General features: G+C 34.3%; 1 pseudogene across 1 annotated transcript; it reads left to right on the forward strand.

Annotated features, from left to right (window-relative positions):
* Nucleotides 1–9705: 9705 nt before the first annotated feature.
* LOC309615806 (heterogeneous nuclear ribonucleoprotein H3 pseudogene) lies at nt 9706–20791 on the forward strand (annotated as a pseudogene). Its single transcript has one exon. The product of its transcript is annotated as a heterogeneous nuclear ribonucleoprotein H3 pseudogene (transcript).
* Nucleotides 20792–72089: the final 51298 nt, after the last annotated feature.

Raw genomic sequence — 72089 nt, forward strand, 5'->3', positions numbered from 1 at the left:
GGTTGTACATTAGAATTCTGGGTCAGTGTTTTTCAAATTGTGGTTCCCAGATCATCAGCCTCAACATAACCTGGGAATTTGTCAGAAATTCAAATTCAAAGGACCCTTCTCAGACCTAATGAATCAGTCTGGGGATGAAGCCCAAGAATCTTTATATTAACAAGTCATTTTGTATATGCTCAAGTTTGAGAAAAATTTCTCTAGCTCTCTGCTACTCAAAGTGTGGTTCATAGAATAGCAGCAGCATTACTTGAGAGCTTGTTAGAGATGCAAAAGCATGGTCCACTCCAGACATATTGAATTAGAATACACTTTTCAACAATATCTTTTGGTGATTTGTATGTACCTTAATATTGAAATTCACTGGCTAGGTTTTCAAGCTTCTCCAGGTGTAAGCAAGTAGCACTCAATAGCTACAGAAAAAGACAATACTTCAGTGAACAATGCAGCCTCTGTCAGCAGAAGCAGGGTTCTTCACTAAAAAGGCTTGAACCATGGTCTTTTCTATTTTTTCTTATCTAAGACATCAACTGTGGGAGAGGGAAGCCACTCCTGCCTTATTCCCTTAGAAGGCAGAAATTTCCATGTCTTATAGCTGAGTCACTCAGACAAGGAATTACATATTAGCCACAGATAGAGAGCAAGGTCAAGAATTTGCCCTTTTAGTTCTTATTGCTGAAATTTTCAACAAATCCTATCATGTACTTGGGAAAATTTACCTGATTCTACAATTCACCTTGAAAAACAAAAGACTTAGAGTAGCCAATATAATACTGAAAAACAGAAATGTTGGAAGACTTACACAAGCTGATTTCAAGACTTACTTTAAAGGTATCACAATTAAGAGAGCATGGACTCAGCGAAAGAACAGACACAAAGATCAATGGAACAGAATAGAGGGTCCAGAAAAACACTCACAACATCCACACAAATATAGTCAACTAAACTTTGACAAAGGAGACAAGGTAATTCAATGAAGAATGCCTAATCTTTTCAATAAGTGGTGCTGTAATAATTGGAAGTCCACATGCAAAAATTAATAAATGTTACAATTTTCAAAAAAGTTATTAAAAATGGATCATGGACCTAAATGTTAAATGAAATACTACCAAACTTCTGGAGGAAAACATAGGAGAACTTCTAGGTGACCATGAGACTGGCGATGAGTTTCAGAGACTGTTATGGGTTATATTGAGTCCCCCCAAATTCATGTTAAAGTCCTAATCCCCAGCACCTCAGAATATGGTCTTACTTAAAAATAAGGGTGTGGAAAATACAATTGTTTAAGTAAAGATGATGTCATTCTGGAATAAGGTGAGTCCCTAATTCAATAGGATCGGTGTCCTTATATAAAGGGAAAATTTGGATACAGGGAGAATGCCAAGTGAAGATGGGAGTTAAACCACCACAAGCTGAAGAACTACCAGAAACTAGGAGAGAGGCCTGGAGCACATCCTTCCCCAGCACTTTCTGAGGAAGTGTGGCCCTACTGACCCCTTGATCTTGGATATCTAGACTCTAGAACTGTGAGACAATACATTTTGTTGTTAAAGCCACTAAGGTTATGGTACATTGTTAGAACAGGCCTAGCAAAATAATACAGATGCAACACCAAAGTCACCATCTGTGAAAGAAAAAGTTGATCACTTATATTTATTTAAATTAAAAACTTCTTTTCAGCAAAAGCCTGTTAAGAAAAACAAAATACAACCACAGACTGTGAGAAAATATTTCAAAATCATATGTTTGATAAAAGAATGTATACAAATTATATAAGCAACTCTTAAAACACAAGAAGATAAACAACTTAATTTAAAAATGCACAACTGATCTAACACATACGTTACCAAAGAAGACATATAGATGGGAAGTAAGAACATGAAAAGATGTGCAATATAATTTGTTATTCATAATTGCAAATTAAAACAACAATGAAATACCCCCGTATATTGATTACAATGACAAAATCCAAGAAACTACAATTCCAATGGCTGACAAAAATGTGGTGCAAGAGGAACCCACATTCATTACTGGTGCCAATATAAAATATACAGCCACTTTGGAAGACAGCTTGTCAGTTTCTTAAAAAACTAATTATAGTCTTACCATACACTCCAACAATCACTGTTCTAGACATTTACCCGACAGATCTGATAACTAATGTCCACATAAAAGTCTGCATACAAATGCATATAGCAACTTTATACATAATTGCTTGAAACTTTCACAATATCCAGTATGTCAAAGGAATCCGGGAGCTAACTGTGAGAGCTTCCAAGGGCCAAAGCTGGAAGAATTTGAGCAATAAAATAATGCATTGTTAGATTATAACCCAAAGTATAAAATAAATATGCATGAGTCCATACTGATATAAATAAATGATTGAATAAATAACTAAGTGGAGGAGAATGGATATATCTACCATGCAGAAGAATTTCAGATAATTTATGTAGATATTCTGCCTTCAGGTAGAGCATAACTTCCCTATGCTTAATCGTGGGCTGTGCATAGTGAATTTCTTCCAACAGTAGAAATTCATGGAAAGGCAAAAGTTTTGGTTGATAAAAGGCTGTCTCTTCATAGCTGAGAACTCTGACAAACACAGCCTCAGCCAGGCGATCAAGGTTAACATAAACAATGATAAATCACGCTTGTATTATATACTCTTGATATGATGTGATGGTACTAGCACTTTGCCCCTGTGGTCTCCCTTCCAAACACACATAGTTATTGTCTAATCATGAGAAAAACATTAAACAAATCCCAATTGTGGGATATTCTACAAATACCTAACCAACACTCCTCCAAACTGTCAAGGTCATCAAAAACAAGGAAAATCTGAGAAACTTGTTTAGCCAAGAGGAGCCTAAAAGTCATGACTACTGAATGTAATGTGGTGTCATGAATGAGATCCTAGAACAGAAAAAGAACATTTGGTACAAGCTAAGGAAATCAGAATAAATTATGAACTTTAGTTCATAATAGTGTATCACTATTAGTTCATTTATTGTAACAAATGCACCAAAATAACACAAAATGTTAATAATAGTGGAACTGGGTATGTAGGGTGTGTAGAAACTCTGTACTATTTCCCCAATTTTCCTGTAACACTAATACTGTTTTAATATAAAATACTTATGTTTTATAATGTTATAAAATGTATGAGTCATTAATTTTTAAAAGTCATAATATGTTTTATTACCATATGTATGGGTGTTTTTAGGTATTATATTCACTTTTATTTCTTGAGTTTCTCCTCATATTGGCCAATTAAGATTTTCTTGGAATATTTAAAAAATCGACCTGAAAGTCAAAGCTTCAATTAAAAATGCACAATCACAATAGTTAAACAGAATGGTGTACACAATAATCAGCTGTTTTAGAGATATCAGATTGTGCGCTGTATTCATGCTTAACTCCTCAAGTGCAATAACATTTTTTAATTGATAAACTTCATTTTTTAGAACATTTTTAGGTTCACTGCAATAAATTTTAGATATAATTTTGCAACTGAAAAGAGTCAATAACAGTTGCTTGCTTGGTTGATTATATGATAAATATTTTGTTCCTTACTATGTAACACTTACCAATAAATGCCAATAGTAATTGCAACAAAAACTTTTGCTTTTAAAGCTGAGTAAAAGGCAGAAGTAATCATGTAATCATCTTGTAATTATATGGTACTTACTATGCAATTACATAGTAAATACATTGTAAATTCAAAATAATTACATGGTTATTTGCATTATGCATAGTATCTAATCCAATTTTGACACATAAAACAGTGGTAGCATCCAAAGGGTTACCCAAATTTCTCCCACCTACACCACAGGATCAGGAATAATGGAAGTAATTAAAGGAAGTCCTTGAACAAATGCATGATAGTATACGATTGGAAACTATCCATTCATATTTATGACATAGGTAGAATTATAAATTAGTGCAGAATGGGATTAGCAATTAGACTATAAATTATCAATTAAAATTTATGCTAACAGCGATTTTGGTGTTGGTGATAGCAAATGATATTTTATCAAGAACAATTAAATGAAGACTCTTTAGAAAAAAAAACTGCTATAATGGCATCATGTCTTATAATGGTTGATAAAGGGCTGTCATTTTGCAATTTTAATCATCAAGATAGTAATTTTAACAGAAACATTTGAATGTATTTAGTAATATTTACAGAAGCTTGTAATATGAGTCCCTAAAGTGGTTATGACCCTAAATTAATATTTTGGCTTTTGAAAATAGAAACAAAGTAGTTATCTTTAGAAGTAAGTTGCTTGAGAGACTGACTTCTTCTGGAATTGCAGAATAAGAAGCACAATAGACATTCTACCCAACAAAACAACCATTTATATACAGAAAATTTTATTAAAAAAAAAAAACTAATTTAAGTCTCTGTAAATTATCCTAAGGGCATACAGCAAGTGGAAAAATATTCATTCAATAAAATCTACTAAATTTTAAGTAATAACAGTGAGAGTCTGTGGCATCTGAGCCACAACCCATTGCCTCCCCACACTCAGAAAACTTCATCATATGGGGCTCCCTCTCCTTCTGGTTCCCAGTCTAAGAAATTATATTGTCACAAGATGGCTAGACTCCTGGTATTTCTCATTTCCCCCAACTCTACATTGCTGAAGCTGTATCTTGGGCCCACATGGCCAAGAGGGCCAAGGCTCCCTTCTATCACCAAGTTCCCACTCTCTCAGCAAAAGCAAAGGCACCAGAATACCAGAATATTGAGCCCCATTCATCCCCACCCCACCTTGCTTCTAGGGTGGAGGCTCCAGGGAAGGGAAAAGCCAAGAAGACCTGGTCTTAGAGCAAGGGTGTGACTCCAGGAGAAATGGGTCATTGTCCCTGGTCCCAGATCTTGTGCAGTTATGCAAAGGTTATACCCTATAGGGTATAAGACACACTATAGGACAAAAAAACTTCCCAGTCCTGCCTGAGGAGTTGATTTTTATTTGGAAGAATGTGAAGAATGCTGTGCCTGTGAGAGAAAGGGGAGATGTCACAAACAGCAGTGATCTTGGTTGAGAGCAGCTAGAAGGGTGCACATAGCTTTACCAGTAGCAAAAATTTGAGATGGTGGAGCAGTCACAAGTTTAACAGAGACAACCAGGGATCACATCTAACCCCAGGGTACAGCAACACTCTGCACACACTTCAGGTTGAACCAACCAAGGAGCAATCAGAGCAGAAGAGAAGACAGAAATTAAAACATTCCCCAAGTCACACACATAGCTAAGGGCAGAAGCCTCATGGAAACTAGGGGCTTAAGCACGACCTCTAACCAAACATTGGCTGGACAGTAAACTACTATGACAAAAAGTAATTATTAATAAGCCAGGTTTAAAAATAAAATCACATCCATCCTAGGCAGACTGGAAAACTGTGTGAATACCCAAGTGGTCTAAAAAGTGATCATACAGGGAAAATCCATGCTACTACTTCTGGAATGAATGAGGTCAGGTCGGGGTGCAAATATGTAAACTCTCTGAACTGTGGAAGCAGCCTCTAACCGTACATGCATTGAATTGCAAAAGGCAAATGTCTAACAGGCCAAGGGGACTTAAGCACATCTTTTGACCAATAAGTGACTTATGCCGACCCGGGACAATTTCTGGGTAATCAGGTAAAAAAGATAAAAACCACCTGAGCTGTGTTGTCAGAGACAGCACATTGCAATGGAAATAGACTTCATAGAGTTAGTTCCGCCAACTTACTAAGCAAATAAATAGTAATTAAACAAACAACAGCAACCCTCAGGGACAGGGAGAGTTAAGATCCTGAATCATTACAATATATTATCTAAAATGTCCAATTTTCAAGAGAAGTTATGAGGCATGCCCAGAAAGAGGAAAATGTGACGTGTACACGTGGAAAAAAAGGCAATTCAATGAGGAAACAATAGTGTTTTCAACAAATGGTGCTGAGACAATATCTACATGCAAAAGAATGAATTTGGACTCCTACCTCACAGCATAAAAGAGAAAAATTCACTCAAAATGGATTGTAGATCTAAATGTAAAAGATAACAGTATAAAACCTTTAGAGGAATATGTAAGTTCTTATGACCTTGGATTAGATAATGATTTCTTATTTAGACAATGATTTCTTAGATATAATACCAAGCACACAAAAAGACAGATAGTGCAATTTAAACCCAGGCAGATGATTTGAATAGTCATTTCTCAACAAGGATGTGCAATGGTTAATAAGCTCATGAAAAGATGCACAACAATATTAGCTATTAGGGAAATGCAAATCAAAACCACAGTGATTTAACAGTTCACATCTACTAGGATAGCTACAATCAAAAAGACAGATAAAACATATTGTCAAGGATGTAACAAAATTAGAACTTTCATACATTGTCAGTAAGAATGTAAAAAGGTGCAGCCACTTGGAAAACAGTTTGGCAGTTTCATAAAAGTTAAGCATAAATTTACCATATGATCCAGTAATTCCACACCTAGACTACATAAGAGAAATGAAAATGTATGTCCATATAAAGATTTTTACATGAATGATCATAATAACAATATTTGTAATAGCCCAAAAGTGGAAACAATGCATACATCCCTCAGCTGGTGAATGTATAAAAAGTTGTGGTTATCCCTAAAATGGAATAGTATTTGGCAATAAAGAATGAATAAAATATTGATACATGTTGCAGCATGGATGAACCTCTAAAATAAAGTGCTAAATGAAAGAAGTCAGATGCAAAAGACCCCGTTTTATATGGTTTTACTTATGTGAAATGTCCAGAAAAAGTAGATCTTTAGAGACAGTAAGTATATTAGTAATTCCAACTCTGGGACTGGAGTTAGAAACAGGGAGTGACTGCAGTGGGCATCAGGTATCTCTTTGAGGTAATGGAAATCTTCTAAAATTAGAACATGGTAATGTTTGCACAATTCTGTCAGTTAAAAAAAAAAAATTAATAAAAATCAATGACTCGAACTCTTATACCAAGTGAATTTATGGTACATATATGATACTTCAATAAACTTTTTTTTTAAAGTAGTTTCCTTGGTAAATAACTATATTATTATATATCATATCTCAAGTCAGAGATACTCATGCTAAATATAGAATGACATAGATATATATACCCCTTCTTTGCTTCCCACTTCATCACACCTTCTCTCAATTATTTGCGAAATATTGGGTATCAGTCACCATAGCAAACTGAAACTAAGAATTGTAATCCTATATTCTGATCTATTCTAAGCAATAGGAACAAATCCATTTTAAGTTTATTAAAAAGATATGCAAATTTTATATTTTTGTTTGATTTTTCTCATAGATGTTAGATAAATTTCCAAGTGTCATGAGAATTGTTACCTTAAATTTAAATTATTTTTTTTATTCTTAGAGAGAATTCTGCACTTAATTCTGGTAAACAATGTGATCTAATATCTTTTAGTGAATTTTTGCTGCTATCTTAAAAATACATCTTGCATAATGTATTATAATATGGATTAAATCAAAAGGCGTAATGTTAACATCCAACCCTGTTGTTTATTCAAGTCAATCTACTTATATATACAAATCTGATATTTACTTCTTAAAATATTTAACAGGCATAAGTGCCCATAAATCAGCTATGACAATCATTGTTAAAGCAATCAATAGTAAGGAATATGCATTAATTCAAATAATATTGACAAGCTCATGAACCTGCATCAGTCTTCCGTGAAGTAAGAAAAATGAGACATCTTCCAAAAAATCAATATTTTCCTTTTTATGTCATTTACTCGAAGATTATCAATAACACATTACTTTTTTACCTTATGTGTCAGGGTTCTAATTTTTAAATACAGGCATCTTTACATTTCAACATAAAAAGATAATCTACGAGAAACTTAGAGGCTAAAAATCATTTGATGGAAATATTTTTTGAAGTTTAATCATTGCTTAAAAACAAGTATATGTATATATACTTACTCACACTTATACATATATATATACACTTAAACATACATATACATGTACTGTTGATGTATTTTTGTGTGCAGTAGCATAAGAAAGCTCTGTGTTGTTTTTAAATTCTCCTTGGTTTCATTCTAAAGGTAAATTGCGTGAAAGAAATAGCAGAAATATCAACACACATCTTTTTTAACCCTTGTGAACTGAGATGTTACACAGGTACGTACTTAGGTAAAAATACAAAATGTGAAATTACCACACTCATTCATCAAAAAAGAAACATTTTAATTGGTTATAGGTGGAAAATATCTACTTGACAGTCAGTTTCTCACTTTTCATGTAAGTGCTTTGCTGCTTGGATGCCTAATCTTGTTTAGTGTAAGAAAAGTAATTTGACATGAAAGTACCTAGATGGCTGCCGAAAATTAATTGCCAATTAAAAAAGAAAAATGTTTGTGCTACTCTATAAACAAGCCAACATATAAACCTTTCAGTCTTGTTGCTTTATTTATGTCTTTATAGATCTGGTTTCAAGCTATTTGCATACAATTTACAAATTCATATTATAATTCTCCAGTATATTTTTGTTTTATAGTTGTATATATTTTCCTCCATGAGAAATATTTATTTCTGTCTGCTTCTGTTGCTTATTATTTTAACAAAAACATCACATTGCATTTGATAGTTTATTTATCTTCTTTAGAATAAGACATTTTTATTTGTAAAGGAGAAAGAAAATATTTTACCACCCCAAAGAGGCACAAATGAGTACATGCGTGTATGCACACACAACACACCACACACACCACACACCACACACACACACACACACACACACACAGAAATCCAACTTTAGAAAATGCTCTGTACCTTTCAGCTCTATGTTGGTCTCCAAAATATTGAGGACAACAATTTTTAGAGATAAGAGGAAGAGCTTTCTCATATGAAGGAAACTTTCTTTGAGAAATTAATGGATTCTGCTTAAGTTCCAGTACTTGAGTTCTTGTAAACTATTGTTCATTTGGAAATCTAAATTGGCAAAAAGGAAAGATATTCGAATTCTTTGTTCTCTCCTCTAATAGGATAATTTGAGATTAAAGATAAAATCTGGAGCCACGCAGTAAGAGAAAATCAAATGAAGAGAGAAAACTACCAATGTTCTAAAAATGTTAGAAGGGAAACCAATAAAATACATATATGTGTGTATATATATACTATATATACTTATATATGAAGGATGGAGAAATATTGAAGAAATAATGATGCTTGAGCCTAGATAGGAGTAAGTTAGATGATCCCAGTGGTATAAAATATAAAATATTATAAAAAATAAAAGACAAGACTCAATCCAGTTTTCTACAACATCGAGTTATGTGACACACAGGAGTTCAAATCCTGTGCAACCTGATTGCTTCACTGACTTCAAAAGTCCAACTATATTCTCTCTTAGTAAAGAATTGCAATTTTATTTTTTAAAATAACTGTCAAAGACCATTTTATATTTGTATCAAAATTTTGTAGAGTTATATATCTCATTAACACTATCCTGTTTACTGTCTGTCATATTTTCATACTTCCTATTTTAAAATTTCGGCAGCTTTTTCTGGCTATGTAAAATTACCAGTGAGATGAAAGGGGTGATTTGTTCCAGAACAAATATTCATCAAAGCTATAATACTGCGCCGGGGTGGGCGATGGATGACAAAAATAATATATTTGTTTTATCTCTGGCATCTGTCCTGGCTTTTTCTTCCCTGATACCCTGGTTATGGAGGTTGTGATGACTATGGTGGCTATAATAATTCTGGTTATGGGCATGATGGCTTTGATGATAGAATGAGAGATGGAAGAGGTATGGGAGTTCCAGGCTATTGTGGAGCTGCTGTTGTAAGTTCAGATTTTCATGGTGGTCATATTGTATATATGAGATTACATTTTCGTTCAACTGAAAATGACATTGCTAATTTCTTCCCAGTACTAAATCCAATACTAGTTTATACTGATATTGGAGCTGATAGCAGAGCAACCAGAGAAGAAGATGTACAGTTTATGACACATGAAGTTGCAGTAGCTTGCCATGTCTAAAGATATGAATAACATACAACATCAATACATTGAATTCTTCTTGAATTCTAGTCCTGAGGTGGCTTTGGGAGGTTCTGGAATGGGATGCTATGGCAGAGATGGAATGTATAAAAAGGGAGATTATGTATCTATTGGGAGAATGGGAATGATGAACAATTTACAATGGAAGATACAGTATTCCTGATGGCTTAGGTGGTGGTGGATGCAGTGGAGGTTACCATGGGCAAGATGGCAGGAATGAGGTGAATGGTGTGTGATGTACCGAAGCATAACCACCAATGTACAGAGTTCTGACCACAGCATCTGGTCTACTAAGCTTTCTTACAGATTTAACTTCTTTTGTATTTTAGGAACTTTATACTGACTGAAGGAATATGTTTTCAAAATATTATTTGAAAAAGCAACAGATTGTGATGAAAAAAATTTTCTGTAGGTTTTAATTATTGCATACTTTGACTTAAAAGTAAAATTTCATATTAAAAAAAATAAAAGAAGTATGTTGTATGGCCCTCATTACTTCTAAACTGAACTACTGTAAAAGCAGTCAAGAATATATATCTTAATATTTGTTGATTTCCTACTGTATGTTCTATACTCTGAAAGGTACATTTACCTAGATGATCTCATTACTCTTCTGCAAGGTAGATATTAATAGCTCTAATAATGTGAACAAGAACGTAATAAGTCCTCTCTAAATACAATATTACTTTGCTGTTGCATTCATGGGTCTTCAGAACAGTTTCTTATCTATATCTCCAGTTTTAGTTTTATTTTAAAAATATTTTAAAATAATGCTGCAGCTGAAATAATTGCTTACCATTCCCCAAACAAGTCTCAGTAGAACATCTGCTCCAATAATCAATTTTACTTAAAACACTGGGGCCAAGTGAAAACTAATGTCTTCATCATATTATAATATATTAGTAATAAATTGTTGCTATATGCTATAAGCACATATTTATATATTATTAAATAATGCAAAATTGCATATATTTTTAAACTAAATAAGAAACTTCAAATAAATTTCTAGCTTCAGTTGACATTTTCTAGATAGATGAAGAAGAGTCGGGACATGGTTAATTGTTTACAAGACCTCTGCTTTCAGGCAGATGGAGTTGTGTGTTCCAGTTGCAGGATGTATGGTGTCACAGTTCTATCACTTCATATCTGTGCAATGGCACCTATATTTACACAACCTTATCTGCAGCACTGAGAATAACTTCTCATTCATAAGCGTTCTTTAAATATTACCTGAATGAATAAATACTTGAATGGAAAATGCTTATTTGATTAATATTGCTGTCCATTACTAGATTCTAAACTTCTTGAATGGAGTAGTAATGAATAGTAATGTTCACTGTTTTATTGCATTTCGGGGATTCAGTTGGATCTTGGCATATCAGGCACCATGTAAGTGAGAAAAAATATATACACATGCACACACTTACAGAGAAACACCTAGGTCTTTATCTTTTACCATGTTCATTTTTTGCTTTTAGAACAATGTCCAATATTTGTTTGTTAAAAGGCTGCAAGTTATCCTACTCCCTATATGGTTATCATCCCACTAACGTAATTACCATCCAAGTAGGAAGCCCATTGTTTACTCATTTGACCCCATCATGCCCTGTGGAAAAGATATTTCAGGATATTGATTGATCTAAAAGCAAAATAAGTTCATAGCCAGTATGAATTCATCTAGAAGAATTTTCACATATTTGACATTTAACAAAATTATGATATACATTAAATCTTGATGAAATATATGTTTTCAACCTTCTCACAAGAGCACATGTAACAGGAAGTCTGTAATTAATATCTGAAAACTTTTGTCTACGTCCTGAATCTGCTACCATAAACTGTGTGTCCATGTGAGAATCACTTAAATTCTCTCATGCTGCTTCTACCTTTGAACTTTCAGAATATAATATTTGACCTACCAATGTATCTGGGTTGGTGTGAGGAAGAAATGAGATCATGTGTGGTAAAATGCTTTGTGAATTATAATGCACAGTGTCCGTGTGCTGCTCTGTTACTTGGTGGTTCCTGGCTAGGCATGTTCCAGTCAGTTTGACCAGTTGTTCTAACAGATTTGAAAATCTGAGCTTCAAACAAAAGATATAAAGCTAAAATGGGTTGCTTTAGACATCTTTGTGTTTAGTCTTTCTAACGATTGACATATTATCTAATGTAACAATAGGAGCAAAGTCTCTCTTGGTCATCAACTCCAAAAGTTTTCATTCCACATAGAAAAGAGAAGCTTTCTCCAAAGGTGCTCTGCAATTCCTACTCACTACTATGCTAGATTAGTTAGCATAGATTCATGCTAACGATCAATTGATCACATGCTTATATGAAGTCTCTTTTTGTATATTTGCTGCTGTTCTATAAAGGTTTCTACTATGAATGAAGATGTAATAATAAATTGTTATAACAAAATGTTAAAAACATTTTAAAGACATGTTTCGAAACCAAAAAATTACTGTTGTGGTGATGACAGATTTTTTTTTTTCAGATTTATTTAATTAATTAATTTATTTATTTTTTGGCTGCATTGGGTCTTCGTTGCTGCACGCAGGCTTTCTCTAGTTGCGGCAAGCGGGGGCTACTCTTCGTTGCGGTGCGAGGGCTTCTTATTGACATGGCTTCTCTTGTTGCTGAGCACAGGCTCTAGGCGTGCAGGCTTCAGTAGTTGTGGCTTGCCAGCTCTAGAGCACAGGCTCAGTAGTTGTGGTGCACGGACTTAGTTGCTCTGCGGCATGTGGGATCTTCCCGGACCAGGGCACGAACTCGTGTCCCCTGTGTTGGCAGGTGGATTCTTAACCACTGCACCACCAGGGAAGCCCCAGATATTTTTAAGGTGCTTATTTCTTAGTTCATTAGAGTAATGCATATACTGGAGACTCTTAACTGCCTTTGAAAAATTAGGAACTTAAAAATATACAGATGGCAGGGCTCCATTTTTAAAAATAGCTTTGAGTTTGTACTCAGTTTTCTGCATTTTTTTACTGTTCCATAATTGATTCTGATGGCTTAGTGTCAAACACAGATTTTGTGTGTGCGTGCGTATTATTTGAAAATGATAATTATACATAAAACATTATTTTGATGCTTATTATTACAAATCTACTTTTGTAAAGCTTTTTCCCTTAGACAAATGAATTTGGAGAATGCAACATGCTAGCAAAAGGAGTAAATGTTTTAAATCCACAGAAGTATAAATGATTTGTAACTTTAAAAAAAATGACACATTTAAATTTTACTTCATGAAAATATAGTAACTTTATTTAGATGTATCAATAATATATTTAGGCCATCACATATCCTTTGACAAGCAGTTGGCCTGAGGTAGCAGTAGACATTAAAATATTTCAAGAACTTTTGTATCTCTCAGATATCAACCATTAATGGGTGGTTGAATATTTTACATATGCTATTTTAATTATCTCAAAATAGACAGTAAAATTCAATTTAAAACATTAAAACTATCTTTCCCTACTAAATAAACCATAGGTGTCCCCTACACTTCTGACACTAATGTAATTATTATTAGCTTGCAATTCTTATCTGAGACAGTTATATAGATAAAGTAAGCCCTGAGTAACATTAAATCGGCCTATTTGATATTCCTATCAGTAATGACCCTTACATGGCTGTTTTGTTGTAGAATACGGTATGATTAAGTAATAGCAGGTGGGTCCTTACTGACATTAGTTATTTACAAGTCATTTATCCTTATTTTATCTGAGCTCTTTAGGTCATACATAATGAATATTTATTAACCTTTTGCAAATTCTCGAGATATATATATATATGTATACATATATATATCTTAATATATATAAATATTTGTAGACTCCAGCTATCACAAAAAATACATTACAATGAGGTTATTTCAGAAAATTAAAGTCTTTTATGTAACCACAAATAAGTTTCATTCAGAGACATTTTTCTCAAAATGTTATTTGAAAATTAGAGTTTTATCTATTGACAGAGTGGTTTTCTAAAAAAAGAAAATTTCTCCTTATCTAAGGAACATTTCCCATGCTCACACTGGAACAAACTTTAACATGTTACTTTTCTTATCAGTTTATAATTTGATTCCTCATTGTTCTTTATATGTAAAATGGAGCTACTAATATTCTCTTCTTGATTATTTTATAGTATTCTTGTAGTAATACTTTTAAATATAAAGGGGCATATGAAAACAGTTTGGAAATAAAATGTTTCTACTTTGAATTGGAAGATTAGAAGATTTTCATTGTAGAACTTGAAGCAATCACCCAGGAACTGGATTAGCAATTTTAACAGCTTCATTTTAACAGATATTGTTAGTGAATTCCCCCTTTTAATTAGGAGGTCTTAAGGTTGCAATTTAGTTTCCCTGCTTAGGGAGCTACAATTCAGACACAGGTTTTAGTTCTCACATGCGTATGACTGAGGTGAAGAGAAATGTCACACAGATTCCAAGTAAGGAGGTAGATTTGAGCACTGAAAGTCACACCCAGTTTGGGAGAAAAATTTCTGAAAAATTCCTTATTTGGAGTAACATAGGAGCTAATTCCTACGAAAACTCAGGAATCTGCACCTAAATAAATATTTTGGTTGTCCAGTGGTCTGGGGCATAACAACATATTCTGCATAAAAAGAGTTCTAAAATCTCAGTGGTCTACAACGCACACATTTCTTTCTTGCACCCTGTGGAGTGGGTGTAATGTCTCTGTTTCAGGCTGTAGATCAGGCTCAGATCAGCTCTTCACAGCTTTCATTTCAGGACTAAAGCTGAAGAAGCAATCGTTATTTATGATGTTTTTATTTTTTAAGGTGTGGAGCAGGATAGCTAGAGGGCAAGGCAAACCAGGCAAGTCCATACAAGCCTATTTAAAGTGAGCTTACCTTCCACTGGACAAAACAATTTACGTGGCCAAGCCCAAAGTCAACGAGCCTGGGAATTTTGGCAAGAGAGAAGGTAAAGAGAGAATTCTAAACACTACCACAATACCGTTATCCCCTCAAAGGTGAAAGACAAGTTGGTGCACTTGTATACTCCTAAGGACAAAGAAAAAGTCAAAATACTTGTGGTAAGTCTTTTAGGATCTCAGAGGCAACATATACATTACATTTGATGTTATGACTTTAAAACAATCTGAAATTGCCATCTTTCAGCAGGGTCATTGTTGAGAGAAAATTCTCTAGGAGTCTTTTGAATTTCTTTACTTCCTGTAAACAAGGCACTGACTGCCCTTTATTCCAGGATAATCTCTCAAAGGATTTTTGTATAGCAAACAATGTTGGAAGTTAGAGATACTCTCTCTTACATACATCTTATATTAATTTAAAATATCCTTCTTATTATTTATTACTTTTCAGAATTATATATGTCCAATCAAGCTTGTTAATTATGTTATTCTTAACAGATCTTTTTGTCTGCTTGACCTATCAACTACTGAAGAGAGGTACATTAAAATTATCTATTCTGTTGGTACATTTGTCTGTTTTTCCTTGTGATTATATCTCTTTTTGAGCTATGTGTTTTAAGGATACATCACTAGGTTCATAAAAGTTTAGAATTGTAATATCTTCCTGTTGAAATAAATGTTTTTGTTCGTGACTTGTTTTATAATAATGCTCTTTTTATTAGCCTTTTGCGGCAAAACTTCTGCAGCCTCTGCTCACAAATTGACTCATCCGGTTCTAAGTTTCTTGTTGGAAAGTGGTATAAACAAACACTGCAGGTGGCTCACAAAACCTCAGGCAGCTATTTCTTTTATAGCTGAGGTCACAACAGTGACAATGTAATCCAGAAGTCTGAAGTTGTGATGATAGCTTCTTGATTCCCCAGATTTCAGAAGTGAGAGAGCTTGGAGCTCCTTTGGGAAGTCAATTTGGAGACATTGTTCTGGCAGTCATTCCCAGATTCTATACTATATCACCCAACAATTTTAAACACCTAATTAATCCCCTCTGTTAAATTTCTTTCTTTTTAAACTATCTAGAGTAGATTCTGTCACTGAAACTCACATAATACAGCAACTGGTAACACCACTCTAGTGATTGGAATCTGGGCTTGATGCCTGGCTGGTCTTGAAAACAGCATATTCATTTATTTCCAGGTAGAGTACCAGTAGTTTGTACATGAAAATTGCAAATAAGTTGCCTAAATTTTCCCTCTTGATTTCCCTTTGGCAGACCAAATGCATGCTGCCACACCACCTTGCTGAGAATGAAGAATGTAGTAAGACCATGAGAGTGAATGACTGTTTCATCCACTGGCAAGTTTAAAGCTGCTATAACAGGATAGGCTTTAAATCTTAAGTTCTTGACTAAAGGCATAGTAGAAAGAAGGAAGTTTCTATGACTACCCTAAAAGACAATCAGAGCCAGACGCTCTGGGTTGAGAAATTACAGCATATTCAGAGAGCCTTCTGTTATCTTAAATACTAATTGGAGCACACATTGGAAAAGAATTAAAGGCTGATATTGAGAATATTGGTAATTTAAAGGATTTATCTGATTCAGCTTGCCTTCAACCCCCCACCCCACCTGTCAGCGCCTGTAGGGCCTTCACCAGAGTCAGATGTCAGCGTGCCATGTCCCAGGGGACCCGACATTTACACATCATGAGAAACGCAAGATTATGCTAATATACATTGGCAAAAAATTTCAAAATATTGTGTAAGAGTCATTGATAGAATACAAGACCATAAAAGAAAACACATAGATTTGGATTGGTTGAATTTATTGATGTGAAAATATATGTCAGACCTCTATGCTGTCCAATAGAAATGTAATGTGAACTCTATATATGTAATTTGACTTTTCTAGTAGCCACGGAAAAAGTAAAAAACAATAGGGAAATGAATTTTAGTATTAAGTTTTATCTATCCAATGTATACAAAATACTCTCATTTCCAAATAGAATCAATATAAAATATTAAACATATATTTTACATTGTTTTTACTACCTCTTCAAAATCCAGCATGATTTTCCACTTACAGCATATCTCAATTCAAATGGTAAGTTTTCATCAGAAATATTTGATTTGTTTAAATATAATAAAACTTATAGTTGTGAAAGTAGAATCATATACCCCAAGATTTTCCAAATATACTTAAAAGTTTCATAACAGAATCAAATACCAAAATATTATTTCCCATTAGTATTTACATCAAATTTAACAAAAGTAGTTTATCATTATTGCAAGAATTGTTTTGACTTTGAAAGAAAAGCATATAATTTTCAAAATTACTTCTATCCAAGTTAAATAAATTCAATAATTCTTGTATCAAAATAACATTGTTATTGATTTGTATAATGAAAAATTTTAATTTCAATATAAATCTGTGTACCAGCCTAGCTAAGACACAAATAAGCTCTTCCTTTTCTAAGAACTTTAAATTTAGCTTGTTCATGAGCAGTATGATGTTGGTGAAATATGTAAATCACACTGCCCTTTTTTCTTTGATGATTCAGTATATAGAAAGCATTTCTTTTGTTCCAAGAAAATCTTGACTTGTAATGAACAGTACAATAAATCACAGTACATTTTTAATAGGTTTTAAAAGCTCTATTTTTTCTTCCCCTTTGCTTTCTTTTTCCAAGAGGAAAGAGAAGAGAAAAAAAGGTGCAATTTGTAGTGACTGGCAAAAATCTCCATACATTCACACAATTTTATTTTTATTTTTAAATAAGTTATTTAATTTAATAAAATAAATTCTATTTTTAAATTTGCAATGATAATTTTAAGAGCTTTCATGTGAGAATCTTCTCTTCAAGTGAAAGATCGGGGAAAAAAGTGAGATAGGGGATAACCAAGCTGTCTCAAAATGAAGAGATGTCTCAGTCAAAAACTAATATTACCCAGCAGAACTTCTATAAGTGTTCAAAAGTCTAGCATTTTTTACTTAAGGAGTTGGGATCGAGTCAACAAGTCCCAAATCAGTCCTTCTATATTAGAAAGAGACAAAGGGAGAGTCTAATGAGATTAAACTCATAGCTACAGAGATGATGAGAGCCAGAGACCTAGGTCTGTAAGCAGCAACTCCCTTTGTTTCACATTGAATACCCTCATCTAGTTATTAGTTCTTCCTCCAGTAATCTGTCAAACAATGAGGGACTGGAGTTTTAAAAGGTGCATGGCCACAGAAAGCGAGCTAGTGCTGAGCCAGTGAAAAGGTGAGATAATGAGATTGACATTGCTGACATCGAAAACCTGGTGAGAGAAAGATTAGTTTACAATCAAATTACTCTCATATTCACTTACAGCCAAATAAGTAAAGAGGCCACCTGTATTTTCCCCACGAGTAATGGCACGGAGACGATTATCATAAACACATGTTTTAGGCAGAAAGGCATCCAGTGGAAGTTGCTAGACATACGGGTTGTTTGAGGCTAGGCAAGATTCTCCTAAATGAATGATTCACCCATAGTAATGACGCTAAGTCATTATTGAGTTTCAGTTTATATCTATTTTCATTTTTTCCAATCTGTTGCAGTGCAATTGAAGTGGCGGTATATTGTGTTGTTGTTCTAAAATATTGTTTTAAGTACATAATTCTACTCCATTTGTGCCAGGAAAATGCCCAAACACCTTCATTAGAAATAAAGCAAATCTGTTCAACAGTACTCTGAACAGCAGGCACTATATGCTTTATTGAACAGAAAAACTTTAACAAACCTTATCTTGTACAATATTCATTCTGCCTATGTCTGTTTATGTTCTCAAACTTTCTGAAAATGTGGGCGCAACAACAAAGTAGTGTTTAGCTACGCTCCTCTCTTGGCCAGGTGGTTGATTGCATGGTTAGGCATCTTTTTTGCAGGTGGTATACAAAATCATATACACCAGCTGCTCAGCCTACTGAGTGATACTTTGCTAAATGACACAGCCCCAGCCATACATAACAACATATAATGATGTTACACTGATATCTTCACTAGATTCATTTAGCTCTGAAAAGAATTCTCTAAGAAAGACATTTCTGTGCCTTCATTTCTGTTTCATGCTGGGTAATGTTGGCAAGAATTATTCATGGCACATGTGAACAATTCAAAAAAAATATTGTAAAAAAACAACAAGGCAGCTTTGCAGAGGTGCGCTATCCGCTTGATGACTTGGCATGCTGCCCCTGGTGCTTGGCATGGCACCCTGGCGGCTGGCACAAAGGATGCTATATATCCCTGCCATTGGGCCTCTGCTACGCTACTTGCTGTGCACGATCAATATCGACCAACTGCATAAACAACCGGATGAACCTTGTATCTGAGGGATAGCAAATAGCATTTGAATCATTTTACATAAATCTGAAAATGTAATCGCGGTTGACATTCCTATTAGTATTATATCTGAGCGCGATGATCATAATTGAGTAACATTAAATTTAATTTATTGAACAGCAGTCCACTGCCCGCTTTACTGTGACTATGATCTGTGTAATGAAACCAGCAGTACGAAAAATTCTCTCAGTTTGTACACTTCCTGGACAGCAGCCAAAGTATTTATTGCTATTTATGCAATTAATGGCTATATTGATTCTTTTTTTCCCCTAGTAAATAGTAAAGTTGTGCTATGTTTTCTTAGCTCTTCAAGGTTTGTTTCAGCTGTAATTAATGTGACTAGAAGAATAATACTCAATTGTTCTTAGTAACTGGTTTTCGTGTCTGCAACATTTGCAACTTACACATTGGTTTCTGGTTTGAGATGATTAAATTGATAGTGGCTCTATTGCCAAAATAGTCCCATATGCTGAAGTATGATTTATTAATGTTCAAAAATCAGAAGGTAAAACTTCACTAGCCAAAAGGCTGTGGTGGTTAATCATCTGTTCTTCCAGCTAATTCCATAATCCTCAATGTGACAATCAATTCATCATGCTGAAATAGTAAATTCATATAAATCATATTTCCAAGTTCTACATGCAGTCAATAAAATACATTGCATATTTCCCATAAATTACGTGATATAATGTTAGTTTATTTTTCAAATTAAAAACTTTAACTACCCTATGTCTTTATCCATTGTGCCTATAAAGTAATGAGCCTCATATTGACGTATCTAGAAAATCACAGCATGCACAGGAAAGAAGGTTTGAAGTCTTCTGACTTGAGAAGAATTCATAGGAATGATAGACACTCCATTTCCTCTAAGATAGCCAAATGTTTGAATATCATTTCCTACTTTGTTCTCATTCCTTACTGGCTAGAATTCAAATATCTTTCTTAGTATATTTTCCAACTTGGAAGAGGGAGTTATAAGGAGGAAGATCAGAATTAGCATCCTTTTGCATATGCTTGCTACTGAAGCAATTAGAATAATCTGCATCCCAGTGTGCATGCGCTTGTATTTTTCTTTTCTTTCAGTCCCACCCATCGCCCTAATATCAGGGGGTTAGAGTGAACACTTTACAACTCCTTTCTTTCTTTTTAAACTTCTTCTCTAAAATCTATTTAGTGTCCATAATAAGAACTTAAATATGGTAATATAGAGTTCCAAGCCACCTTAGTTGGTCACATGATTCATAACCATGGTTTCTTTCTCTACGTAACAGAATTGTGGAGAGAAGAGACTTTTTCTACATTTAGTAGATACAATCCTTAAATTCTTAAATATGAAGTTTGGATGAGTCAGTCTAAATTTACTCTATTTTATAAATCAAAATAAATGTATTAAATTATGCAGCATTTCAGAACACTGAGTTCTCCCTACAGGAGGATCTGTCCAAACATACTTCAGGCTAGGAAATTCAGCAGGAAGAACATGATATTAATGAGAATAGTCTGAATGTGTGTTTATTCCCCTCCTTTTTCTGTTTTCTGTCTGCTATTTCTGATAAACCCTCTGTAGTATCGTACTTTGATTTGAATTTTAGATCAACTATCATCCTTCTAAACACAGCACATCACTTGAGTGATCTGACCCTAATTCATCATCTACCTCAATGTCCTGGTGGTCCTTGGGTCTGACACGTAATTCTTCTTGTTGGGAGGAGAGCCTGTGACTCAGTTTCTGCCAAGTTCCTTTATGAAAAAAGCAATGCAGCACCTGCCATACATAGTCTGATTTTGTTGAAAATAAAAAGAAGGAAGACATTTCAGAGTCATATGTGGAATCGTGAGTATAATTAACATATTTTGTGGTAGCACATTGCCATTCAACAAGTTGTGCCTTTCTTGAAATGTAATTACTAATACTTTATAAGAGAAATAACATTTTTTTCTGGAAAAGGACATTTGTCTGAAAGTTAGACTACCTTTAAGGCTCAAAAACATTCTGTTGCAAGGGTAACATTTAGTTCAGTCTATTTCTACACTGTATAAAAACTGGGAAAAGAAGACGGTTTAGGGGCAAAAACCAGGCACAGACTGACAGACCAGAGCTGAAGCACTTGATGTGCACACTGGGATACAGGCTCTAACTTCATAAGCAGTAGAAGGATGGAGACATTCTATCTTAGCTTGAGATGTAGCATAAGCTGATTCATAGTATCACTGAGCTAGAAAAGGCCAGGAACACAAACTCCTTATCACAGGATGGACTAACTCTACAACACTGCATGTTGTAAAGCAGTATCAGAGCTGGGGTGGAACCATTCCCCCCCCATTCACAGATTCCTGCTCTTCTGGGCAGGCAAGGTTTTCATAATTATGATTTCCTGTGAATATGGGTAAGAAAGGCTAGGATATGCATATCTGAACCTCTTTCTTGTTCACAATATTTCAGTGGCTCCTGATAACATTACTCCTGAAAAATAAAGATCTGGGATTTCAATCATAGCACAAAGTAGGGGGAGGGAATGGAGCCACATTGGAGCCTGGGTTCTATATTTTACCAGAAATAAGTTAATGTTATTCTGAAATAAATCGTGATAATGTAATACACATATTGTAATTGCTAGAGGAACCACTAAAAATTAAGTCAAAATTATGTAGTTAAAATAATCAACAGGAGAATAAATTATTACAATAAAAAGATTTAATAACAAAATAAGGCAATAGAGAAGCTAAGAGGAAAAATAAAGATGCAGAACAAATTGAAAACAAATACTGAAATGGTAGATGTAAATTCAACAATATAAATTAACTAAAAAGAGAGATTTTCAGATCAGATAAAAACCAAGACTCAACTATATGATGTTTGCAAAATACATACCATAGATTCAGAAGCACCAGTAAGTTGAAAGTAAAAAGGATGGCTAGATATAGAGATAGAGATAGAGATAGATATGTAATATATAGCCAAGAACATCCATAGTAGAGCTGGAGTCGCTATATTAATATGGGATAAAATAGACTTTAGGACAAGAAATATTACTATAGATAAAGAGTGACATTTCATAATGACAAAAGGATAAACCCATGAAGAACATATAGATGTTTATGCACCTAACGACTGAGCCCAAAATATTTGAAGCAAAAGCTGATAGAATTGAAAGTAGAAATAGGAAATTCATCAATATTCCTCACTCTAAATAGTTTAGAAAACACCTAGACAAAACTAGGCAAAAATCAGCAAGGATATAGAAGACTGAACAACATTATTAACCAAATTGATAAACTGTAAAAACTGATATTTTAAAACAATTCACCCAAAGACTGCAGGATATAATTCTTTTTATTGTGTATGACATATTCAACTGGATGGCTTACATGTTGGACAACACAACAAGTGTGGATATATTTTAAAAGACTGAAATTGTATAAAATATGTTTTATCAACCAGAATTAAATTAAACAGATTCTACAAAAGGAGAAAGTAAGTAAAATCCAGTATTCTACTTTAACTTTTCCCCAAAACCTATATTTGTGAGTAAATTACAAGCCAATTTGCTGAAAGTGGATGTTTATTTCACCTTAAGGAGGTATTACAGGGAGAAGCTAAAATGGTAGGCTGGTTAGAAAAGAGAAGCAATTTTTATGTAGAGTAATGTGGGAAGACTCAGTGGCATAATTTTGAAATTTGAGGCTCCAAGGACTATTGTGCCAACACTACTCACCTAAACTTCTGCACCCAGAATTGTTCTTTATGTGCGCTTTGCCTCTTTGCAAGTCTCTAAATTCCACAGGGAACATTGACCTATACAATAAGATTTTTGATTGGAATAACTATAAATTAAGGAGAAAAGTTTGTCTCTAATTAGTGGTTGAGGTTCCATTGACTTACATGTACCTTATATATAATGTTAGAAATGCAAAAGATTTTTCTAAAGATCTAATATATATAAAAAAATATTTCAAAGATTTTTGATTCATTATTATTTAATATAGATGACTATACTGAAATTGGAAATCAGGAAGCTGTTAGACAGATGTTGAGTATTTGCAAATATTAAATAATAAAATATGTACATGTGAGGAAAAATGTAATGCAGCAGGCCTGTTTTATTCTGTTCTTGCTTATCCCTGTAGCCATGGTGATCACACTCAGTCAAACTCTGAGAAGTAGTCAACTGGAATTTTCCTGTAGTTACTGGCGGATGATGCTATTCTATTTACCCAAAGTGGTACATCAAGATGGACCAGGTTGTTAGCTGTTCAGAGTGAACATGAAGATTCAGGGCTGTGCCTGTGATGCCTGGATTGGGGTTTGCACCATGGCTGGTCACATGGTAGGTAGGTGACCAGTTCCTTTTAAGAAATTTGAACCCAAAGACTAAGCAGGCTTTCTTGGGCAAGGACAGCTCACACAATTCCCTGCATTTTGATGGTGGAGAAAAAGATACATCTTTGGAGGAAGGACAAGAAAGCCCGTGTTTGACTACTTCAGTCTTTGCCTATGTATCTTTTCCTGGATGTTCCTTTATTGTATCTTTTCTGTAATAAATATGAGTTATGAGTATTATTATTTTGAGTATTATTGTTATTTTGAATAACATAAGTTTTACAAGCTAGTGGGGCCATGGGACCACTGAGACAGTAAATTTCATAATTTCATAAATTGTTTATTATAATTAGAGTTATATAGTAGAATATATATACTTCATAGAATTATTCCTAGTTAATTTTTCTTTCAAAACCATTAAAACACTCATATGACATACTTAGAGTAGCTGAATTCACAGATACAGAAAGTAGGATGGGGGTTGCCAGGGACTGGGGAGAGGGGGGTCACAGGGAGTTGTTGTAAAGTGGGTACAGAGTTTCAGTTTTGCAAGACAAAAGAAGTTCTATGGATATATGGTGGCAACAGTTGCACAGCAATGTGAATATACTTAATGCCACTGATATGTATGCTGAAAAATGGTTATAATGGTAAATTTCATGTAATCTATATTTTATCACAATTTTAAAAAATATTTTATAATTTAAGAATTAACAATATTTTAATATCATAATGCTTAACATTGGTTGGAGTCACTGAATAAATATCTTTTCTTTCCTGTATTTAATCACTTTTACTTCAATTCCAATGACTGATTAGCTAAGGTCCCATATGTTAATTAATGTGTTTGAATAATTAAAACTTTCCAAGAATGAATAGTCCACCCTTTCTCAGTCCTACTCTGTCTCCCCTATTTCAGGCCTACATCTACTTCCTGAGGATACTTTCTAACTGCCCCCTACATCACATGTCCCTATGAGACCAGAGGGTCTGGTTAAGTCCATGTCCCTTTCTTGTTTAAATATCTCCTTTGACTCCTCAAAGCCAAAGTAATCTATTCTAATCCCCATAGTTTAGTCTTCAAAACTCATTATTATCTGGCCTCATGTTACTATTTTTTCCTTCTGTGAAATATTCTATTTCCAGTCCTGAACTTCTCACTGTTACCCAAGCATGCTATTCTCAATTTATGCCTCCAAGACTTCCTCTGAATCTCTGTAGAGAATTAATTTTTCCCTATTTAATGATGTGAGAGAAGATAATATTTGGCAGTGTACATTAATGTACCAGACCTGCTTCAATTGTCACCTCCTCTGTAAAGCCCTCTCTACACTAGTTTCTTCCAGAATTAGCACAGATTTGCACACTATCTTCCAAAAGCTTGTGATCTCTTCTTCCTTTAAAGTACTATAACAGCTGCATGATTATTCTCAGTTTTTTTTTCTTTAACCTTACAAAAGGAGGATTATTCTTTTCCACCAGGTTGTTGTTAGTCTTGGTCATGTTATTTGGTCTGGCCAGTAAAATATAAGTGGAATTGACATGTATCCCTTCCAGGCAGAAAATTTAAAGTCAAAAATATTCCACAGAGAGGCTGTTCCTTTAGCTCAAGTTCCATAGTGAAAATGACCTAGAGGAAAACCACAGCCTTAGTTGTGGAGATTACAGCCTTAGTTGTTATAAACCACTACGATTTGGGGGCCATTTGTTATGACTTAGATACAAGTCTTATCAATGTTCTGTTTTATTTATTTGTTTATATGGCCGGCTTTTCACACTAAACCGTGAGCTTCAGAGTATCAGAAATTGTTTTTTATTTTTGTTATTTCAGTGCCTAGCACTTTGTTCATAGATATTAAACACATTTTTTTTTTTTGTATGAGTGGACAAATAGATGAAAGAAGGGATAAAGCTTTGGAGTGACTTCAGTCATTAGTGTTCCATTCAATTATGTGGAGTTATTTTTCACTGCATCAGAAATGTTGCTTACTCAGTATTCATATATATGAGTGTTTTCATCAACTGGTTTGTTGGGTTAATGATTTGGTCATTCCTTGAAGAGACAGTGATTTAACCTAATAGAGATCAAAGCTACTGATGTTGCCTGAATTTAGATTAGATAAGTATTGTACCTTTCTAGTGTGTGTTTCACCATTTTGTTTATGGAGTGTGAAATATATAGCCTTGTGCTGTTTCTGCACCCTTCAGCCATGCATAGCCAACAATATACTGTACGCCCCATTTCTGCTAACCTTGGCAAATTAGCAGAGGTATTTGGGTAATCAGGCAGTTGAGTGTTTGTGTATTTTATCACTTTTTATGAAAAGGGAAATGTGTTAAGGAGGATTAAACAGAAGGATAACTATAAGTGGCTTGTATCTAGAAAATTGCTGTGGTAAAAAGAAAAAAAATAAAAGTGATGTCAATTACTTTATTAAAATATTGAATTTCATTCATAAGATGATAGGACAAAACCAAAATTTTACAGGTTTGTTTTTTTTTTTTGTCATTGAGAGAGAAGAGAAATATTTGTTTCCCTTTTGTCTTTTATTTTTGAGAGCACTGGACCACATTTAATTCCCTGTGACTAGCTATCTGTATTTTTTTAGCTAAGATTGCAGTCCTTTGAGAACAAAGTTGACAGTTTTGAGCTGACAAAGAATCATTATAATCAGTGCTGAAGATATGAAATCACAATGAGAAAGAATTCATGTTTACAGTAGAAGGGACCACACACTGTGATAGTTTGCATTAGAAACTCAGCAGGTGTAGTATGCAAAACTGAATCACAGTAGAGGGTTGGAAGACCTCATGATATGAAAAGGTCATTTTTGTTCAGGCAACTGTCTACTGTGTTAACATGAAAATAAAATATTTCTGTCAAACTCTGTAGAAGATAACAAATTGTATATCCATGAACTCAAAGTTTCCATAGTGTTTGTGCAAAATTATATTAATTATTTACCTTAATATTAACATCATTTGAGTGCTAGATACAAAAGAAGTTGATGAAAAGCATTATAGATGACATTACATATGTGTAAGAAAGAAAAGAATAAATTATAAACGGTAGATCTTAAGAATATATAAGAAAACAAAATCACTCAAGCATTCTTCAATTGTGAAGGGGTGGACCGGGCTATAGATATGAAGGTGTGACAAAGTTTAAAAGAGAGTAAAGCCCTATGTTCAAGTAATAACAACTCACCATAACCATTAGGATGTATCGAATGTAATGGCATCATTTAAATTCTACTCTTCTTACCTGGCAAAGGGAAAGAGGTTGTGTAAGGAAATTTAGACTAGTTGTTCCTAAAAAAAAAATCATCAAGTAAATGAATTGTCATTCTGTTTGAAATTTGAGTAATATTTCTTTTTTTAAATTTTTATTTTATATTGAAATGCAGTTGAGTAACAATGCCGTATTAGTTTCAGGTGTACAGCAAAGTGATCAGTTAGTTATTCATATACATGTATCTATTCTTTTTTAAATTCTTTTCCCATTTAGGTTATTACAGAATATTGAGCAGAGTTCCCTGTGCTATACAATAGGTCCTTGTTGGTTATCTACTTTAAATATAACAGTAATATTTTTCTTCTTGTCTTTCACTCATTCATTGTTCATCAATGATTTATAAAAGACTTGCTATACCCAGGCACTAGAGAATCATGGAGGTATAGAGCATGATCTCTCCTTCTGAGGAACTGACAGACTAATGAAAGGGATGAACATATAAACATAACTACAGCAATGTCATTAGAGACATAGGAGCCACGAAGAAGAGATCACCTAACTCTGCCGGAGCCGCCAAAGATTCACAGAGGTGCTGGCATTAGAGTGGAGGATTTTTCTGTGGGTCCTTGCTCACCAGGTAAAGAAACGGGTCGTTTACAGCTGAGAGAACATTACATAAAATGCGTAGAGAAAGCAGTAAGCAGTTTATCGAAACTGGCTTTCAGAGTGTGTGTGTGGAAATGGCTACATGGAAACAGAAGAGTAGGTGGAAGCCAGATGACAATTTTTATTCTGTTCAATGAAAAGTCATGGTAGGGTATTAAGCAGGGAAGCGATATTAACAGGTTTTCCATTTTTAAGAATTTGAAAGATTTTTCAGAGGAAACTAAAAATTGCAGGTAAAAAGAGCGCCGGAAACCTCATACTCTCATTTTCTCCACTGCTAACATTTTCAGTCTTGAAAGTACTTCAGAAATATTCCTTTTAAAGTTCAGTTGCCTAACAACAGCTTGAAAGTATTATTATTCTTTCACTAACATATCCTGTGCAATAATGATTCAAGCCAAGATAAAACAAATAGTGAAATATCCAGTACTAACCTTTTGGGAAGGTTGGTAATTTCCAGGTAACTGAAGTCCAAAAAACACCACCAGTGCATAGCTTGGATTATCTGTAAGATACTTAACATGCCGGTCTCAGTAGAAAGATGAAGAGGTATAGTGAGAAATGGCCTTGAATTATTCCTGGGCCATTCTAATTCTTTAGCCCACTGTCCCTAAAAAACTACATGTTATCCTGTAGTGTTGGACACTCAGGGATCTTTTGCCATCTTTCCTCTTGAACCAGTTGCTTTGGATCAGTTTTTAAATCAAATTCCCAGCTTTGTTAACTCTTATTATTTTAGGTGGACTACAAAGTCCATTTAAAAAGGCTCCACAGGCCAAATGATGTCCTTCAATATTTGTAAGATTATTCTAGTGCTGCTTTTACCTCTTTTACCCATTAGTGAGTCTAAGTTCTCAGTCTAGCTGCATTTCTGAAAATTACAATATCCACTTAGATACCAAACCCTGCACGCTCCTCAACCCTACCTCTTGAGTATCAGATTACTTACTCTCCTGGGCCAATGCTGTATGTCCCTATTCAATAATTTGGCATATAATACTTTTTCCAGATTAAAAATCTAATAAAAAAATTTGAAGATTTTCACAACTTGCTGGGGGAAAATTTACGAGCAAGAGAAAATATAAACACTTCTTATAGTAATAACACAATTATTAAGATTTGACAGTTTTAACCATATGGAAGACATTAATGAAAATTATCAATGGAAATCACAAATTCACTTTTCAAACTTCTCCTTTCTTGTAGTTTTCAGTTTGACACCGTTCCTTAATCCATTCCCAAACATTCAGTTAAAGCATTAACACATTACAGTAAAGTGAAGAACCGCATTAATTTCAACCTTCTGTTTTTCTCTCTCTTAATGAAAGTGAATTCAGTTTTATTTAATGAGAAATTAATACTTTTACCATATTCAAAACTAGTTTGAAGTTCTTATAAAGCGCACTTTCTAATATTCAAGCAGATTTTTAAAAAGACAATTGATCTATGGCTTCATTAGATAATTCCAAGATCAGTATATTTGAACTGGAAATATGGTTGAAAAGGAGACACAGTATGGCTGCCTGCTTTTATTAACATATGTGAATTTCATACTTTTTTTCATTCCTTCATTCAACATCCATTTGACACTCAGGAGTCAAACATTATGCCAGGTACTTCTTGAGAGAGTTCACTCTAGTAAAGGAAGATACAGATGAACACAAATACCTCTAATAAAATCTTATAGGTGAATACTAGGATATTGTGGGAGCACCGTTAGTTCTTTTTTCCATATAGTCTAATAGGAAATAAAAGCTTAAAAATAACTAGAAAATAAATTATTACACTTGTGGTAATACCAAAAGGAGAAATACAAAGTATTAGTAAATCATTTTAAAGAGAACCAATTAAATAATGTATAAGTTGCATTGTATAATTCACAACAAAATTTTGTATATAACATCTCTCTTTTTTTCCTAATTGTTGATACTCTTAAGTGTCAGATGCTCTATGACCTAACAATCACTGGTGTAGGTGTTAATAATCATTATCCCATTTCATTCCTACTGCAGATCTCTGAGGTAGCCATTACTATAGCCATGTTACTGATGACCAAATGCAAGATTAGAAAAATTAAACAATTTGTGAAAATTCACTTAAGTATTGGTATTAAAACAGAGATCCAAATCCAAAATTATCTGACTCCAAACCTCATTCTCTTCCCACTGATTGTAAAGTGAACAAGGTAGAGATTATTCTTCTTCTATTTACAAAGGAGGAAACAGATTTAGACTAATTAATTTGTCCAAAGTAAATTAGAAGGTATGTATGAAACCTGGCTTTCTGACTTAGCATTTAAAGACTTTTCATTTCAACTCATCAGCTCTACTGATTTTTCTGTGTTGTATGTTAGCATTTTAAGTAAACTAATGAGGTGAATAAAACTTGACATACATTTTCTTACTTAGTTTACCTGAATGCAAAGTAATGAAATTTCCTAGCATTTAATGTATTTATCACATATGCACATTTGAAAGTTTCCACTCTACTTCTATAGAACAAATGAACAGAACTAAGAACAACTCCCTTACTCACAAAAATGAAAAATTAATAATCAGTTTTTATTCATAACACTTCACAATTGATACCAAGCTATCATGAAACCACTTTCCAATAACTGATTTATTTTCAAACCCAAGTTATTGGGTTTCATGAAGAGCAAATGGAGTTTTAACCTAGATTTAAAATTTTTGAAAATCGGAAGTCAGAGCACAGTAGAACTAGGTGGGTATCCATATGAAGGGTCAGCCTGGTGAGGGATATCAGAGCCCAAGAAGAGTAAAAGGCATGCCCACAGGGGGACATGGTCTGGAGTGCTGGTGCCCAAGGGGTGTTAGAAGAGTGTCCTCACAGCTGGAAGACCCAGGTCAGAATCCAAGAACAGTAATGAGAACATGTACTGAAGAGCTATGGTGGCATTTAAATAAATAATGATAGTAATGATTGTAACCTTTGAATTGAAAAAGGAAACCTAAAGTCCACTCTTAACAATAAATAAATAAATGAATAAATTGAAAATTTGCTGACAGATGTGATAATTGCATAGTTCTAAGTATTCCTTACAAAACTCTTATGAATTACCAAAGGAACAATAGTAAATTCACAGTTCAAGAAACCGGGAAGACAGTACAATACTCAGTCAGAGTGAATATCATCAGTAGGGGTGAAAATCAAAATCATTCTCCATCTGATAAATGCAATGGGAAGAACCATCGTATCACTTCTGTGGTATTCTGTCAAATGCACTGTACCTAAATCTAATCATGTGGACATTTAAGACAAACCCACATGGAAGGGCCTTCTAATCTGCCTGCAATCTTCAAAAGTGTTTAAGGTCATGAAAGTCAGTAGGAGACTGAGCAACTTACAAAATAAAGTCAACTAAAGATATACGGCAGTTAAATGGAGCATGTGATTTTGAATTTTATTAGGTTTCATCTGCTGCCATATAAACTACCACAAACTTAGTGGCTTAGAGCGCCTTAAATTTGTTATCTTCTATAGGTCAGAATTCCAACACAGGTTCATCCCAGCCAAAGTCAAGGTATTGGCAATGCTTTTTCCTTTTTGAAGGCTCTAGGGGAGGATCCAGTTCCTTCTTCATTCAGTTGTTGGCAGAATGTAGTTCCTTACACACAGCCGCCTACATCTCAGAATCAGCAACTGGTTGTGGTCAAAGTTAAATCCTTCTCCTGCTGCCATCTCTTACTCTCTGACCACAGCTGGAAAAGGTTCTCCACTGTTAAGGATTCGTGAGATTAGGTTGAGTTTACCTGGGTCGTTCAGGTTAATATTCTTGTTGTAGGGAAAATTGAGGAGAGAGAGGATGGTCATGTCCCAGGTCTTGGGCGAGTCCCTAGGATGGGCCATGTCAAGTGAGGGTCCTTGGCTTTGCACAGGGAAGAATTCAAGAGCAAGTCATAGTAAAGTGAAAGCAGGTTTATTTAGAGAGATACACATTCTATAGACAGAGTGTGGGCTATCTGGGAAGGCAAGAGGCAGCCCCAGGGCATGAGGTCTTCTCAGAAAGTGAGAGTGTCCCAAGGTGTGGGAGTGGTTAGTTTTTATGGGCTGGGTAATTTCAGAGGAATATTCTAACTCGCTTGGAGAAGGGGTGGGGATTTCCAGGAATTGGGGCACCATTCACTTTTTGGCCTTTTATGGTCGGACTCAGAACTGTCCTGGTGCCTATGGGGGTGTCATTTAGTATGCTAAGGCATTACAATGAGCGTATAATGAGGCTCAAGGTCTACTGGAAGTAGAATTTTCCGCCATCTTGGGCCTAGGAGGTTCTAATTGTTTTTTGTGGTACCCTGTTCTTCTTAATGGTTGTGTCATTCTTTTAATGGCTGTGCCCTGTCCCCTTCCTTCCTGTCTCATTCTCACCTCAAGTTTCCTAACCTTAATCACATTTTGCTTCATTTTGCTATGTAAGGAAACATATTCACAGGTTCCAGCCATTACCCAGAACATCTTTGAAGGCAGGTGTGTGGGGGGTGGGAGGCAGAGGGGAATTCTGTTCACTACAGGCATCTCTTTGCTCTAAAGAACATTATTGGGTAAATTGGCAAGAATATAGGCAGTTGGGGCTTCCCTGGTGGCACAGTGGTTGAGAATCTGCCTGCTAATGCAGGGGACACGGGTTCGAGCCCTGGTCTGGAAAGATCCCACATGCCATGGAGCAACTGGGCCCGTGAGCCACAACTACTGAGCCTGCGCGTCTGGAGCCTGTGCTCTGCAACAAGAGAGGCCGCGATAGAGAGAGGCCCGCACACCGCGATGAAGAGTGGCCCACGCTTGCCACAACTAGAGGAAGCACAGAAACAAAGACCCAACACAGCCATAAAAATAAATAAAAAATAAATAAATTTAAATGATGTCTGCAACCAAAACTACACCCCTGGTTAGAGTCACATCCATTCAATTCAGCTCCCCTTCATTTGCAGCCTTTAAGAGCTAAAAAAAAAAAAAAGAATATAGGCAGTTTAAAAATTTTAAGCAAGTCCCACTGATATTGAGTGACTGTGGTCAAATAGATAGCCTTCTGAGGGATACACCAAGATGACTTGATCTTTGTAAGGGACAGGAGACTACCAGAGATCAGTTTTGCCTCATGCCCGTAGTTTTGTAATATGAGCTTAAGCAGCATGAGCCAGCTAAGCTGTTTATTGACACTAACTGCTAGCTTATATTTTTAGAACTTTTTAGATTCATTTTATCCAACTGTTATACAATAAGTTTTGTTGTGGAAAGGTAAGATAAGAATAACTATAGCCACTCGTTCTTATCTCTTATGCTGAGATTTCAATTAAAAGTCTATATCTCAATTAGGGCATTTACACAGCAGACTTGGCTTACAAAATTCCTGTAAGAAGGTATATTAAATTTGGGAAAAAGTTTTGGTTGGTTTCTTTTATTTAATGTCATACCTATATTAGAGAAGAGTAAACTCTTAGAGTAGACAGTCTTTGCTTTTGTTCTTTACAATTTGCTTTAGCTATTTACGTTGGAAATTCATTTACAGGCAAGAACGGTTTCACTAATCCCAATTTTCACTGTATTTTGCCAACTGAAATAGAAATCAGGTCCAAAACCCCAGAAGAATAAAGTAATTAACCTGAATATCACATTGAATCAGCTTTGCTAATACAAGTGCCCTGTAAATAATGCATGATTTCTTAAAAGAGATCAAACCAACAATGAGTAAAGTAGACTATTACCCATTTATAGATGTGTAAGTTGGTGGGTCTGTCTGTGAGTGTTTGTTTGCATGTGGGGTGTGTGTGAGTGTATTTGTCTATACAGCAAAAGTCATAAAAATTTATATGCTGATAAATACTATAAACGTCTAATTTTTGGACTTGAAGAGGCTTCCTCATAATTGCTTCAAATCATTAACAAAGAGAAATTAAATAAAACATCTAATGTTATAAAAATAACTTGCTATTCACCAGGAAAAGAGAAATGATTAGGACAATTTGCTTTCTACATTCTAATTTGTATCTTAATTTCTGCTTAAGTATAATAATATGCAAACCATTCATTAATTTTTAATGTGTTGATTACACACTTTGCCTGTTTCATTTTTTTAATTTATTTTAAAAATATTTATTTATTTATTTTTGGCTGCGTTGGGTCTTTGTTGCTGCGCGCAGGCTTTCTCTAGTTGCGGCGAGCTGGGGCTACTCTTCCTTGCGGTGCGCAGGCTTCTCATTGCTGTGGCTTCTCTTGTTGCGGAGCACAGGCTTTAGGCGCGCGGGCTTCAGTAGTTGTGGCACGCAGGCTGAGTTGCTCCACAGCATGTGGGATCTTCCCGGACCAGGGCTCGAACCCGTGTCCCCTGCATTGGCAGGCGGATTCTTAACCACTGTGCCACCAGGGAAGCCCACTTTGCCTGTTTTAGCTTTTAAATATTTTTCAAGAGATTTTGTTCCAAAAATAATCATTTCAGAAGCCATATTAGAATCACTGAAAATAGAGTAAAAAGTAAATTTCAAAGAGATAGTGATTTACTTGATGTTATGTTTAATAAACACCTGAATTGATAAGAGCATTTTTAGAATTCCAACCCTATATTTTTTCCACTAAATCATAAAATTGTGAAGCAAAAACTGAGTACAGAAACTATAACCAAGCTTTTTGTATGACTAGTAATTAAGCTAATTTAGAAAATGCATTTTCTTTCTAAATGGTCAACTTTTTTGACAGTTTTTGCTAGCATGATTTCATTAAAATTTTGACTATAGTGTATTTTAAGTTTTTAAAAGTTTTGTTCTCTTATTTACTTTCTCTGATGGAAATCATAAAGAATGATAAAATCACAAGTTTTGTAAAGAAGAGTGGAAAATCTAGTTATATTTTGCTCATATTTCATGATCTTGTTATCAGTTGGTGTCACTAAGGTAATCATATTAGTGCTATTAAGAGAAAAAAGTCCTTTGATAGCTTTTTGGTCCTAGATATCATTTGAATAATCCTTAACAAAGAAAGCATTCTCTAGTAGCAAATAACAGAATAACCTTAACTCATTCTGTTGGGACTCAAGAGACTTAAAGGATTAATGTGTAATCTTAGCTCACAATTGACTGATCAGGCAAACAACAAATTTAACAAACATTTGCAAGACATAAAGTCAATTTATCACCAAGGAAATAATTTTAAACTGCACCAATTCCTTTTTGCCATTTCCCCCTCAGATATTTTACAATTCAGAAGTAGGAAAATTAGAGGTAAAATTTAGGAAGAAAAAGGGAGGATTTAGAATGTCTAGGTTGATACATACAAACAAAAAAACTAGGAATGGTGAGAGAGTGATAGAGAAGAAAATATGACAATGTGGGAAGGAAAGGTCAGCCAAATGTACAAAAGAATTTGGAAGTATAAGAAAAGATTATGAGAAATATTTCTGGAGGTTATAAGTTAAATTCCTTAATTTTTTGTAGGTGTTGCAGGTTTGTGTTGGATTTGCTTTAAGATTAGACACTTTCTTAACCATCCTCCACTTCCCTGATTTGTTATCATTCTCAATATCCTCTGTGAATCAAACTCATGGATACTAATGGCACAATGGACCCTTTTGTCTAGTTGGTCACTCCCTAGTTTACACACATGGTTTCACCACCAATGTTGAGTAATGAGCTCAATATTTTGGTTGTATTTGTCCTTGAAGGTATAACTTAATTAATCATTATGTAAACAGCAATAACAACATGTAAGAGAAAGAGCATTTTTTGTTTTTATGGAAATTATATTGACTGCTCTGGATTAATACAAATAAAGTTAAGTTTCCTAAAATAATTGCACTTGAGTTAGGTGTAGACAAGCTAATTGTAAAAAATTGGAAGTTACTGTAAATCTTCTAATTATAGCGCTTTGTAGGTTTACTTAATTTATTGGTCCACATGAAAGAAATGGAAACTGAAAATCTAAGGTAATGAATTATGAGTACCTTTTATGCGTGAGAGATGACAAGGAAATACAATCAACAGACTTATACAAAAATAAAATAACTTGGCCTTAGATCAAAGAGAGGCAAAAGGATTAACATTTATGTTTTGTAATTAAAAGAAAATGCATAAGTTGTTATGCACATCTTTTATGATATTCTGATATAACCAAAGGTGTTGATGAAGGACCCAATGCTGTTTCAATACTGGTGCTAATGATGTCCAATATGCCATTAAAGGGTTTCTTCTTCTACTACTACTATTGTTGTTGTTGTTGTTATTATTATTTGGTGGCTGGGTGAGTGGGAAACTCTGCAAAGACTGAGCCAAGTAGACACCAACATTTGAGTGGTATATATATTTTTAGCATTTTATGAATGACCCCTCCACCATTCTTAATGGCAAGAAATTCATAAAGATACATTTCTATCCTTGTAATCAGAGTGGACCAACACCATTGCTGTCACCTGGGAATCAGGTTCAAGCTCTGACTTACTGAATCAAAATCTGCATTTTAAAAAGACTGCCCACAAGTGATTTGTCTTAGCTTAAAGTTTGAAAAGTCATGGGCCTAGAGTTTTCTGAGTGAGCATAAATAACTGATAGCATTTCAGTTATAAATGGCCAGTTTTGAAAAGATTTGAAGGCAAGATTGGGATAATGAATCTATGAGAACATAATTAATTCATATTGTATACATTGTATGAAACTGGGGTGGATATGATTCTAAGGAAAAAGGTTAACTCTAAGGAAAAGATGATTTACAGAGCTTGTCTTTGAGCTTAATATATATCATATCCCCAAAGATCCTAATTGAGAGTAAATATTGTTAAGGATATTAAATTCTTAGTAATTTTCTTGCTTTTTGGAGAATTGATTTGAATATACAGTTGGTCACAACATGATATAAACATATTTATTTGTTGAAATAATAGAAGTACAATTGCAATATTTATTTGCAACAACAGAAACATTAATATTTAAAGCCATTGTTTGCCTTCGTCTGCTGCTGATAACTGTTTTCCTTAAAAGCACTACAAAAGACATTTTGAACAGATGGTGGTTGGTTTTCTCTATCCTGCATCCCCTCACAACTGCCACCGAGCCTCACCATTCATTAATCTTCCATAGACTTCCAGTAGCAAAGCAACTAAATTACACACATACACACACTGAGGCCAGCATTTCTGTCAGGCTTAAAATTAAACTGAAGAGCACTATGCCAAGTCTTTTAAACAAACTTCACTATAAAACAGTTAGAAAAATAAACATTTAACTTGGAGGCTGCTCCAGGAATGTCCAATCTTAAATGGGAAATTCTGGCTGGTCATTACATCTTAGACAGTCTCTATGCATTGTGTGTCTCAAAAATTTTGGAGTGGAATTAAACCCTCAAAACATCTGGTTTGAGTTCACCTTGACTCAGAACTGTTCTAATAGAGAGCTATTTCCTTAATCTTTGAAATAAGTAAAAGAACCAAAAATCACAAACAATAATGCTTTCACCAAAATGATCACTTGCTGTGATACCACCTACATATAAAATAATACTACATATTCTTAAATTAGTCTTGGAACATATTATCCACACTATGTTTTCTAATGAAAGAAGTGGGTTTATCAAATATTTAAAATACTCTATATTTTAAATATATAGTCTTACCTTACAAGGGTAAATAATGTACATTTTCCAGGCACCTATGTTTATGGTAATTTTAACATTTTGATATAATTTCAAATTTAAACAAAAGTTGCAAGAATAGTACAGAGTTTCTGCCCTTTTTACCCAGATTCACCTAATTGTTTACATTTTACCCAAATTGCTTTATTACTATTTGTCTGTATATTTTTGGTATATGCATTTTATTTTTTAATACTGTTTGATTAAGTTGGAAACATGGTGACCTATATCTCTAAATTCTCCCATGTATATTTCCTAAGACCAAAGATTTTTTTTTTTACATGACGATAGTACAATTTTCAAAATTAAGAGATATAATATTGACGCAATGTTATACCTAAAGTTTACTCCATATCCAAATTTAATGTCATCAGCTTGTCCAAATAATGTCTTTAGAGCTATTTTTCTCTCCTGATTTAAGATCAGATTCAGCATCTCACAGCGCATTTAGTTGACATGTGTCTGGGTTCATTCAGTCTGGAAAAGTTCCTCAGTTGTACCTCAACAGTCCTGACCTTCACAGTTTTGAAGATTGCAGGAGGTTGTTTCATAGAATGACCCTCAGTTTGGATTTATATAACTTTTTCTCATGAATTTTGGGTATTTCTCAGTGTATCATATCCAGAGGCACATGATGTTGATTTTTCCTGTTAGTGATGATACTAACTTTGATTACTTAGTTAAGGTGGTGTTCACCATATCCTCAGTGAAAAGTTACTATTTTTCTTTGTGATTAATTTCAGGCAACTTTTGAAACACATTTAAACGTCATTGAAAATATTAGGAAAATTACAATCATATTTACAAAACACCAAATTTCGATGATTATAATGTTCTGGTTATCAGCTTTTCATTTTTACAAAAAGCATACTTAATCACACTAGAATATAAAAAATCAAATGCTGTATGTGGCAACATCTTTTTGACTGTGAGAGTTTTTTTTTAAGTCAAATGACAAACTACAAAAGAGAAGAAACAGTTTGAAATTAAATAAAATTTCTTTTATATATTTTTATATTTGGGGATCACTTCTTCAAAACCATATTTTTGACATAAGGTAAAAAGGAAAAAAATGAATCCAAATTAGAAAGGAAGAAGTAAAACTGTCACTGCAGATGACATGATGCTATACATAGAAAATCCTACAGATGCCACCAAAAAGACAACTAGAACTCATCAATGAATTCAGTAAAGTTTCAGGATACAAAATTAATGTACAGAAATTTGTTGCATTTCTATACACTAACAACAAACCATAAGAAAGAGAAATTAAAAACCAATCCTATTTACAATGGTATCAAAAAGAATAAAATACCTAGGAATAAATCTAACTAACAAGGTAAAGACCTGTATTTGAAAACTTTAAGGTACTGGTGAAAGAAATTGAAGACAACACAAACAGTTGGAAGATATATTGTGTTCTTGGATTGGAAGAATCAATATTGTTAAAATGACCATATACCCAAGGCAAACTACAGATTCAGTGTAATACCTATCAAATTACCAAAGGCATTTTTCACAGAACTAGAACAAAAAATTTTTTAATTTGTATGGAAACACAAAAGACCTTGAATAGCCAAAACAATCTTGAGAAAGAAGAGTGGAGCTGGAGTAATCAAGCTCTCTGACTTCAGACTCTACTACAAATCTACAATAATCAAAACAGTATGTTACTGGCACAACAACAGACAAATAGATCAATGGAACAGGATAGAAAGCCCAGAAATAACCCCACGGACTTATGGTCAATTAATCTATGACAAAGGAGGCAAGACTATACAATGGAGAAAAGACTGTCTCTTCAGTAAGTGGTGCTGGGAAAACTGGACAGCTAAAAGAATGAAGTTAGAACATTCTCTAACACCATACACAAAAGTAAACTCAAAATGGATTAAAGACCTACATGTAAGGCCAGATACTGTAAAACTCCTAAAGGAAAACATAGGAAGAACACTCTTTGACATAAATCGCAGCAAAATTTTTTTGGATCTGTCTCCTAGAGTAATGGAAATAAAAACAAAAATAAACAAATGTGACTTAATTAAACTTAAAAGCTTTTGCATAGCAAAGGAAACCATAAACAAAATGAAAAGACAACCTAGGGACTGGGAGAAAATAGTTCCAAATGATGTTACCAACAAGGGATTTATTTCCAAAATATACAAACAGCTCATACAACTTAATATCAAAAAAAAAAAAAAAACCCAAACAACCTAATCCAAAAATGGGCAGAAGACCTAAATAGACATTTCTCCAAAGAAGATATACAGATTGCCAACAAACACATGAAAGAATGCTCAACATAATTAATCATTAGAGAAATGCAAATCAAAATTACAATGAGATATCATCTCACACCAGTCAGAATGGCCATCATCAAAAAATCTAGAAACAATCAATGCTGGAGAGGGTGTGGAGAAAAGGGAACCCTCTTCCACTGTTGGTGGGACTGTAAATTGGTGTAGCCACTATGGAGAATAGTATGGAGGTTCCTTAAAAAACTAAAAATAGAATGCCCATATGATCCTTCAATCCCATTCCTGGGCATATATCTGGAGAAAACTCAAATTTGGAAAGATACATGCACCTTGATGTTCATAGCAACACTATTTACAGTAGCCAAAACATGGAAGCAACCTAAATGTCCAGCAGCAGATGAATGGATAAAGAATATGTGATATATATAGTGGAATATTACTCAGCCATGAAAAAGAATGAAATAATGCCACTTGCAGCATGATAGATGGACCTAAAGATTATCATATTAAGTGAAGTAAGCCAAAGACAAATATTATATGATATCACTTATATGTGAAATCTAAAAAATGTTACAAATGAACTTATTTACAAAACAGAAATAGACCCACAGACATTGAAAATGAACCTATGATTACCAAAGGGGATAACAAGGTTGAGGGGGGGAGAGATAAATTAGGAGTTTGGGATTAGCATATACAAACTACTATGTATAAAACAGATAAACAACAAGGACCTACTGTATAGCACAGAGAACTATATTCAATATCTTGTAATAACTTTAATGGAAAAGTATCTGAAAAAGAATATAGATAGATGAATGGATAGATAGAGAGAGAGAGAGAGATAGACAGCTAGATAACTGAATCACTTTGCTATACACCTGAAACTAACACAACATTGTAAATTACCTATACTTCAATTAAAAAAAGGTTAAAAATATCAAGTCCTTAAATTTGTGTTGTCTTTTTCTTAGAAAAATAGTTTAAATATTGATTAGAGAAATTTTGACTAATTTAATTGTTAGCATCAAATTCAAATTTGTGATTGTAATTTAGAGCCAAAGCTATCTTTTAGATGCACCAACTTTAGTAGAGAATTAGCATTAATGATAATCTCCCCAATCTCCATAATTATAATAATTATAATAATTATGGAGATTTCTACCACTGGACTAAAAAGCCCAGGTTATTACATGCTGATATTCTTCCACTGCTCTTCATATACCTTTTCATTACATATTAACTACGTATCTGTTATAAAATCATGTTAAATAGCTGTTTTGTGGGGCTTATGGCTTTAAATATTCAAAATATTATATTTTCACATTAATCTAAGCAGTTTTTTCCTGTAGGAAAGTATTTCATGGTTCTTCATAGAAAGGGGCAGATAAACTAACATTTATTAAGTATCTACTTTGTATCAGTCTCTGTGTTAAAGGCTTTTTACAACATAAATATTTTTAAAGGTTATCTGTGGAAATAATGAGTACATTTGAAGCTAAAGAAATGGGAGCTTGCACCTAAGTGTGTTTACAATTTGGTTTTACTCTGCACGGTTTTATTTTAGAGAACTAGTGGTGTAAGCCCAAAAGAAATCTACTAAGATGAGGAAATGAATAGTTTGTTTTAAAGAAAAAATCTTACACTAGAGAGGAAGTGGTTGTGAGTATAGCACAGGATCAGCCCAGATATTGAACAGACTGGTGGATATGTTTTAGATGAGGTTGCTCAGAAAAGGATGGGTGAAAAGTGAAAGAGTTTTTCACAAAAACCTTTGAAACACTGAGCACTTAAGTACCTGAGTAGTACTTATATCAGCAAAATGTGAAAATGAAAAACTTTGCACAGGCTTGTGTGCTTCTGAAATGGGTTGTGGACAACCGAGGAAAAGATAGTCATTAGCACTGTGGTGATGCCTTTACAAACAATGCCTCAACAGTACTTCAGTGCTCTCATCACTGGTTATCTCCATTTATTTTGTCCATAAAGATTTTAGAGACAAAATCACACAGCAGGCACTACACTAGGCACCAAAGTTCTAACACTGAATAAAACTTCTAAGAAGAGACATTAGGTTTTGATTATGCATTGCAAACTTCAAAGTGGTCCATGCTAAAAGCTGATTGTATATTTATTGGATAAATGGTATACGAACACAGCTTAATGACCCGTGTCTTTGGCTGAAGTTGACGGAGTAGGAAGTTGGCCACATTGAATGTAAATTGTGAAAATCTATAATCTAATGTCATCTTAGATTTCCTAAAAGCATATATATACATATAGAGATAGCTATTGATATAAGAATCGGTAATGCTTCATGCCTATCCATGTGGCAAAAAGGCCATCTCTGAAATTTAGATACTAGAAATAAAAAAGCAAAAAGTGTAAATTGATATTTCTATAAGATTTCCAACTTCACCCTACATTGCTCTATCTGTAGCCAAAGAGTACATGTTCAGCAGCAATATTATGCAATAAACATCACTCAGTGTACAACTCCCTGTTGCTGTTGTAACAAGTTGCCACAAACTTAGTGGCTCAGATCAATGCAAATGTATGGTCTTACTGTTCTAGGAAACATGAATCTGAAATGGATCTCACTGGGCTAAAATCAAGTTATTCGTAGGGTTGTGTTCTGTTCTGGAGGCTCTCAAGGACAATCTGCTCTCTTTTCCAGCTTCTAGAAGCCACCCACATTCTTTGGCTTGTGGTCCCCTTTTATCTTCAAAGTTAGCAATAGCATCTTAAGTCTTTCTCACACTGCCTCACTGTAACATGCTTCTGCCTCCTCTTCCATTTTCAAGGGCCCTGTGATTACACTGGGCCCAAGTGGGTAAACCAGGATGATCTCCCTACTTTAAAGTCTGGTGATCAGCAATCTTAATTTTATCAGCTACTTTAATTCTTTTTTTTGCCATGAAGTCTAATATATTCACAGGTTCTGGGGATTAGGACGTGACCATCTTTGGGTTGGGGGAGGGAGTCACTGGTCTGCCTTATCACAAATATGTTGCTTAGTTGGCATAGAGAGTACTAACTTGCTAAGAGATTCAGATTGCAAGTTTCATTCTGCACTTAAAAAAATGAAATTTTCTCTTGTTATTTTTCAGATTGTTTATAGACTTAAATTACAATATTATGAAATTTTATATTGTCTATAGAGCTCCTTTTGGATATTCCTACAGAACTGTTTTCCTCGGGATAGAATTATCCATGTGTTCAAATAAAGTAAAGCCTATGAGAATTTTTGCCTATTTCAACAGAAAATATCATAATAATCCATTAATAAATCCCAAATAAATTGCAAATTAATAGATGATGTACAAGTCTCTTAGACCATTTGAACTGCTAGAACAGCTCAATGGGTGGCCTATAACAAGAGAAATTTATTTGTCACAGCTCTGGAGGCTGGGTAGTCCACCAAGATCAAGGTGCTGGCAGATGTGGTGTGTGGTGAGGGCCCACTTCTGGTTTATAGACAGTCTTCTTTTACTTTGTCCTCATATGGCAGAAGCGGGGAGGGAACTTTCTGGGGCCTCCTTTATAAGAGCCTTAATCTCATACATGAAGTCTTCATCCTCATGACTTAATTACCTTCCAAAGACCCCACCTCCAAATACCAACAATTTGGAGACTAGGTTTCAACATGTGAACTTTGGGTGATACAAACATTCAGTCTATAGCAACAAACCACATCAAATATTTTCTTAAAACTGGGATGTTTCTAAGACATTTATAATTAAGATGTTAGTTTGGACAACTTATCCCTCAAGGTCTGCATAAAGTTCAACAACATTTTAACTCCAAATATTGTAGTAAGTGTACAGCCATCCCAATAGTCATTCAAATTCTTAGAAGCCTGGAGATGGGGAAAGAGAGGCGGTCTCTGATCTCTTGGTCACTGTGGCTCCTGCCTCCTGCTTCAACCGAAGAAATGTTGCTTGGAAATTGTTTCCCCATTCTGCCATTTTTTATTATTTGTGAATATGAGTGTACATACACAGAGAAACAAAAAACTCAAAACATTCTCTCTCTATATATCCTATATATATATATATGTATATATACACATAAACACTTTACTGAAGATTGAAAAGGGGAGAATAGCTAATATATACATATACAAAATTTATATTATATATATGATAATCAGACCTGTTGGTTTATAGCATGCAATCAATAACTACTTTTAAATTTATTTCAATTCTGCAAGCTCATTAAATTGGTTAATAATTTGATTTTTAGTTGATCAGAATTTAGTGTGTTAGAATGATTGCCTCTGAACCAAGATAGACCTGGTCTGACATCCTGGCTCTGACCCTCTGGCTCCATAATGACTCTGGTCCTTCTCGCTTTCCAGTGTCCAGCTGCCCATGTGGAAACTCAGGCCCTGCTCAGGCTATGTCATCAATAGGTATACATCCAGCAGGCTGGCAGGGGGGATTGATAGGCCACTGGAGCCTCCATCTCTATAGGGTCTGATTGATGAGAGTGATCTGGAGTAACTTTTCCTCATCTGTAAAATGGGAATACTTAATCTTGTATGGGTTTCCTCAGGAATCAATGAAGTAGCTCCTGGAAATTGACTAGCAAATATAGAATTCTCGCTATAAAGTCTCTCTTTTTTTGGTCAAAGATTGTGGGTACTGTTTTTTGTTATTGTTTGCAAATAACCCCATAATATTGTTTTTATTGTTACAAGACATTCAACTGTGAACCCAACGTTTTATGCTTCACTCTTAAAAAAATAAATCTAGGATTTGTCAAATTATTTAAATGTGCATGTACTATAAAGAGAGAATTGTTGTAAATAGTGTGAATCAAGCCTAAAGTCATACAAATTACTGGAGTTGGAAGGTAGGGAGACTTAATTGGGAACACTATTGTTATTGCTTAGATGGTTTTTGATACACACCTGCTGTGAATCATGGTTTTGCCTGTCTTGCCAACCTAACAGTTTGTGCTTACCTAACTAATGAAATTCCAGGGTTCTTACAGATAACCCTGGGTACACGTGGCTCAGAAGGTTTCTTATGACAAATAGGCCTTTGGGATCCACAAACAGGACGATACAGTCCCTAAAATTACAAGATTCCTTGGGGCAGTTATTGACAGCTGCTATGCGTACATGCATGGGTTAATTGCCAATTAAATGACCCATATTGGGTGGTGCAGAAAGTCTTGGGAGAAAGATCACACCCCATTGAGCTATTTTGGCATCTTAAATAGTCAGTAAACTACCTTTAATTTTAGAAAATGCATTAGGGCATGCCGAATAATACAAAGTTCAACAAATTTTTTACCACAGTAGAGCTGGAACATTTCCTTGACTCTGAAAAAATGGACTGGTCAAAAACAGTAATAATCTTTTATTTAAAATGATCTGTCTGGTTAAGCCTGACAATTTGGGTCAATGACCTATATAACATTATAAGTGGTGAATTACAGTGTGTGGGTGTGGGTGTGTGTGTGTGTGTGTGAGAGAGAGAGAGAGAGAGAAAGAGAGAAATACTTTAATTAGTTCTTTCAGATTTTAAACAGTTAAAATATGAGGTTAATTTTTTTAAAAAAACTAACTTGAGTGTAACTTTACAATATTATTTCTAGTTGGTAATGTTAACTAATAAAACTGAAGCACTTTAGCTGTAGGCAATTCAACATGAAACAAAGGAAAACATTGAAATTATACTTACCAATTTTATATTTTAAAGACTATTGGCTTGTTCTGAATGCAGGTACCCTATAAAGCAGATTGTCAATGCTTTGGAAGAAATCTTGGAACCGCGGCATTTAATTAGAAGATTTAGGGAAGATTAGCTTCAAGATGTCAGAAAGAAGTAGTGGAGGGTGCAGCATGATTGGATCTACTTTATAAATTTCATATGCTATCCTCCTTTAGAAAAAGCTTAATATTTCTCTCTCTCACCCAGAATCTTATAGGTTTTGTTTAAAAGAATTATAAAATAGTATCAGAAGAAAAAGAATATAAATAAAATGTTATCTCACTTAGGGCATACTGATATTACTATTCTTGGCAAAATATATATAAATACACACACACACACACACACACACACACACACGGATGGCAGGAAAAGTTGCATGAGTAAAATACATTGAATTTATCCCTAAATTTTAACATCAACTAATTTCAATGTTCAATTGTATGTTGAAAATAATTATAGGTTACAAGTTTGAAGAAACTGAAAATCATATATTACAAGATTATACTGAAAATAAATGACATTACACAGTTGACAAAAAACTAAAGTGAGAGGCTAATTGTAAACAAGACTAAAATCTGTTTAATTGTGGGAAAATGGAGAAAATTTAAAAGGCAAGTCAGGGATGCTCGCCACACGGATCACACCCCAGGAGCCCAATGTTTATCACCATCTAGGCATTTTCACACCGTGCACAGTAATGGAAAACATTGCAGGCGAGTCACAAACTGAGATCAAGACTGTAAACAAATAGAAATACAACTTGAAGGAAAATGTGTTAGAGAAAGGTTTTAATTATTCTAAAAATATTTAGAGCTGGTTAATCAAACCTAGAAAATATTACAATGTAAAGACATTTGCTGAACAAAAGAAGAAGAATTGGGAACTTATTTACAGAACTTTTTATCTACAACATCAATGTTATAAAACAAATTATACTTAAATTTGTTTTGCAATATATTTACCCTTTAACAATTGCTAAAATAGTGCGTTAGTTACATATTTAGAATTAGGTATCTCAGTTTTAATATATTTTTATTTTTTGGTAAAATTAAAAATTATATTAGACATTGAATATGGTGAAGCAAAGTAGGAGGAAAGGACCTAAGGGATGGGTTACAGGCATGGAATCATACAATTTAAACCAGGGAGGAGAAAGGTATGAATATAGACAGAGAAAGTATGACACAGTTCAAAATGTGCTTTGAAATAGGATAAATTTCTCAGGGGGGAACTACTATTAGAAAAACATTAATTCCCTCAAAATTGATTGTAAATTTAAGAGAAATCTTCAAGATTGGGACTGAAAAACAGTATTATCTCGGTTAAAATGCAAATGTGAGTTTATATTAATGGATAATTTGAAATTCAATAAGTGGCTTTTTTTTTTTTTACTTTAAAATATAAAGAACTATTTTAAGCTCAACGTGAAGATAAAATCTCATATGTAAGAGGGAGAGAGGAAGTTATTGCCTTCCTCCATCTACTTTCTTCTCTCATTCCCCTAGACCCTTTTAAATAAATCTCCACCTTTCTTGGAAATGAGCCAAGTCTGTTTTGGAGGAGGAGCATGGTGACTGTATGTTGATAGGTTATATTCATTTCTCTCTTCCTCCTCACTTGTTTGCTATCTCCTTGGTAAACTATAGTCTCCTGATTAGAAAGATGACTGGATTTAGGTTTCAAGTTATAAGAAGTTATAAATTGAGGGAATTGAGAGATTATAAGAGAAGGGATCTATCTAAATGGTAAAGCTCTAGTTTCTGTGCATGATGGGGAATGTAAAAGTGGTAGTAAAAGAGTATTCAGTCATTCAGTCTGATCAGGGAAGCAGATATTGATGGTGATGGTCAAGTAAACTATGACAAGTTTATCGGAATGAAGACAGCAAAATAAACACATTGTACAGAATGTGTGAAACTTCTTGTACAAAATTATTTATTTTCCTTTTCTTTGTTTGAAATGTATCTGTAAAAGATTTCCCATTGTCAAAAAAGATGCATGTATAGTAATTAGGACTTCATTCCTCTATGTTTTTTTCCCTTATCTTACTGTCATTGTCCTGAGATACTATTTTAGAAAATTGATCAGGTAACATGTTTCATATGACTTACTCTGGATATATCTAAGCTCTTCTGCACATCTAAACTTAGATGGAGATGGTCAAATGAGGGAACGTCTGGGTTATGCCTTTTTTAAAGTAGTTTTCTTTCGGAACTGTCAGCATGTTGTTGAAATGTGGAATGGTAACTCTGGGTGGCCTATTAACAGTCAACAATATGTATCTAAAAGTTGCACTACTGCTAAATGGGTGTATTACCCAGTTACTCATACACTACTTTTTTGCACTACTGGTCCTGTACCAGAACCATTTTCTTTTATTGTTACTTGCTTTTTAAACTTTGTTTAAAAGAAAATCCGATTACAGCACAATTTGCCTCAAATCCATTCAAAACTGTATATTTGTTTTCCAGTTATAATTTACCACACCCCCCAATTTTTATTCAAGCAGTATGTCTGGAGAGTCCATGATGTGCCAGACAATTCTGTAAACACTGGAAACACCAAAGAGAAGAGGGTAGACAGCAGCTCTGCTCTTATGAAGATTATATTTCAAAGGCAGAGACAAACAATATGAAGGAAATGAATAAACTGGTAAAATATTTGAAGTGGAAATAGTACTATGAAGAAAAGTGAAATAGATTAAGTGATACAGTGGAGTAATGTAAGAGACTCTGACATACTAAAAATTGTTCAGTCTGTTCTATGCATTGTCTTCGTTCTTCCTATCCTTATTGATAATCCTGAATTGCCCAATAAGTGGCTACTAAGCCACAAGAATAATTTCCCCCTATTTGGGAACCATCTTTGTTTATTTTATTTTATTTATTTATTTTTTTTAAATCGACCTTTTCATTCTTTTTAAGATTTTTTTTGATGTGGACAATTTTTAAAGTCTTTATTGAATTTGTTACAATATTGCTTCTGTTTTATGTTTTGGTTTTTTGACCACGAGGCATGTGGGATCTTAGCTCCCTGACCAGGGATCAAACCTGCACCCCCTGCACTGGAAGGTGAAGTCTTAACCACTGGACCACCAGGGAAGTCGGGAACCATCTTTAAATAGTTGTTTCCCAAACTTGTGAAACTTCATCTGACCACTCATGCTAAAGCTAAGTAAAAATTCTGTCCTTCTTCCTCAAAGTAAAACACCTCTTTGAAGTTGTTCTCATGTGCCAGCATTGTAAATAAAAGATTATGCCTAAAAGTATAACATGAAAGTAAATAGATAAACTAAAGTGGAATTCTAAAATCATTCAAATAATTTAACTGAAGTCAGGAAATGGGAAACAGAGGAACAAAAATCAGAGGAGACAGAGAACAGCAATAAAATTGTAGACCTAAATCTTACTTTACAAGAATCTACATTTAATGTTATCATATAAACACTTCAATTACAAGGCAAAGATTACCAAAAAGATTAAAAAAGTAAGACCCAACTATATGCTGTGTTCAGGGCCGCTTTAATTAAAAAGTTACACATGAGTTGAAAATAAGTAGGAAGGATAAATACATAGTTGGCAAACACTAAAGGTAGGACAACTTTAGTGGTTATATTAATATCAGAAATATATATTTCAAGATAAAAATTATTACTAGAGATAAAAAGAAACATTTCATTAAGGCAAATGGTAATTCATAAGGATGAAGCAACAATTATGATGAATATGTTCTGTGCCTAATAATAGAGCCTGAAAATACGTGAAGCAAAAACTCACAAAATAGATGATTTCCCAATTATAACAGGATATTTTAACACATCTCTCTCAGCAATTGACAGAACAACTATATAAAGAATCAGCAAATATACAAATTACCTAAACCACACTATTAAGCACCTTGTATTAACTGATATTTATGGAACTTTGCTCAATAACCAACAACTGCAAAATACAAATTATTTTCAAGTAAATATGTGTACATGGTTCATTCACCAAAGAAACTGTATGCTGAACATTAAAATAAGTTGCAGTGAACTTAAAATTATTGGTGTCATACAGAGTCTATTCTCTGACTGCAATAGAACCAAATTAGAAACCAATATCAATTAAGATATGTGGAACTCCCCTCAAAAATTGTTTTGAAAATTTAACAACATACTTATAAATAATATGTGAGTTAAGAAAAGAAATCACAAAGAAAATAATAAAGACTAAATTATAATAAATATAAAATATATTAAAATTTGTGGGCTGCAGCTAAAACAGTACCAGGAGGGAAATTTATAGCTTGGAAAGGTAATATTTAAAAAGAAAACAAAGATCTGAGCTCAGTAATCTAAAACTCCCTTAGGGGACTTACCTGGTGGTGCAGTGGTGAAGAATCCGCCTGCCAATGCAGGAGACAGGGGTTCGATCCCTGGTCCAGGAAGATCTCACATGCTGTGGAGAAACTAAGCCCATGCACCACAACTACTGAGCCTGCACTCTAGAGCTCGAGAGCCACAACTACTGAGCCCTCGTGACACAACTACTGAAGCCCACGTGCCTAGAGCCCGTGCCCCACAACAAGAGAAGCCACCGCAATGAGAAGCCCGCACACTGCAACGAAGAGTAGCCCCCGCTTGCCACAACTAGAGAAAGCCCACACGCAGCAACAAAGACCCAATGCAGCCAAAAATAAATAAATAAATAAATTTATTTTAAAAATAAATTAAAAAAATAAAACTCCCTTAGGAAGCTAAACAAAACAAAACAACTAGGGTCAAAATAAAGTCAAAATAATAGATGAAACTAAATATTTAAAAGCAGAACTTAGTGGAATATGAGATAAATATAGGGAAAATTAACAATGCCAAAAACTAGACATTTAAAAAGATTAAAAAATTTGTAAACTCCTAACTAGAATGATCAAGGAAAGAAGAACAAAAAATAGAAATACCAATTTTGAGAGAGAGGTCACTACTACAGATCCTAAAAAACATGAAAATGATAATGGAATAGTATGAATAAATTTAGGCTAACAAATTTTAAAACTTAGAAGATATGTACAAATTCCTTGAGAAATAAATCTTGCCAAAACTGGCAAAGATGAAACAGACTATCTGAATATCCCTAAATCCATGGAAGAAATGAATTCATTATATTTTTGCATAAAAACACAACCAAAACACACACACAAAAACTGCAAAACTAAAAAAATAAACTCTAAGCCTTGATGGCTTTTCTAGAAACACATTCCCTGGGTGACTCAGAAGTTCATGTATACAGCAAATGTTTGGGGAAAAGGTGAGGGCTTGGCAGCTATTAAAGAGGAGAATCTGGCAGTGCCCTTTCTTCCCTATGCATGTTTCTGATATAAAAGAGGCATGTGTTAGGAGAAGGTCATCATGTGAGTGAAGTATAAAGAATCTAGACTATGAACACAGCTGAACATTCAGATGACTCCAAACTTAGCCACTATCTAATCGAACTGTTTTGGAGACTCCAATGGACTAGCTCTGCTGTCAAGCCATAGAACTATGGAAGCTAAAACTAATTTTTTTAAAAATATACTTTCATTTTCTTTTCTCGGGAAGAAAAGAGATCTGATAACTTGAACAGAATTTCTTACCAGGAAAGGAGTATTTCCATCACAAAAACCTAGAATATGTAGTATTAACTTTGGGACCTTGTCAAGAGCTTAGACCTAAAGGCCTTCAAGAAGAGGATTAAAGATTGAAGGACAATAAGGAAACATTATTGGAATCTGGCAAAAGGAAGACAGATGTCACATATGGCAGAAAAGTTGTCAAATTTTGGAAAATAGAAATATACCTAATGAACTAATGAATTTGCTCAAGGAAATTTCCACTCAGTGTGTTGAAAGTGCCAATGGATTTCTTTTAGCTGTATGTGATAAAGGATGACTACAGAGAGATGAACTAAAAAAGGAGATGTTCAATTTCCAGTCATACCTAGAAGAAACATTTCTGAGTTAAAAGTTGGTGGGTTCAAAATTAAAACTTTCTCATCCCTAGTCCTTCCTAGAAAAAGAATCTCAACTTAAGAAATGACCTCATCCTGCAAGACCCTTTGTTAATCTCTCAAAAAATTGTATGGCAGTGCCTAGCAGATCTGCAAAAAGAGAGAAAAAGATTTCTAAGAATCTTTAAGGACATTGTTCCACAGTACCCTAATTCTCAGTTTAAGGTAGAGAGAGATCTATCCTCAAAAAAGATTTCTGATTATCACTTCTGTCTGATCGGATTAAAATGCAATACACAGGAGACCCAAGAAATGTTTAAAGGAATTATATCAACTTGGTCTGAAAGTGACAGAGCCAGATCAAAATGAAAATAAGCCTTTTAGGCCCTAGAACTTCTAGGACCTAAAATAAGCCCTAGAACTTCTAGGGCCTAAAATAGGCCAGAAAATAGGATAAGAAAGCTACTCAGCAGTGAACATGGTTACTTTTTTGTAGAAAAGAATGACTCAGAAAGTGGAGCTGAGAGCTCAGCAGACGCAGCTAAAGAGCCACAGAGAACCACTTCCAGGAACAAGGCTATGCCTTAATCAGGAAACCAGTGATATGGACGTGACAGGATTTTAGAAATGTTATGGACTATTAATAGCTGTGTGGTCTCCCTTGTCCTTTTTTTTTCTTCTTCTTCTTCTTCTTTTGAATGAGAGTGTCTATTGAAGTTTTCCTAGCCAAACCTTATAATTGCATGTTGTGTGTGGAAGGCAGATAACTTTATTTTATGAAGTTTTCAGGTCACAAAGAGTCATATCCAAGGAATTAAACCCAAGGAACTGCACCAAAAAAGTTCAACCCACACTTGGACCAATTTAGATGATAAGTTCCCAGGCTAGAATTTAATGACATAATGGGATGAGACTTTGGGGTATCATAGGAGACGCGGAGTGCATTCAGAAAGTAGGAGGAATTTAAGTAACTTGTGGTCAGGGGAGCTGCAAATTCTTTACCATCCTTCCCTTTCAGAGACAGAATATGGTTCCGGGCTTGTTTATGTTTAAGCCAACATAACGTCGTGGAAGTAATAATGTGTCCATTCCTGGCTTATGCCTATAAAAGGATCGACAACATCTGCTTCTTCCCCTTGGGAGACAGCTACCATTTTGAACTACTTTGAGACCCCCATACTCAGAAGACCAACCTAGTCAAGTAACAGAGATCTTACAAGGAAAACACTGAGATATCAGACATGTGAGTGAAGCCTTCCTAGACTTTCCAGCCTAGAAGCTAAAATTAAGAACTGAGGTCCCAGAGGAATATCTCCAAATGACCATATCAGCTCTTTGAACCACCTCAGGTTAGTTTCTAAGCATCATGGAACTGAGACGAGCAATCCCCATATACTCTTTCTGAATTCTGGAAAAAATTAAAAGGTGTGGTTAAACAAGTGAGAGGTGGGAGTTTATGAGGGGACATGTGCCTAAAAGGAAATTGGAGATGCCACTGAACAGAACTTGGCCAACATCAGAATTTATCCATAAGAATACTCTATTTTTCCTAACAGGTTTTAAATTTCAAGTAAATAATCTGTAAACTTTTAGTTCCAGGATAGTAACCAAAAAAGGCTATATCTATTTCTTGAAGGGGAGGAAAGGAAATTGCAGTCATTTTTCTTCTACCAAATGTATTTTTATTCCGATTTCTAGATTTTTGTTTAGTATAAAAAGTTGTCTCATTTTAATATGATCCTTTCTAATCACCGCATTAAGGAAAAAAACTAACAAGGTTGGTTTAAGATCTATCATCATACCTGGTTCCAGTAATCCAACTAATCATTACAACCTGATTAGATATTCTTTTTCACATTACAATTGCTCCTAAGCATTAGTAGTTTCTCATGCAATGTGGATGGAAAATCATCACACTCATTTCTAGCACATGAGTTTTCATAGAGTTCTTGGCACTGTACAAGTGTTTTAATTAGGCATGTTTTCTCATGGGAAAGCATGATAAAGAAATGCAAAATACAGAGTACACGAGGAGTACATATGAAGGGTACAATACATAAATAGGAGAAAAGGTTACATGGGACCAAAGGGATTTCTTAGTAATTGGTTTTCTAATAATCACAAAGGGAATTCTCGAGAAAATTTCACGAATTGTGTCCTGAAGGAGTGAATAAGAATGTTTTTCCTTTAAATTCTGGAAATATCCATGGCTATTTGATACCATCGGTGAAATTTCAGATAATTATTTGCCAGTCTGGATAAATGGTTTGCAATGTAATTGTAGGTTGACGGAGACTTTTTTTTTCTTTTTCTTTGCTGAAAACATACTTTCTTCCAACCAGGGTTTTCACATTTGTGGAAATTACTTATGTAATTTCAATGTCAGATGTAAAAATTGTCAAAATCTCTCTTTATTAAAAATAAATTGATTACTACATAATTTTAAAAATAAAAGCACTATACTTATTAACATGCAATTAAATGAAGTTAAATATCACCTGAGGAAGAATGCATTCACCTTTCTGTTCATACTTTCTATTTCATTTCTCAAATACCACTTCTACTTCAGTTAACTACAACAGAGTTTGTCCTAATCTCTCTGTTTTACCAGATGGAGAATACATATACTGTATTTCATATTTTTCCTTAAAAATTCTGTTTTTTCTTTACTAAATTATTATTCTTCCTTACATCTTACAGGTGTGATTCAGTTTATCTTAGATAACTAAATAAGTAGAACTTCAGATAATTATTAGTGCTTTAATAAATCAATAAATTGGTAAACACAACTTTATTTTTTATGTGCATCTAAATTTGATCCAGATAAGAAATAACTATTATAATATTCAAATTTATAACAAGCAGATTTCTTCATTGAAGCTATTGACTTCTTTCATCACCATTTCATAAGTTGTTTTATACCTTCATTAATTAATCATGATATACAATACCTATAAACTGTATTATTGGAGAATAGGACAAAATATCAATAAATTCAAAGATATATACCATTTTTAAAAAAATTTAACATTCTTAAGCTTTATATATATATATCTGATTGTAAAATTTATGCATGATGACTCTATTTCCAGATAATTAAAAATGATATTTTTAATTGTCTGGAGAAGAGATGCTTTCCACTACTGTATAGTCGTCATTTCTCTAATGAATATTGTATAAGCAGACTGAGGAAATTTTGTCAGGTAGGCTAGAACAAGCGATGAAGATTCAATTATTTTTCAATTATATTCTCTCAAAAATGTACAATGAGGTGAGAAGGACTGAGAAGAAAAATTAAAACCAACATAATTTTTACACAAACTTTCTTCTCTCAGAAAAATGTAGAATCTGAGAATACCTTTAAGCTAAAGAAGATCAGAAAAGTGTGCTATATAAGTTGTGCTTTTTTTTTTTTTCTTTCTGTTTTTTAATACTGATTTGTCATACAATACAAAGATAGTTCAAAGAAAAGAGAACTTGCCAATATCTGGTTCCTAGTTTGTAAAGGAGAGTGCACTATTTTGGGGATCCAGGTTAATGATGACAATGGGAATTTATTTGTGTTAATCTTAAGTGGATAAGGATATTAAGCTTGCATTTTTTGTGTGTAAAACCCAGCAATTTATAAATATGTTTTATGAAGAGAGGATATTGTCAAAATACATTATTTTTTACATATTTATATCATATTTTTTATTTTCTCGTATAATCTTATAATTGGTCTCCACCTCTACTCAGTAGCAACATTCCTCACAAAAAAAAAATCTTCACGAAGGATCAGCTGGACTAATTTCTTCCCATGGCAAACCATTTAAATGGCATATATTCAGAATTCAGGGTTATTTTCTATGTGAAGTAAATGTTTATCTTCCTGTGACTTATACACATTTCTTCTGGGATCAAACAAAATAAGTTTTAAGTCCTTTTTCATATTGTATGTATTTAAATATTGAAGATGATTATGATGCCTGCCTCTAGGTGTAACATACTCAATTATTTTTATCATTTGTGAAGTGACGTGTTTTGGTTATCAATGCAACTTATAAAAAGTATGCAATCTATAAATACTTGTTGAACAAAACAGAGAATGAAGTATTTTGTGTGGGGGAAGATAAGGAGTTAGAAAGATTAAATATATGGCCTAAAGCTTTCAGCCTTGAAGGAGGCAGAACATAGTTGTAGACTTGGATCTTGCCACTGTACTCTGTTGGCTTTCCTCCACATAAGGCTGGACTTTAAATACGGTTCATGTCAGAAGATAGGAAACGTGTTGCCAAGGAGTCTACTGAAGCATAACCATGATATCTTCTTTCTTTGCCCCATGAAACTATGTTATTTTTATAGTAATTTAGATTTAAAAAGCATTTTCTCATACAGTATTTCATTCATAGTAGAAAGATTCTAGAGTACAGGAATTTGAATCATAATCTTATTTTTTAAAGTAAATACAGGTATATATCTCTATACCAGCATGCCTATACTGTATTAACAAAGAACATATTCACATTTTTTAACAACAGTGTGAATAATCATATGTATTGAAATCCAGATGGTAATTGAAAGAATTATCTGTTACTGTATGTGATCTCATTTTTAGGCACTTTTTTAAAAGAAGACATTGAAGCATGACACCCCCTTTTTCTGCCTTTGCTTTCTGTATGGGTTATGTAGGCAAAGAGTGCTTAGCAGAGCAGTGGCTTATTCACAGGGGAATAGGGAGTTTAATGAATCATACATACTTTATTTGAAAAATATCAATAACCATTCACTGGCCTATTCTTGCATAAACTGAATAAAAATCCCCATGTAAATGGTGCACAGCTTTTTTTATGAATCATGTGCTATTTTTTAGTACAATGTTAAATCATCTTAAAACATGTAGTTTTACCTGCCAAGCCTAAGATAAATTTCCATCAGTGATTAAAGACTAGTTCCATTCCCTATAATCCTTGTCAATTATATGAATAGGCAGTAATGGAACACTTTATTTTCTCTGGTTATTAAAACACAAAATAGTAATGCAAATGCACTGTACAATGTCTCCTTACTAGATTGGCAGTGTAATTTATTTAATCAAATACAGAAGTCAAAGACAGAGAAGCAGGAGTTAGTCTCAAAGTCTATGCAGGACAAAAATGTATTCAGTTAAGAAATGCCCACAAGAGATCAGAATGCAAATTTTAAGTCTTTCAGAGATCTCTCTCAGCCTAACAGTTGCACGTAATTTCTATTCTATGAACATTTCAATTTCATTGGTAAGGCTGCAACTTTTTAATTTCTCCTCCAACACAGACCATTCACGTTTATTCTAAAGGAAGAACGTGTATCCTTAATATCGATGGCTACAGGGACCGTTCATTTTAAGTTTTTAAGTCACAAAGAATAAAAATGAGTCAGATTTGAATTCATAGTGAAAGGTAAATAAAATGCATATAGCAGTGTCACAAGCAGAAGATATGGAACCCCTCCCTTTTGAATGGGGCTTATGAGGAAGGAGGGAGTGAATCAGGTTTTGGTAAAACTGGGTAATGTTGCTGCCATTATCTCCATGATTCTCATGACTGGAGCTTTGAGTGAAATTTTAATAAAATTAACACTACTTTCTTGATTTATTTTTTTTTCTTTTCTTCTTAATCTTCTATTCAAGATTAAACTCATCAGCACTTGACAAAAACTGCAAATAACAGCCAGATGCAGGAGTTGGTTTTATCTTTTTATGCAAGTATGTGGTGCTAATTAGTGCAAATTGATTAAACTTTAATTGCCTGATCCATGGCTAATTAATATTTATAAGATGAATGAGCAGGAAAACCAGACATTTATTAAAACACTTTAATGATTTTTCATATGTTTTGACAAAGCAAAGCAAATAGATGTTATGAGTACGGATGTGCTAGACTAGGGGACTGTATCTGTTGCCTTCTTCTACCTGTGAATGCCCTGAAAATGTACATTAACTTTTAAACACATAGGTTGTAAACTTATTTTTCTTTAGGGTGTTTTTTCAAATTATTTTCAAACATTTTTGGTATGAGGTCAGCACATCATGTGTGACACCAATTATTGCAGTGATATATATTATTAGCACATGTAAAATTATATATTTGACTAGTATTATATTTTGTGTATTCATGTATTGTAATAATATGTTAATGCAGTATACAATTGTAGATTTTGTAAGCAATGAAATACATGCCAAAATTTGTTATTTCTAAGATTTTAATCTTTTGGAAAAATAATGAATATCAATTAAGAGCATTAATTATTTAAATTTGCAAATTAAATAGACTTGATATGTTTCTACTTAACTACCTGATGCCTAAAGTTGTAATTCAGGACTTATTCTTAGTTGTGCAAAATTAATTTTACACTGTGAAAGAAGTTCACGTGTGAGGTGCACATTGTTTTAAAGAAGAATATAAATATTTGCTTCTAAAAATGTTATTTTATGCTTGACTACTAAAGGAACATCTATATATAATGATTTATTATAATAGAGGCTTATTTAGAAATTAAATGTCTTTGGTCATTATCTTGATAATAAAGTATTCCCCTCTTGTCCATGAGGGATACATTCCAAGACCCCCAGTGGATGCTGAAACTGTGGGTAGTACCAAACCTCATATATTCTATGTTTTTTCCTATATGTACATATCTCTGATAAAGTTTAATTTATAAATTAAGCATAGTAAGAGATTAACAACATAACAAATAATAAAATAATTATAACAATATCCTGTATTAAAAGTTATGTGACTGTGGTCTCTCTCAAAATATCTTATTGTACAAATTTCATATCTATTCCATCTTAACTAAGCACTTATTATGCACTGTAGCCATAACTTTTACAGTTTGAGGTGCAACAGCAAAACTAGCATGGATTTCTTTTTCCTTCTTCACAATTACATGGATAGAAGATTCATTCTTATCATAGATCTTAGCAACCTAAGCATACAATTTCTTTCTTAAGTCAAGAACTTTCACATTTTACTTAAAGGGAGCACTGTATAGCTCCTCTTTGGCATATCCAAATTGCCAACATCACTATCTTTGTGCTTTGGGGCCATTATTAAATAAAATAAGGGTCACTTGAACACAAGCACTGCGATACCAAGACAGTCAAGCCCATAACCCAGAAGGCTACTAAGCGGCTAATGGGTGGGATGCTTTGGACAAAAGGTTGATTCAAGCCCAGGGTAGGATGGAGTGGAATGGCAGCAGGTTTCATCATGTTACTCAGAAGTATGCCCAAGTTAAAATTTAAGAATTTTTTTATTTCTGGAATTTTCCATTTAATATTTTCAGATTGCACTTGACTGCAGGCAACTGAAATTGCAGGAAGCAAAACCACAAATAAGGGGGGACTAATGTATTTTACAATTAATTCACACAATCAATATACCTTTAGTGAAAAGCTTTTATCAAAGAAAAATGTTTTGAAAAATTGTTTATGAATGTTTATTTCCCATATCTTATATTTAAATTCTATACTTAGTTCTCAACCATATCAAACCAGACAATATTTCATATTTTCTTGCATATGTACCTCCACACATTCCACTATTTTAAACAATTCTAATGAACTCAATATTTGGTAAAATGTTATTTACTGGGGCTTCCCTGGTGGCGCAGTGGTTGAGAATCTGCCTGCCAATGCAGGGGACACGGGTTCGAGCCCTGGTCTGGGAAGATCCCACATGCCGCGGAGCAACTGGGCCCGTGAGCCAGAATTACTGAGCCTGCGCGTCTGGAGCCTGTGCTCCGCAACAAGAGAGGCCGCGAGAGTGAGAGGCCTGCGCAAAGTGATGAAGAGTGGCCCCCGCTTGCCACAACTAGAGAAAGCCCTCGCACAGAAACGAAGACCCAACACAGCCATAAATAAGTAAATAATTTAAAGAAAAAAAAAAAAGCCACTAATCTAATCTGACCCTCTAATCTCTTTTTTAAAAAAAAGTTATTTACTGTACTCTTAACAAAAATGATTCAATGATCTTCTATATTGAATAGTTTAAAAATGTCAAAATAATCAATTACATAATTGTTACTCACTTTTAAGTTGAGGTGTAATCAATTCTAAATATAAAAGTTAGCCCCTCTTCCTTTTTTTCGGTTCTCCCATCCTAAAATATTTCAGATTGTATTAAAGTTATATTAGAAGTTGTGATGGTTTTTTTGATGTGTCCACTTGGCTAGGCTGTAGTCCACAATTTACTTAATCACACTGTGATCTCGGTGTCATTATAAATGTATTTTGAAGATGTGATTAAAGTTCATCATCAGTTGATAATCAGTAAATATAATCATAATTGTAAATGAGATAATCCTAGATATTCTGGCTGGACCTTATCCAAACAATTGAAAAGCCTTAAGAACAGAGCTCAGGTTTCCAAGTTGAAGAAGATATTTTACCTCTGAAAAGCAGCTTCAGCCAGGGCCCAAGAGTTCCAGTCTGCCCTTTTTACACCTAGCCCTACAGATTTGGGACTGACTTAGCCGCCTTCCCAGTCATGTAAGCTAATTCCTTACCATAATTCTTTTAATATATATTTCCTACTGGTTCTGTTTTTTTGTGGAACTCTGACTGATACAACAATCAATATATTTTATAACTTCAGTAAGAAATCAGGGGAACAGATATGTGTGCAAATAATCAGAAAACAATGAGAATAGTTCTAAGCAGGTATGGACCAAGTCACACAGGGATATAAAGAACGCTCTAAAATGGGCAGAAGGACAGTGTGTGTGGCGTAAGCATTTACACTTCGAGTTAGTAGTGGACAAGTAGAGTTGAGTAGAGCATTTCTGGCAGAGAAAACAAAGGTACCAGTGCATGAAACAAATGGAGAATAACATTCCTGTATTGATATTATGTATATTTCTTGAGGAAAAAGATAGTTTATGGAGTCTGCAACTATAGGCTTAGTTCAGATGATAAGGTGCCTGTATAACAAATGTTTGTGGACCTGTTTCTAGAAAGGATATGATGATTAGATATATTTAGAAAGGGAAAGACAAAATCAGACTTATGTTTAGGAAGATCATTCTGGCAGAACTATGAAGGAAGGACTGACTAGATAAAGAAGGATGAGTTAAGTGGGTTTTTGGTTTGTTTGTTTGTTTCACTTTTTTAAAAAGCTAAGAGATACTAAGGTTTCAAACCAAGATAATGACCATGGAGATAGATGGTAAAGAATGAATTTGAGAGACATCAGTTAGTAGGACTAATTAAATGTGGGCAGTGAAGTTGGAGAGAAAAACTTCAACTCCTAGTGTTCTGATTTGGGCAATTATATAGAAGATTATGTTTTGCATCAAGACATAAAATATTAAGGAATAAAGCAACATTATAGAAAAAAGATGATTATGTTCACTGCTGAAAGCTTTAACTTTTACCAGCTTAGAGATTTTCAACTGGAGATTTCTAAAAGAAAGTTCAGGAGCTCAGAAATAAGGGTTATATTGGGACATGAATTTGAGGCTCATATAATAGAATGGTTGAAGATATGTAGACATAACAGTGATTTCTAATGGTGTAAATGTGTATTAGAAAAACGAATGGACAGACGAGTTTATTTTGACTCCAAACTAAGTATTCACGTTAAATACAATTTCAAGTCTACTGCATTTCTCTCAGACCATGTATTAGGATTGAAACCAATTATATTTTATTACACTTTAAAATTTAAACCAAACTACCTGTGTTCCTTTTTTATTACTATAATATTCAAAATAGGTGACCAGGTAAGACAATTCTTTTTTATGTATTCAATATTCATCCATAACTTGGTTAATAAATTCACTCATTTTTTATTCAACTAATATTTAGCATCTAACATGTACTAAGCTGTGTGCTAGACACCAAGCATAAAATGAAGAATAAAAACCTACACATGTGATGTTTTCAGGACACTTTTGTCTAAATATTTGAAAAAAATCAACCTCTGACTAAAGAAAATAGGTAGACATTTTAATTGTAAATCATAACTTTAATGTTAAAACATTTTCTATACTATATCTATCCTGCCCTCATCTAGTGGGAAATTGTAGATTTCAGCCAAAGCTCTTTTGTCACAAAACTTCAGCTAAAGGAAATAATGGAGGACCTCAAAGAAGAAAGATTCTCACTTTAAGGAAGTGGATTGGAGTGGACAAGCATGGATTTCAGATCTGGAATTCAGACTTTCCTCTGTTCTTGATAACATGGGACCTTAACATGAAACTTAACTCTCTAGTCCTCAATTTCCTCTGTCTTCATGTTGAGAATAAGACCTATCTCATTCTGGTTTTGTGAGAAGCAAATTAAATAAAAGGTATAACCCAGGAAAATGTTTCATTTTTACTTGATAATCAGCTGCAAAGATTACATAATGAGGAGGAGAAGGCAGAAGAGGAGGAATAGCAGAGGCGACGAAAGGAAGAGACCCAGGGACTGTCTCAGAAAGTCAAGAGCATCCGTGTATCTACCAAGAGAGACATAAATATACTGAAAAGATATGGCATGACTCACAGAAATGAACGTTGAGATATGCCATGTAGATGAGGATCTAGTTTCTCAGGTAAGGTCAGAATCTACTTAACCATCTGCTGAGTTTGCTTGATAAAGGTGACTAGTCCAGATTTTGATAAAACACTTCTCACTTTTTCTAGAGGTCCTGGTTGGAGAAGCAAGGTTCCTTTATAATTATTCTGAGCATTTCGGGCAAAGCATCCGTTATTTGCTCTACTGGCCTGAATTCTTCACTTTGGCAATACTTGAGTCTGTTGTAATACCTCTAAACATTTACCACTCAGAGTGTGGTCCAGTGACCAGCAACATGGTATCACCTAGGAGCTCGTTAGAAAGTCAGAACCTCAAGTTTCCCGCCCCCCCAGGTCTACTGGATCTGATTAACATGTTAACAAACCCAGGAGCTGATTTGTATACACATCGAAGTTTGAGAAGCACTGTCTAAGCAACTTTTATTTCTACCTCGCCAAACATCTCTGTTTAAGGCCAATGACATCATGCCATACAACTTGTTTAATTTATTCCCTAGCTAGATGCTTCCCTGATATAGATATGTCCAATTCGGGTGAGAAGGCTGAGGCTTCTTCAAGTGATATATATATTAGAAAATTCAGGTTGTGCCTCATCAAAGAAAATGAATGACTTGCCAAAGAGGTTTAAAATATCCAATTGTATTGACACAATCTCTCTAAAATTTCTGAAGATTACACAAAAACAATAAAAGATAATTTAATTGTTTAATCCTTATAATTATTCTAAGTTGTAAATGTATTTTAGGCTCTCTCTCTTTTTTTTTTTTTTAGTAGGAACATTAATTATTTTTTTTTATTGGAGTATAATTGCTTTAAAGTGTTGTGTTGGTTTCTGCTGTACAGTGAAGTGAATCAGCTATATGTATACATATATCCCCTCCCACTTGGATCCCCCCCATCCCACCCATCTAGGTCATCACAGAGCACCGAGCTGAGCTCCCTGTGCTATACAGCAGGTTCCCACTAGCTATCTATTTTACACATGGTAGTGTATTTATGTCAAGACTAATCTCCCAATTCATCTCACCCTCCCTGTTCCCCCACTGTGTCCACATGTCTGTTCTCTTCGTCTGCCTTTTTATTCCTGCTCTGCAAATAGGTTCATCTGTACCATTTTTCTAGATTCCACATATATATGCGTTAATGTACAATATTTGTTTTTCTCTTTCTGACTTACTTCACTCTGTATGACAGACTCTAGGTCCATCCACATTTCTACAAATGACCCAATTTCATTTCTTTTTAAGGCTGAGTAATATTCCATTATATATATGTACCACATCTTCTTTATCCATTCATCTGTCGATGGACATTTAGGTTGTTTCCATGTCCTGGCTATTGTAAATAGTGCTGCAATGAACATTGGAGTACATGTGTCATTTTGAATTATGGTTTTCTCAGGGTATATGCTCAGTAGTGGGATGTCTTGGTCAAATAATAGTTCAATTTTTCGTTTTTTAAGGAATCTCCATACTGTTCTCCACAGTGGCTGTATCAGTTTACATTCCCACCAAAAGTGCAAGAGGGTTCCCTTTTCTCCACACCCTCTCCAGCATTTATTGTTTGTAGATTTTTTTATGACTGCCATTCTGACTGGTGTGAGGTGATACCTATCAGGCTCCCCCAACTTCAGACTATACTACAAAGCTACAGTAATCAAGACAGTATGGTACTGGCACAAAAACAGATCGATGGTACAAGATAGGAAACCGAGAGATAAACCCACGCACCTATGGTAACCTAATCTATGACAAAGGAGGGAAGAATATACAATGGAGATAAGACAGCCTCTTCAATAAATGGTGCTGGGAAAACTGGACAACTACATGTAAAAGAATGAATTTAGAACACTACCTAACACCATACACAAAAATGAACTCAAAATGGATTAAAGACCTAAATGTAAGACTAGACAATATAAAACTCTTAGAGGAAAACACAGGGAAAACACTCATCGACATAAATCACCGCAAGATCTTTTATGACCCACCTCCTAGAGTAATGAAAATAAAAACAAAAGTAAGTGAATGGGACCTAATTAAACTTAAAAGCTTTTGCACAGCAAAGGAAACCATAAACAAGATGAAAAGACAACTCACACAATGGGAGAAAATATTTGCAAATGAAGCAACAGACAAAGCAGCTCAATATCAAAAAACAAACAACCCAATCAAAAAATGGGCAGAAGACCTAAATAGACATTTCAGCAAAGAAGACATACAGATGGCCAAGAGGCACATGAAACGATGCTCAACAGTACTAATTATTAGGCTTTACATTTTAAAAGTAATGTTCAACCTAGTAGAGATTAAACCTAGGATCCCCCAATAAATAAAAAGAAATAATTCATGCTTTCTAACAAATCAGAAAATAAATAAAAAGGTAAGTGTCATAGTATGAAACAAGGCATATGTCAAGCAAAGATGTGAATTTAGTTCATTGTACTGCTACTTTCTTCATCATACAAGGACTTTCCATCATTAACCTACGTTATCTCTGAAATTGCTTCTAAATCTGTGCATTACATTTCTAGAAGTTACAAACACTTAAAGAGGAATATTTCATTTTGACAATGGCTTGATGTTTGACTTACTGATTTGTACTTGTAATTTCAAAAACTGTGAAAAATCATCATGAATTGACAATTGCATTAATTAGATGAAGACTCCTCTTCCCTTAACCCTATCTGATTAGTAGCATTTTCATATTCTTTTATGCATGCCCTGAGTTTGTGCATCACTACTTCATTCTCACCGTAAAATGTAGGTATAGGGATACTGATATTAGAAGCTCTTATCCCAGAAATCAGTTATGGCTTTCTTGCTTCTCAGAGATTTAGGTTAGCTTTTACAACCTCCAAATTTACAAACCGGGAGAATCCCGAGTCTGCCACACCATTCTGAAAACTACACGCAGTTTATACTTTCTTTGTGCTCTTTGCTTCCCTGAAGACCCCCATGTTGCCCACATGTGCCACCTTGGCTTGCCTCCATCTAGATGCAAAACTTAGCCCCTTCTTTTTTCTCGGCACACAGTCCACATATTTCAATCATTTCGTGATTTTAATGACTTTATTAAATATCTGAAGGTCATAGGGAAGAATTATACTTCAGAGCATAAAGTCTTTAGCGATTAAGCCGGTTCCATTGCCTCACTGCACACTTTTTCTTTTCACTTCTTTTCCATGTACTTCCTCTTCTTCTTCCTGATAAATGCCAAATATCTCCCTTATTCTAATCCCTCAGGATCTCACTTTCAATTGCCAAACACTTTTAAGCCTTTTTAAAAATAGATTATCCTTATACAAGGAATCTAGTGACAGTTATTTAGAACATATTCTCTCTTATTTCATAAGACCAGAAACTAGCTTAAAACTCTTCTCATCACCTCAGGGTAGAAATAGCTTTAGCTAGACAAATTCATTTAGCAAAGCAAAATAAATAAAGAGACTTGGGTTGGGGTAAAGGCATGAATCCCAGGGGCCAAAGACATAGATGCTCAAATAAGAAAAAAAAAAAATGGCAAAAAATTTGCAAGATCCTGTTTTCCTCCTTCCAGTGGAAATTATTAATCCTTCTGTGTGCTTTCATTGGGACAATCAAGGCAAACACAGCGGGTCACGTAGGTGGAAAACAAGATCCATGCTGAGCCAATCAGATTCCCCTGACACTTTTCCCTAAAGCTAACAAGTAAAACTGTCTGTTAACTTTGGAATACGGACCTACATCTGTGGGCTTGGGGCTCAGCAGCTATTTTTCACATTGTATGGGGAGAGTCGTACTTGGACAGGGAAAAATGAGGTCAGCATGCAAAGAGGAGAGATAAGGAAAGCTGAGACTTGGGAGAGAGAGAGAGATCATTATTTTTGTACAGATCCCCTTTAGATTTTGCAAGTATGTGATCCAGTGAAATGTCTATTTTTGTAAGAACTAGAACGAGTTGAGCTCTGTAACTTAACTAACAAAAGTGCTTACTCTTGTAGCCATAGACAGTTCATGTTTAGTGTACAGGATCAAGGAAAGATTCCCTGGACAAGTAAAGAGAAACACACAAGGTGTTCCTACTGCATGCAGTACCTAAGAAGTGGGTTCCAAGTATATACAGAGAACTCTAAGGCTTGAAGCTGTGACCCTGACGACTTAGGTAATCTCAGCAGGTTGTAAGCTCACATCCACCTCAAGCCAACATTTGCGTGACTTGGTGTTGTTTCCAATTCACATAGTATTAGGCAGGTTCACTTTCAGTTAGAATTAGTTTCCCATCAGATTTCTAAAAAAGAATTTAGGAACAGAAACTTTGATATCGGGCTTGGGTTAATTCATATTTGAATAAAAACTAAGAGCAACAGCTTCTGACAGTTTTAAAAATCATTATGTCTCTCTATCAATCCCTATCCCAAAGTCATTCTTTGCAAATTTTTAAAACCTTATTTCCCTGTATCTATCAACTGTCAACATTTACCGAAATAGCAGTACGAAATAGCATTTGCTACACCAACAAACAGCCCGAAGGGTTTAGTGGCTTATAGCAGCAAGCGTCTGTTTCTTGCTCATGTCCTATTAGAGCTGTGTTTTTAGGAGATTGGCTGGCTGCTGTTGGATTTGGCTGGGATCCATCAGGCTTGACTGGACTGTATTCACCTGAGCTCTGCTATTCTTGGTTTGGCTTCATGTGTGCTCACATTCCATTAGCCAAGGGGAGTCAGATGACCAAGCGCAACAGCAGTGGAATAGACAAGCATTCTCTGCCTAGAGATAAGACAATGCAAAGTTCCATGACAAAGGTGTGAAGATATAAACTACTTACAGAGAAGAAGAGAAGTGATGGGAAAATAATATAATCCACAACAGAAATTGAAGGGTTGCAGAGGTGAGGTCGGGTGGGGAAGCTGACAACTTAGATCTATTTTTATAGACTCAGAGGACATCAAGAGTTGGCAATTAGAAATCTAACCCAAATTTTGATACCTACAGATAGAAAGAGCAAATGAATGAGAGGTACCCAGGAAATATGAAGTAGCTGTGTCATTTTCACAGGAAGATGAATCATGTACTCTAACCCTGTCCCCCAGGGTGTTCTAGGTAGTCATTGGGAGGTAATCTTTAACTGCATTAACTCATCCATGTTTATAAACCTGCACATGCTTATAATCTCTTTCCCCTTACATTCTTCAGTGTCTTAAAATATCCCTCTGTTCCCCTGCTAGTCACTTAACACTACTGTCAAATTCGGCGTAGCAGTGGATTGTCAGCATAATAAAATAAACATTTAGGAAAGCAGACATTTTAAAGTAGACAAGTAGGTCTCTGCAGAGTAAGAGCAGACATTTCTTGCTTACTTGATGCTTTTTTTTTTTAAGTATGTTAAAATTATTTGGAAAGAACATCAGATATTTCAAAATTTTCATTTTTGAAAAAATGGAAAAGTACAAGTTCATTCTAGGGATTTGAATAATTTTGAGCCTATGCAAAGAGCTTTATTCATTGAATTTTTTTTTGCCTTCTAAACTCAGCTTTACTTTTAAGTATCTGTAGGAAAATGTCATGATAGCCTTCAAATTCACTCAGATGAAACATGCAAATAAAAGCTTCCTTTCTCTCCTGATCTTATATCCCAGCTCTGCTTTATTCTTCTCCTTTCCATCATTCACCCAGACTTCAATGGAGAAGTTCATTGAGGATCAAACAATCCAGCTGTTGTTTTCAACTTTTGCTATTTTAATGTTTATTTTCCAAATCATTCCCTATTTTTCTTCTAAAAATATACTGCCAAATCATTATTTTTTTTGGAGCAACTCTAATGCTTTCTGTTGCTAGATATCTGATCCAAATCCAATATTTTTCTTGGCAGTTAGTGAACATAATAATAAGTAGGGATTTTTTTTCTCTCTACATTTAGAGTTGGGGAAAAAAGACACAGTTCACAATTAAAACAAATTTAAATACTGAGGGAAATTCACACCTTAACATACATTCACAAACATTGCTCAAAGGGAGAACAACATGTTAAAGGGATGCTCTTAATGTATATTTGCACCTAGGTTTCTCCTTCTCAATACCTTTTTCTTCTTTTGAATATATTTTGTGATTTAAGTAAAGACGTGCTTTCCACAGCTTTGTTTCTTTATTTTTAAAATATTTGTCAAAATGATAGTATGCACATAGAAAACAAAAAGTTTCAACGTTTAGGATGACAGTGAAAAGCGAAAGAAAATTATTTCATTCCACTCTGCCATTTTAATCCCGAAACCCATTTTTTTAATGACTCCTGGCCTTGTTTTTTTTTTCCTTGATTTTTTAAATAACATTAGAAAATATTTTTATATATCGGTTCACTGATTTATCGACTTAGGTCATATTTATGGCCCAAAGAACAGGAGATTTAGATCACTTAAACTATCCCCACCATCTTTTTCTAATTTCGAATAGATCTATTAATATTTTCCATTTTTCTGAAATTTTAATTTTTCAAGACTTTAAAAAATTTTTGTTTCCTCTAAAATAAAATTTCTTATCTCTCTCAAATTAAATATATTGAGGATGTTTATGTTTCCACCCTTCCCTCAACCTTTTCTTTCTCCTTCTATTTCCCAAATTCTGTCCACCAGCCATTTACATCTACATTATCAAGACTGATATTTTCACTTCACTTTTTGTCAACCATTAACTATCAAGTTTGTTCATAATAGTGTGTCTAAAAAGTCAAGGAACATATGATTTTTAAAGAGTATATCAGTTCCATTTTCAAATTATATGGTTACATTCAACACTCAGGCATCATTTTCGGTGAAGTTTCTCTGCATTTTAAGCAATGGCTTTCATTGTTAACTTAAAAACTCAAAAAGTTGGGAAATATGGGACAATATTTTTGTCTGTAATTTTATTTTAAGATTAACAATATTAACCTTTCTTTAGGTGAACCATTTAATTATTACTTTAAACTTAAAGGAGCTTCACCTCATGGGTTTTAGATGAATTTGTTATTTTGGAGCCAAATACATACCATTAGATGACTTAAATAACTCCCCAGGCAATTAATAAATAGTTATATAGAAAAGCCTCTGAAACAAACCAATGAAACATGAAGTCCTGTTGCAAAAATAATAGTTAATTAAAATTTATAGGATATAATTTTTAATAGAGTCTACATGAATTTGGTGACGAACAGTTTATCAGAGAAAAACCTGACCTGCCAAAATGTAGTTTTCTGCCTAAGTGCAAAGTTTATATTTTGTTTCAACCCCAAAGGTAACTCGATTCTCCATACCAAAATAAGCTTACAACAGAAAATGCAGATGTATGTTTGAGTAAAACTATTAGAGAGAGAGAGAGAAATAATTCTTAGATTAGCATATAAATTTTAGCAGGCATTTACTGAGCACATGAGAAGAAACAAATCTCCAAAGATATTAAAAAACAAAGTCTTATTATTTAAAATAAACTTTGAAGTTATTTTAGCCATAAATATGAATAATCTGCAAATAGTAATAAGTGCTCTTAAGCAAGAAACTGTTATTTAATCATCTACTCTTTCAACAAATATTTACCCTGAAGAAAAAGAGCACAAATGCCTCTGCCCTCGTGCACTTTACACTTAGTGAGGCAGACGAGTAATTATGAAATAAATAAGGAAAATTCATCGTGTGTCAGATGGTGATAAATGTTATGAGGAAAATACAATGCAAGAAAGTGGATGGGAAAGGAGTGCACTTTGAATAAGGTGGTAAAAGTAGGTATTACTTGAGAAGAGACACTTGAAAAAAGTCCTTAAGGAAATGAGGGAATGAGTTAAGGGAGGTGAGAGAATCGCCTGCAAGGCAGAGGGAACAGCCAGTGTGATGGCCCTGAGGCAGGTGCATGCCAAAACTGTCTAAAGAAAGGCAGGATCAGGGTAGCTAAATGTACATTGTAGCAGTTTGGGTATTTTCCCTCACTATTTGCCCCATATTTCTCACCACATTAATGTAGGCTATGCACAGTGTAACCAAGAATAACTTAAGGGCATTGTAAGGATTTGACTGTCACTCGAAATGAGATGGAAAGCCCTTGATAGTTTTGAGCAGAGGAGAAACCTGGTCTGTCTTACATATTAAAAAGTTTGCTAGCTTTGAACAGGGACACCAATTAGAAGATCATTGCAATAGTCAAGTTGAAAGATGTTGTTAACTTGCATCAGTGTAGCAACATCCAAGGTTGTAAATGGTTGGATTCTGCATATATTTTGAAGGTAGAGACAGTATGATTTTCTGACAGGTTAAATGTGGGGTAAAGAGAGAAAACTCAAGGATGATTCAAACATTGTTGTCAGCAACTGGAAGAATGGAGCTACCATTTTCTTAGATGTGAGAGATTATGGATGAGACCTCTCACTCCTAAGCTAGAAAGATAGATCAGGTGTTAAATTTTGGTCATGCTAATATGGAGATATAGCAAACTGCATAGTGATGGCAAGTAAGCAATTAAATATACAGTTCTAGAGTCCAGGTCAGTAGTCTAGGCTGGGAATATCAATGTATGGAGCATACTTAAAACCATGAGAAATAATCAGATCACCAAGGCAATGCAGCCAAATAAAGAAAAGAAAAGCTCTGAGTTACTCCAAATGTTTAAGATCAAGGAGAAGTGTTTACTAAGGAAGAAGGAACCAGGAGTATGTGGTATCTGGGAAGCCATAGAGATTTAAAAAAATGTATTAATGAAGAAAGAGTGATCAACTGTATCAAAGATTGATGGTCAGTAAGGTAAATCAGACCACTGATTACCATGACAAGAGTATTTTCAGTAAAGTAGTTGGGATAAAAGCTTGATTGGAATATGGAATAGGACAAAACAGATTGGTTATGGAAATCATAAACAACTTTTTTGAGGAAATTTGCTGTGAAAAATAGCAGAGAAGTAAGATAGTAGCTAGAGGAGGGTGCGGAGTTAAAAGAGATTTTGCTTTGGAGTTGAAATTTTAGTATCTTTGGATTATAATGAGGACGATCCAATAAAGAGGGAAAATGTATGATTATTCAGCATAGAGATGGAAAGATTGCTGGAGCAATGTCGCTAGAAAAGACAAGAGGGGATGGGATTTGCTGCATCAGGGACGCCATCATGTGAAGGACAACTATGAAACACAGGGATGAAGAATAGCAGAGTCTGTATAATGAGTGATCCAGACAAGAGCTTATTACAGACTTACGTGAATGTTCAGTTCCACATAATGGTTTATGATTACTCCTTTGTAGTACAGAGTGGATATATAACAAAACCCACTTTTTAATATTACTTCTAGTTGGACTTCCTGTGGTCAGGTTAATACACTGAAAATAGATATATAATTATCAGTGGGGGATATAAATGCAGTTTCTCCTAACTGATCCTCTTTTTAATTCGTAAAACTCAGTTTGTAAATGACCCTTTAAAAACAGTATTTTGGGTTGAGTTAAACGTGTTTCATGAAATACAATGAAATGTTGTAACATGAAAGTCGTTACAGTGACATGTTATGCCATGCTGTTGTCATGACAAGCAAGTAGCCTCCCGCCCACGGATGGTCCACATTATTGAATGTTGGACAGGGAAACAAGTTTCAGTATAAACAAATCAGAGACTGAATTTTTTCAAAGTGTGTGTGTGTGCACACACACATATGTGCATTTATGCTATTTCAGATATTAATGTGCAGAAGGCAAAAAATTCTTGTTCTTTGCTTTCCCCATCTGTCCTCTATAGTGGAGAGATGTTCTAAAGATAGGAGATTTCACAGAGTCCTCCAAAGAATAAGGAAATTTTCATATTCACTTTCTGTAGACTGAATAGAGAATTCTCTCAGACCCAGGCAAATAGAGATTCCCTATGTGTGTGTGGGTAAATTTGAATGCATACAGATATCAGACAAATTTCCTGAAGCTGTCAAAGTAAGGGAAATCTTAAATTAGTAGAGTTTCTGAGAGAATACTGAACAGTTTTCAAAATATAACCATTGTCTACATTAGGAAGACTCCAGTTTTCTAACTACATTGCTTTCACAACAAAAATCTAGCATGGCAATTGAAGCAGGAGGAACCGAAGTTATTGTGGAAAGAAACCAGTAGTACTTTAATTCCATAAATTGTCTTTCTTCTTTTTCTGCTAATTCTCAGTTAAGCTCAATATTTCATCAAACACTGGTAGAGCCTTTATCCTGTGTCAGATCCCAAAAATAGATAAATGAAAAGAAACAAGGCTGTCCTCAAGCTACCTACATTTCAGTGGGGAAAGCCTGGAAACAGTTTCTCATACTCTTGGGTGACAGATGTAGTTGGACAGAGTAAGTGTTCAGAGTCAAGAGGAAATGGGAAAATAAGAGGTGTGATCTATACAAAACTTATTATCAGGATGAAGATACAAGTCTCCCTTTGAAAAATGCCTCAATCCATCCCCCATCCCCCCACCAAAAGCAACACAATGTGTATTCAG

Source organism: Balaenoptera borealis (assembly GCF_965194805.1).
Source record: "Balaenoptera borealis genome assembly, chromosome: 18".
Classification (NCBI taxonomy): domain Eukaryota; kingdom Metazoa; phylum Chordata; class Mammalia; order Artiodactyla; family Balaenopteridae; genus Balaenoptera; species Balaenoptera borealis.